Genomic DNA, 70,349 nt, shown 5'->3' on the forward strand with positions numbered 1-70,349 from the left:
GACATGAAACTATTACAAATATACGGGAAGTACAGTACTACTTCCTCTTCAATATGGGTACAGTACATCATTCCTGTGCAGCAGTTATATAAAGGGAGGAATAGCGTGCAGTACATTGAGCTGCGTTATTCCCCCTCAGTGCTAGTGGTTCAGTGGCTTAGTGTTACTGTACTGTACTATGATGTCACATGTCCTGCGTTTGGCATCAGCCTGCAGGTTGATATGCTTGATACATGTTGATGACAGACATTAGTGAACTAGAAATGGATGCCGGTGAAAACGGTCAAAAGCTGTGGTGGTTATAAGTATTTAGTAATGTTACAGTGCAAGTTCAATTCACACACTTATCAAGAGTACATCCCTGTCATCTCTACTGCCTCTGATCTGGTGGACTCACGAAACAGAAATGCTTTGTTTGTCAATTATTTCTGAGTGTTGGAGAGTGCCATTGGCTATCCGTAAATAACAAAGAAAGAGGATTGTGCCTTCTGGTTTGCTTGATATAAGGAATTTGAAATTATATACACTTTTGATACTTAAGTATTTAAAAAAAAAAATACTTTTAGACTTTTTCTAAAATAGTATTTTACTTAGGTGACTTAAATTTTACTTGCTTCATTTTCTATTAAGGTAAGACAATAGGGTAATTTTTCCATAATTTCTGGTTACGGAGATTAACCTACTGTATGTCAAACCTACTGTGGAAATCTACTGGTACCTATAGTGTTGGTATGACACATACTGTGGTGTACATAGTATATGCATAATGCAGGACAGTTGTTTAGACCGGCCAAGGAGTTGGTGTTTACCCTGTTTGTTTTTACTCTACCAACCGGCTCACACCTATATTTAATTTCCTTATTTACCATATCTCGACCTGAATCTAGTTCTAGAAAAACATGTGTGCTATGGACAGACAGATGTTTAAACTAAACTAAACTTACTCCAAATTAAAATCAACCATAACAGGAGTTTTTGAACAAATGTTTATTTTACAAAAAAGCTAGCTAAATACACGTTGTGGGTAACTCGATAGTGAGGGAAACTAATATACTGATGCAGTCTTCACTGACGCAAAGTAGATGTTGTTATTATTGTACAGAATATCACTTTCTGACCATAAAGTGACAAAAAGAATATCTCAACACAATCAACCAATAAGAGTCCACATTTGAGTTGTCATGTGACGGTGACACCCCCTCTATTACTGAAATGGAAAGACTACCCAGAGAAGATGATGATAATCCGGGCAGACAGAGGGCATCATGGGGAATCATGATGGCACAGGCAGGGTCTAGAGTTTGGGCATCTTGGCAGCATTGAGGCGCATGGATACACAGGAGGAGCCAGCGGCATAACGCATCTCCCTCAGCATCCCGCTCCATTCCTTCTTGTCCTCCTCGTATCTAACACAGGGAAAACGAAGATACAGTGATGAGGAACAAACAAAGACGTAGTTGATTGTTTGTACAGTACCACTGTAATGGGTGCGTACTGGCGGCAGAGAAATCAGGCGCAGGAAAGCAAAGTCTTTGGCACTCTGCCAAATTAAAAAGCAGTTGTTTATGAAAATGATCCCGCTTAAGGGATCCGTGCGTCAAGAAGTTAATAATAAAAACAACCGGAATCAGAACAAACAATAAATGAGTATAAAACCCGTCGCACACCAGAATAAACGTGCACTTACAATAAACAATTCCGGACAATGACATGGGGGGAACAGAGGGTTAACTACACAACATGTAATGATGGAATTGAAACCAGGTGTGTGGGAATACAAGACAAAACAAATGGAAAACGAACGCTGCCCGAACAAGGAGAGGAACCAACTTCGGCAGAAGTCGTGACAACCACTGACCATGTAGGGCCCTCATTCCTTTTTCATTCAGCTTTACCTTTATTTCTTATCATACATTTATATAACAAATTATTATAATTGAACTAAGATGAATAAGTTCTACTTTTTTGTCCACAGGAATGGACAGAAATGTAAGCCATCTAAAATAACAAACCCACATCAAACAGGGCTGAACAAGGTGAACTTGTGTTAGCTCACTGAGTTACTGCCTAGGCTTTAGCATAATGGGCTAACACAGTCCTGTGGAATGCATGAAGAAGACCTTGGTTCAAATCCTGGTTGATGACATAATAACATTAAAAGAGGGGTCTTACTGCCAAACATCAGTGACCTCTGCGGGGACCACCTCCTTGTTGTCATTCTGGATGAAGGTGAAGCCCCCCACGGCGTACAGGGCCCCCTCATTGCTCAGCAGGTTCACTGAGCTCCTCTCCTGGGGAAAGTCTGTGAACGTCTCCCATCTGTGAAAGAAGGTCATTAGGGATAGCATCAGGGGGACTCTTTATAATTAAGGCCATCCTGACTCAAGATAACTAATAACGTTTACCCTCCAGAAACAGCAAATGGTATTGTTATGGTGAATGATATTAAAAGGTGTAACAAGTTCTTAAACAGTTTTATCACCAAAGAAAATTCTACATACTTGTTTGTTCCAAAGTCATAGACTTCAGATGCAGCAGTGAGGCCTTCCTCATTGACTCCACCGGCCACCACAATCTTTCCGTTGTAAATGACAGCTCCGAACATGGCTCTGGCTGTCTTCATGGCAGCCAGCTCCCTCCACTCTGACTGCTTGTGGTTGTATACAAACATCTTGTTCAGGGCTTTGCTGCGCAGGAGAATGATAGACAGGGTTGTCAGATCTCAGGAAATGTCCTTCTGGCAACAGTATAGAAAGACTGTGATGGATTTACAGTTACGGTTTGGATTCAATAAATCAGACAAAATGTATTACAATACGTGCTCACATGCAGTGGAGGCTGTTGAGGGGAGGACGACTCATAGTAATGGCTGGAATGGAGTTAATGGAATGGTACCAAACACATCAAAGACATGGTTTCCATGTGTTTGATGTCATTCCATTGACTCCATTCCAGCCATTGTTATGAGCCATCCTCCCCTCAGCAGCCTCCACTGCTCACATGTGACCCAAAGAATACATTATTTTCACTACGGTCACGTTTGAATAACTGTTTACCTAACCATGTGTAGTTCCATAATGAAAATAATGACTCCTACACTAGCTCTATGGTCTGACATGCTTAGGTCTTAGAATGATAGACTACAAACAGCTGCAACGCCATATCTTTAGCAAACGGACATGTACACACACACACATACACACTTGATTTTCTATCATCGTGGCAACCTAAAATTGATATTCATTCAAAATCCTATTTTCTCTAACCCTACCCTAAACCTAACCCTAATTGTAACCCAAACCCTAAACATAACCCCTAAGCTTAAAATAACCGTTGACATTTCCCATGAATTCTCCTTGTTTTACTATCCTTGTGTGGACTTTGGGGGAATTCAGGTCACACACACTTGTCATCACACACACACACACTTGTCATCAGTCTTTCCTCCAATGCAGTACACCAGGCCCTTATGGGAGACCACAGAATGGCCGTGGATCTTCAGGGGAAGCTTTTTGGTCTCACTCCACTTCATCTTCCTGGGGAAAGCCATCACAGAACAGGAGCGTCAAAACACACACTTGAAATGGTAGAGAGAAGCGCTGAGAAGTCCTATATCTTTCTACTGTACTGAGTGAACTAGTCATATTGAATCTAAGCCACTCACTGGACATCATAGCACATCACAGAGTCTAAACACTCGTTGCTCTGGAGGTCTTTTCCAGCAATAGCAAACAGCAGGTTCTCGCACTCTCCCATGTTGAAAAGAGCTCTAGGGGAAGGCATGGGGGGCAGAGCTACCCAGTCAGCTGCAAGAGTGTCCAACTGAAATACACAGGGTTGGATGAATGAATGACTGATTGAATGACTGCACTCATCTATTATGAATAAGAGTTATGAATAAAAACAGTTTATTCTAACATCAAACAAAGACTTTGTCGATGTAACTTAGTGAGCTAACGTAGATTCTGAAAGGCAAATATTACCAATAGAAGATTTGAAACCATCAAAAGAAGTGACCAAAACTCTAAATGAACAATAATTGGTTACCTGATAAAAGTAGCACTGTAGGGGAGCGTCCTTGTCCTCCTCGTCCACAAACAGTCCTCCGATGAGGTAGAGCTGGTTCTTCTGTGATGCCAGGCTGACGTGGTTCCGGGGGATCTGTTCCGACATGGCCGCCAGGAAACACTCGTTCTCGTTGACGTCGTACGCCACCGCTGCCGTGTCGTTGATCATCAGGATCAGGTCGCGGACGTACATGCCGTGGCGACGGTTATCGTTTAGGAAACCTGGGAAAACATCCTCTGCCTCGCCACCCTCGCCATCCGCCCCCTTATCCCCAGCTACCTTGTCTTTCTTCTCTGGGAGTTTCCCCTGGAACGCGTCTTTGATAATCTGGACCTTCTTCAGAAGTTCCGGGTCGGCCTTGATGATCTCGTCCGTCTCCACTTTGTCGTGGAAATATTTCTCAGGCATGAGGCGGAAGCGGATGCACTCGAAGGCGTCACCCAGTACCTGGACACGTTTGTCTTTGTCGTTGTGGACCCATTTCATGAGGGCTTCGAACACCATCTCCTCCTTCTCCACATTGAGCGAGTCGCCACCGATGACAGCGAACAGTTCATGAGCGGCCAGCTGGAGGAGCTCTTCGTCTTTAGAGAGGATATCAAAGCGGTCTGCGATGTAGTCACGGGCAGACACTGCCAACCTGGGCACGTTGAGGACCAGACCCATCCTGAAGATTGCCAAACAGTTGGTCACGGATAGCTTCTTCTGAAGATAGTTAACACACACAGTGAAGACTGAAGGAATCTGGAAACGATTTGCTACGGCAAATATGTCCTGCACATTTTCGTCGGTGAGATCGATCTCGGCCGAGTACAGATACGTGATGATCATGTCCAAGATGGCTGGATTGACATCGTCCAGGACCACCTCCTTGGTGGCCTCCACCTCCTTGCCGTCCTTGGAGAAGAAGATCTCTCTGAAGTATGGGCTGCAGGCAGCCATTATGAGTTTATGGCAGGGGAAGCTCCGATCACCCACTTTCAGAGTGCAGTCCACAAACTTGTTCTCGTTCAGCAGCTCCTTGAGGCCATCCTGGAGCAAGGTGCTCTGGAAGAGGCGCAGCTCCTCCTTCATGGCTTTGGGGTCCATGGTGTGGGGAAAAAAATCGGTGGCTTGCAGAGGGAAAGAAATGATGGCCACAGGTCCTCTTGGCACCCAGTCCAGGCTAGAAAAGGCTGAGCAGGGAAAAGGTTCCCAGCCTGAATCCCCCACTGCCTACTGCAATTTAATCCTATCCCCTCTAAATATAGCCGCCTGCCTGCCTGCCTCAGTCGGTAGGAATCTCAGCTCTGCCAAATCTGAATGCGGAGACAGACTCATACAGCTGTCACAGACTGAAAGAAGCAACTGGGGTGTTCCGGGCTATAGTCCACTACCATGATTCAGCCTCAACACTGTCATTGGTTTAGTAGTGGCTAAAGAGGGATAATGCGGTCAAAGCTAATGGTTATTAACCTAATATTGGTTGTTTTCACCAGTGGCTCCACCCTGTATCTCAGTAGCTTTAAATAATTTCAAAGGATGTTTCATGTTCTTTCATTCGTTCATTCCCATTCATTCATTTCCAAACAGCCACACAAGCTACTGTAATGCCTCTCAATTAAACTATTTAAAGTGGATTCTTGGATAATATGTCCCTATTTTGTTTGAATTCAGCCCTAAGACTGACAAGGCTTGAATTCTACTGAGGATGGTTGAGCAGCAGCAGCTAGCCTCTCCACCTATCAACACTTCTCATTTTCCCTTCATTGTTCTGTGGGTCATAGGACTGCTGACAGGGGGCGAGTCCTTCAACTTCAAGCCCTGAAAATAGCCACTTTGTCCTGAATAACACTGTACTATCAGAGTAGGCTTTAATCTCTGTAAAATTCAGGTGACTACAGATCAAATATATAGCAGGTAAACTTAGCTTGATTCTAAGTCAAAGTGTTTGGAGTTGGGTGGCAGTGTGGACACGTAGTTGAGGACACTAAAGATAGACCATTTGGACAGGAGTGGAGTGTCTCACACGTAATATAAATATAGTGTAGTGCACAGACCAGTGTCACCTCGCCAATATTAGAAATGGATACCTATGGATTGCTGTGGCTACAGGAAGAGGTTCCTAAATTGATAGAAAGTGAGATTTAGAGAATACTTTCAAAGTACATTCATCTTGTTAGTATTGATGAAAATATGAAGTGGTTTAGTTAAATTCAGAGACGTTTATTTACGCTCTATGAAAAGTCATTTTCTCGGAGCATGATACATTTGTAGACAGACACTATCCATATTACTAGGACAAGTTCCACAAATGGTTGACATCTCATTACGGTCTCTGAATCAAATAGATTGTCGTTTTAACTATGACCATTTCTTCTGAGAATGTAAGTGTGATCTCTGTCAAACTTGATTGAATTTGCAACATGTGCACATATTATATTGTTAAAGTTCTATAGGCGTTATCAAGTGAGCTACCACTGGAACAGCTGGGGGTCCCTGATGAGAGAATTGAGAACCACTGACGGATTCAGTCAACCGTTCTCAATTGACACAAGGCCATTCGTGAGTCTTTCACAAGACACTGCACTGGCCCTAGACAATATTTAATAGCATAACACAACAGATTACATAAACTGGAATGACACTCACTCAAAAAGAGCTGTGAGCAAACCGCGCACCGGAATATTCTAATGAGCTGGCGGCCTACATTTGAATTATCACTAAAAAGAGCAAAGAACCCTTTTGTGAACTGTAAAGAACCATTGAAGAGCTCAGTGTTTGAGTCATTATGGTTACACATAGAACCATCATCTTTCCCAAAGAACCCTTGATGAACCCTCGTTTCTGGTGTGTATCAGGCAAGGCAACTTTTCACCAGTAGAGGACACCATACAACTATAGTATAATCCATGTGAACCAGTGTGAAATAAATGGCAGCAATTGTAATGTAGAAAACTGTACGGCAATGTACTTGTATGATAAACATCACAAATTCAGACAAACATAAAACAACCACATTTTTATTCAAAAAAATCTTGGTTAAAAAACACATTCAAATGCACAAAACTGTCCCTATACATGAATGGTAGAGCACCGCTGTCATTTCCTAGCATGGTTTGTTGACAGCATTCTGAGTTGATACAGGGTTGGTACTTCTTGGATATAATATTAGTTGCTCATAGTTTCTGTAAACGTGTTAATACTGGGTCACAAGCTAGATGAATAGCATTATTGCAGGAACACGTTGTGGCACCAATGTTGTTATTCCTCAGTTTGAACAAAGCAGATATTACAATTACGTTAGCAGTATAAAATCAGTGATCAGCATAAAAGAGTTATGACGGGAGATATATACAATACATACTGATGCTATCGAAAAAAAATCTATAGACCATTCTGATTTGGCACTGGAAGCATGTATGTATTAATTAATCAGAGAATCAGTGTCTAATACAGCAAGTGGTATTTTCTACTATTTCCTGACTACATTCCTTAGTGAGATTGACTGAATTGTGTGTTAAAAAGGATGTTATATGATGAGCTATCCATTCATTTTGAATGAAAATGGTCATGTTAAGTTAAAGGCCCAGTGCAGTCAAAAACGTGTTTTATATATAGATGTCTACACTAAGGTTGAAAAGTGACTGAAATTTCAGCCTGTTTTGGTGGGTTGGAGTTTTGGTCTTCCATGGTGACATCACCAGGCGGTAAATTAGTTAATAGACCAATACAAAAGAGAGTTCCAAACCACAGTAAGGTACTTAATTGTTAGCCAGAAATGATTTGATATTGAGATAAAAACGGCTGCATTGGACCTTTAAGGAAACATTTGACAGAGATTGGCGGTAAAAAAAATCTAAAAAGTTCAAATCAGTCACTGGAATTAGTTTAGGAATATTTATAATAAGTGCGTAGAGTTTTAGTTCAAGGGTAGGAGAGAAGAACTAGGGAGTGTCAAAGGAGCATTTATTCAATAGGTACAACATAGTGTCATGACTTGACCTTCTTCCATTGTGAAGTACACGGTGCCATGGAACATCAGTTTAAAGACTGAATTGAGCGAGACAACGACAGATGTCTTCTCAGCCTGTTGTGAAGAAACCACATGACAACATTCACACAAAACCCATACTTGAATGAATATTCAACTGAAACCAAAGATCATTGAAAGATGAGCTATACAATACCGGCTCGTTCTTGCACACATGTCCTCTTGCACTCCTCCTCTGTGTCGAAGCGGTTCTGGTTCCCCTCACAGGCTCCGTACCAGAACTGGGCGCATGCGTTGGCCTGCTTGTCGTAGTACCAGCGCATTTTGTAATCCCGACATGGGCCCTGGTCTAGGACCAGTGCACAGCGAGGGTCCAGAGGCACAAACTCTGACCGGGCAGAACACAGAAAGAAGATTGTTAGTGAAGGCCCACTAAATAAATATACATATATAAGGATGTAGGGGCCATGGCACACTAGTATACTGATTCTGTTCATTGGCAGATATAGCTAAAGCATCAACAAAATTAGGGTAAATTTCAGTTGGAATCATTCAGTAATTGATTGACAGGCTTTGTAGTAATCTGAACGGCTCATGTGAATCAGACACAGGGTAGACTGCCATGACTACATAGATATAGCACAACTCTCAGCTGTTGTTGGCAGTGGGTACAACATACCTTTGGGAAGTTTGGGTCGTGGTGCAGGCACTAACTGGACAGAGCCTGAGGACCCTGAGGATGAAGATGACGTTCCTGATGATGATGATGATGATGAAGAGGACCCTCTTATATTTGAAGATGAGGATTCCCTGGAAGAGGAGGACGTGTTGCGGTTCAACGTGGGAACGTCCCCGCGACCAGTCTCCCAATCTGAGGTGTGAATACCTCCATCCTGGCCTCCCTCACGCGGCTCCACCTGGAGCCGGAGGAATAGAAAACACACAAGGAAGAATATAAGGACAAACAAAGTCCTTACCCTATTGTCAATTAGTAACAAAACACAAATACACCGTTTTAAAGCCTGAAACAGAGTAACAAGCCCAGTGTTACTATAGTGAGATAATGTACAATAGACTAAGAGGAGACAGTGTTTTCATTAGTTCAATGGAGCATGCAAGTCAGGTCAACTATACATTGACAGTAGGTTGTTTTCTGGCTAGTGCCTCTGCTAAATGTTTGTTAATGTGCTGTAAAGACCTGTACTGTGGCAGTGCCAGGGTTGATAGGCTGGGTTAGGTCTACCCTGCCACCCTGACTTTGAGTGCTGGTAGTGGTGACTGTTCGCCTCCCGTTGTTGAAGTCCCCCTGGTTGGTGGTCCCATAGCCAATGCCATAGTTCCTGTTCTTCCCGTTCCTGTATCCATTGGTGACACGGTTGTATATCGGACCACCGTTCTCATCTTCACAGAACCTGCTGACAAGCTTGGACTCCAGAGCTGAGAGAGAGCGACAGAGTAACAGGAGTTGTGATGACGGAACAAGTGATGAATCGCATTGTACCGGTATTAGCCTTGGAGACTTCGCGGCAACTTGATGCAGTTAACTTGGTACATTAGGTAAATTTACAGACTACACCGTATAATAACAGTAGACCAACTGCTAACGTAGGGGCAGGAGTTTTTCTTCACTGTGTCAGCTGACCAGGAACAACTCTAGAGGACAAATATACCAGGGCCATTCAACATTCAGCTAACAGTGTAATATGACACCACCTACAGATGAAACACTATGGTGTCTTAAAGGAGGCCTTCTCATTTATGCTTTTAGATAGAAATGTCAAATATATGTCAACAATCCTTCCTGCAAAGGACTATTCTATGGATTATATTGAGTGATAATCCCAAAAATCATGGTCTTTTTTGTTTGGGTTTCGTGAGGAATCACTGACGACTACACCAACACGATAAATCAAAACCAACTGAATGTAACACCAACCTTGGCGTTTTGCCTTACCTGGCAGCGTGTTGAAGTCATCAATGAGGTACATGTGTTCACTATCAGGGTCTGACGCAATCAGGTTGAGCTCCCTCAGGAACTCGGACTGCGTGGGGTCAGACGTATTCACGATCCCCAATGCGTACATCTCGATGTTGGCTGCGTGCGCCTCCCGCACCGCAATATCCAGCTTCACCGGCTCCCGCTTATCCGTCTGTCCGTCTGTAATAACTATAGCCACTTTACTGACCCCCTTGCGAGAGCTGTAGAAGGCTTCCTGGGTGGCCTTGCGGATGGCGGTACCCGTGTGGGTGCCCTCACCTATATAAGGGATATTTCGTATGGCCTGTTTGACGTCCTGCTTGGTCATGTAGCGCGCCAGGTTGAACTCTAGCTTGACCTCCAGGCTGTAGAGGACCAAGCCGATGCGGGTGGCGTTGCGGCCCACCGTCACGCGGTCCACCAGGGCTGCCACAAAGTCCTTGATGATCTCAAAGTTCTCCGGCCCAACGCTCTCCGAGCTGTCAATGACGAACACCAGCTCCATGGGCCGCTCCTTGCATTTGATTCCGCAACCTGGAAACAACGCAGAGGTATACGATTGGACGTAGAAAGGACGTTTTCTAATGCACTCTCAACAAAGGCATACTGTATGTTGCAACCAATGTTAAATTATACTACACAAGCACAACAAATAAATGTTTTATTTACCACAAATCTCCTTGATCAATGTAATGATCACTTCTCTCTGTGGGTCAAAATCCGGATTGACATGGTGACTAAATGGAATAAAAAAAGACTAATGTGAACTCAAAAGACGGCTAAAGACTGAGAACTTACTGAGATGCCCATGTCGCCTTTGAATCCTGGTGTGCCCTAAAAGGAAGCAGTAAAACATTGGTCTGATCAGTTTCTATTCTGATTGCAGTTAATTGTTTATTACAGCATGTATCCCTGTTATCAAATGAATCGCCCTGATTATAAAAGCAACCTATGACATGACTCACTGATTGGCCAGGAACTCCACGGTCACCCAAATCACCTTTGACCCCCTTCAGGCCCCTCTCCCCTCCAGAGCCACGGTCACCCTGTCACAGAGCCAGACAACACAAGATCAAAGGTCACAAAAGTTCAAATACACTGCCATATGCTTCAAACCACTGTGTCTGTCATCACCTTGGCCCCTGGGAATCCTTCCCCTGGTGGCCCCCGAGGGCCCGTCACGCCCTGAGACCCTGCCTCGCCCTGAAAGGGTCCACAAAATACAGAGAAGATTTGTCATGCTCAACATTTTATAGAAACAAGAAAATGTTTATTTGCTTGCTTAGTTCGAATTACTAGACCTACCTTTGGGCCCTGAATACCCTGCCCAGGGGGCCCCGTTGGCCCTGGTGTGCCCGGTCGTCCAATACCACCCTAGAAATGCGCAGAAGTTATAACCATGTGTACAATAGCAATTAAAAAGTGTCAGCACAGCACAACACAGCCCAAACACACTGCACTACCCGTGTCAAACCTAGCTAGTCACGCAAAATAAGCTAAAACAAGCGACAATCCCGTCACTTTTCACTTAACAAACCTAGACTTAAAAAGTGACCTGATGTCACAGGGAAGCCGTTTCACGAGCAGGCAATTTCACAGCTTGAGTGTCTCTGGCTTTACGGTTCATAGTCTGACACACATTAGCAAGCTTACTGTAGGAGACCAGACCTACTGATGTGACGGACAGGGCTACCTCAACCCTCAGGTCTGCCCGCTCCCTAGGGCTTCTGGGGCTATAGGAGATTTAAAGCCTGGAGAGAAACCTGGATGTTATATTACAAGCTAGACTGCCGGCTCTGGGTATTGTGTTGGTTATAGGCACCCTGGCCCCAATGGTTCTCATTAGACCCTTATGTTGGGATATATTCACATGTTCTTGGTAGTGTGTGAAAATGATATATGTCCTGTAAGAATGAAACGCTGATTATCGCAGCCTTTGAATACAAGGTCCCTGGGGATACGTGTTCACACGTACAAGGTGGATCTGAAATGTGGAGTCTGCCTCAGTATGAGGTAATACTAGTAGCGATCACCATGAGTCAGTGGGTTTATGATGGCGCTGAACAAGGCTAAATCGGTTTCGCATCAGAGCTGGGATTGATTCTTTGCCAACTGTTTAGCAGATTAGCTTCTTCATGTCAGACTACAATACATACCGGTAGACCTTGTAGCCCCTCGCCTGGGGGGCCTGCTAAACCTGGCAAGCCCCTGAATCCAATATCGCCCTAAATGGGAGAAAACACACGGATATCATGATGTCCTCTGCTAATTGAGGTCTTCAGTTCACCCAGGGCTGTTGTCACTATCCAAAATAACCCAGATCCGACACCCTCACACGGAACCATATCTTTACCTTTGGTCCAGGGATGCCCAGCCCCTCCAGGCCTGGTTCACCAGGAAGCCCCGGTAGACCAGGAGTTCCCTACAAACCACAGGTAAACACTGGGATCAACACTGGTACAACTCATGCAATAGCAACACATGAATAATCAGCAGTATTGCTCACCGTAGGGCCAGGATAACCATCGCCTTTGGGCCCAAATGGACCAGACGGACCAGGACCTCCACGATCACCCTAAAAGTTTGTGAGAAAATAAAAGTACATCAAGATTCAAGTAAATAAATATCAGTACATCAATGAATTACGCTGATTATAAATCCGATGAATTATTCCCTATTATTCTAGTAGTGTGACATAGTGTGTCTCACCTTAGGACCAGGCAGCCCGTAGCCTGTCTCCCCTAACGGTCCAGATGGACCAGGTGGGCCAAGATCGCCCTGAGATAGAGTTATATGGTTAAGAGACAGTTATAACATGGTTATATGGCATAAACCTCATCTACATGGTGAATTATGGGCATTTTGGGACAGAGGGCTGTTACCTTAGGTCCTGTGATGCCCCGCCCTGGATGTCCTGGCATACCCAGTCGACCTGGTGTCCCAGGCTCCCCCTGGAAGAGGTCAGAAGTCAAAGATCGCAGTGTGACCACATTACACTACAGCACAGAGTGTTGACTGAGGATAATTGAGGACAATGTCCTCACCTTTGCTCCAGAGGGCCCGGCGATTCCAGGAGGTCCACCCAAGCCCCGAATGCCCCTCTGGCCCTGGTCTCCCTATGTGGAGAGACATCATTCGTCAAAGATACAGCACAGTAAACCAACCTCAGAATACCACAGCTGTCCAGATTAATGAAGATGAAAATGTGAGGAGAAAACCTGGGAATCTTCTTACCTTCTCACCCTGAGTGCCAATCCCCGCAGCTCCCTCTGGCCCCCTCAGACCACCAACACCTTGTTCACCCTATATAGACAAACAAAGAAAGCATATGAATCCAATGGTCACATTCAAAGAGGTACAGTATCAACCTATGGTGCCGAAGAGATGGCGGAAGATGAAATACCTTCTGTCCCGGGGCCCCATCCTCTCCTGGGAGGCCAGGAAAACCAGCCAATCCTGACGCTCCTGGCTCACCCTGAAGAGAGATCGTTGGTTGTCTGTCTCACATCGACTCCATATCCAAATGTGACACCACAACGAGGACAAACTACACATTGCGTTTCCATTGGAGGAGGACTCACCTTTGCCCCAGGTTCGCCAGCCCCTCTCTCTCCTGTTGAACCTAGCTCCCCTGGTAAGCCCTGGTCACCCTGTGGATGAGAGGAGCACCCATACACAGTCATTAGCGATAGCCTAAACATACCATAACCACAATTGATCCGAAAGTAAAGTCAAGGAAGAAGCATTTAAACACAAACCTTGGGCCCTGGATAGCCATCTCCTTGTGGGCCCCTGCCCCCTGGTGGCCCCCGAGGCCCCTCTATACCCTGGTAGGACAGGAAGCACAAAGTAGTCACATTAGGACAGTAATCCATAAACTATGTATGGGTGACACTTGGTGAAACCTGTAATAATGAATAGGTGGGCCTACGTACCTTCTCCCCTTGAATGCCCAGCCCTGGCAGGCCGACAGGCCCTGGAAAACCTGGAGTGCCAAAGCCACCCTGAGGGTCACAAAGAGAAACGTTGTTGGCATCATAGCTATAATTACACCAACACAAGCTTGTTGATGCGTTACAGGAAAAGGGAATGAAATAAATATACAAAAAGTACATATACATACATATTGGTTTGGATATTCACCCTTTCATTAACTGTTATTAAATGAAGGGAAAGTAGTCAACATAACACAAATACTGTGCTAAAAATCATCCTGCTAGTCACCTTGCTTTAAATATTGAGAATGTTCACACAATTGACTATTTTGGTAGGCAATAAAGTAAACCAACTCCAGAGCCAATGACCCATACATGTATGCCTCATCTATAATCTAAAAAAATCCAGCTTGACTCACTTTATAACAACTGTTGACACTATAAAGTTACATGGCGTAAACACAGAATGTTAGCTAACTGCATTCTTGCTGAAGGATTGCCCTCAATATATGATGAAAGCACTGCCAATATCCCAATGATGAATTTCACCACAAGGCTTAACTTGCCAAGACTAATCGGGCCAAGAACAAACACCATTTTAAGGTCAATTAACGTTTAAATCTGTGAGAATGATCATCAGCTACCGGCATTCTATCGGTGTTAGCTTCATTCATAATGGTATAATTAAGCAATAAGGCCCAAGGGGGTGTTGTATATGGCCAATATACCACGGCTAAGGGCTGTTCTTATGCACAACGCAACACAGAGTGCCTGGACACAGTCCTTAGCCGTGGTATATTGGCCATACATCACAAACCCCCGACGTGCCTTATTGCTATTATAATCTGTTTACCAACGTAATTAGAGCAGCAAAAATAACTGTTTTGTGATACCCGTGGTATACGGTCTGATATATCACGGCTGTCAGCCAATCAGCATTGAGGGCTCGAACCACCCAGTTTATAAAGTCATCAATTCATATCCCATAATCAGTGTGGGACCGTGATTCTATTTCTGACAGTACACACGCTGTTCACGTAGAATGAGGCTGTATCTCAATAGTGTTAAGTAGCTTCCTCTCCTTGTCTCCTCCCCTTTATCTGAAAACTCAGACTAGGTGAAAGCAAAAGACAGGAAAAAACGCCCCCCAAAAGAACCAGGACTTTCCGTCCACCTGTCCAGACCTTTAAAAAACAGTTTCAATGAAGGCAAAGAGATGAGGAGAGGAGGCCACTTTAGACAATTGACATGAACCCTTTACATCAGCCTTTACTTCACCCATGAACTTTCTCACAGCACAGCGTCCAGGCCTTGAGCCCTGTGTGATTCATCACCACACAGATTCAATAGAGGCCTCATATATAACCTCAGTATGAATGAGACCTAGACGCCAGTGATTCTGGCCACTCCTTACCCAAGGCTCTTTATGTGTTCCTGGAGTACACTGCGTGTTTGTGTGAAGGCCATTCACCCAGATTTAGTTTTATAGTCTATACTGTACCTTGTCTCCTTTGATTCCAGCGCCGGGCTGTCCTCTGGGCCCCCTTGGGCCCTCCAGACCCCGGTCCCCCTGTGGAGGGACAAACACAGCTCTTTACAATTATTTTCAGTCTCTCTCACACCAGAGAGAGATAAACTCACACCAGCCATTCAGTGAAGGCAGAATCCCAATTTGAGTTCTGTGCCCATAACTCAGACTTTCATCTACTGATGTCAATGAGAGATTTAGATTTCAGATTAGGATCTAATAAAGAAAACAACCATGATCCCGCTAACCAACAACCACAAGGCTGATAAGAACAATGAAACATTATGAAAACGTTAAACTGAGTTTTTCCTTCCGTCTTGGCAAAAGGTTCAAGCATTCCGTTGTAATGTCTGTTTACGTCTATCCATGTGCCACGCCGAGGATGGTTCGCAAGGTGACAACGGACGTCCGTTTACTGTGTCTGTTCCTGCGTGAGAGACAGGAAGTCTAAACAGGAACGTGAAAGGGGTTCTGGAAACTTCTTCAGATATCTTCCCAGCCTTGCATGCATCCACTCTGGACCTCCAAGGAACGTTCCAGGGAGATCACGCGGTCGAGGCGGGTTCTGACGGATGTTGAGATGCCGGAGGACATGTTTAGTGTTACTCTCATAATTCCAGCGAAGGGCTTTGGCACCGAGCGATAGTAGATCAGCACTGGTGGAGAAGGAAACCACAGCGACCAGCTGAATGTCGTTGAAGGTTCTGTGTACTTAGTTACTGCAGGAGTCAGGCTCCGACTTGAAATGATAGAAGACTAAAATAAATAAACATTGTGAAGGACACAATAATCAAATTTGAAGCAGAGAGAGTGAGGGAGAGATGTGTGTAAAACATGTCCATTACCTCAGAGGTTACCTCAGGTCTGGGGAGAATACACTCTAGGTATTGCTAATGCTGTAGCTGCAAAGACAAACCAGCAACATACCTGCAACGGAGCTTAGATATAATGTACGCATTAATCCCCCATAATCCTCAATTTCTTCACCCCAGCAGGTGTTGACAACAAGGGTAGCAGTAAAAATCTTTTCAACTCTCGTGAATCTGGAACTTGTCAGTACTTGTGACTAGCAACAGAGCACTGCTGCTCACAACCAGAGCTGTGTGTCTGGGGTCAGCCTCAATGCAGAGAAGTAAAAGCCTCGAGGCCATCTAACGGTAGACGCTTCTAGATGACTGGTGGAAACTCACACCGTCACTCTCTCCAGGGTAAACTGACAGATAAATATCTCTAATGATAGGATCTTTGAGTGGACTGAGGTTTCAATGAAATAATGCAATAAAGGATACGTCTCTTCAGTCAGTTGACTGGACTATTATGAGTCGAAGTTGCGACTTCGCCAAACAGAGATTCCATTTGGCATGATGTTACTTAAGTGCGTTCCCAAAACGTAATCAAGCGTTGTTTACCCAGACCGTTCAGGAATGATCAAAACAATTGTGTATCTGTGTTACCTCCTCACCTGCCACTGGAAGCCTAATGTTTTCCTTGGCGCGAAGTAGGCAATATATATCTATATAAAACTGTCCTTACCGTAACGCAGCTCTCTCTCTAAAGGAATGGCATGTTTGCATTGTTGCATTTACAACCATTCTCTTACAAGTCCCAACACGGCTACAGTATAACATAATATCTTTGAAGGCAAGACCCTCACTGCAATTCAAATAGCCGTATCCTGGTAACACTTGAGTTCAGAGGATATGTTAGAGCAGGGAGAAAGAGAGAGGTCTGGTTTGGGCAGATGTAGCCCATGTGTGCCTGAGCAACCAAGTGAAAAGCAGATGGACTCATTTCTTCCTTCTGGTCTCAGTTGAATGACTCACTCCTTTCATGTTCTACAGGGATTCTGGATAGCTTCTGGGTGTTTTCCAGCCCAGGGCCCAGAGGCTGTATGGGTTCACCTGACATCCATTTGAACTCTGAACTTCGCCTACCTGCATGCTGGAAGTTACTCCGTAGTAGAACAAGAAGAAGAAATCACTGATCTATAGATCCATTGTGTGGACACTGTGATACCAAATAGAGGTGTAATTCAGATGGACTTTTACAGTGCTGTGTCTTCTCCTGCAACCATCATCCATGTGATGTTGCTGGTTTTACAGCCACAGATCTGGAGCCCGGCCTGGGACACATCTCTGCAGACGCTCAGTCATACCTTTGGCCCGGCGAAGCCTTCTCCTATAGGACCCTTCTCTCCTTGGACGCCCTGTGGCCCTTGAGTCCCCTGTGAAACACAAACAAACAAATCAACCAATGGTGAACAGACTTGAATAACCATAGACTCCATACACAGCTACATGAACACCCATTTCACTGAGTCATTTCTGAGTATTCATAAATGCATGCGTACATTGTGGTCAAGTATGTGTACATTGTGGTCATGCTAACTCACCGGTAGTCCAGGTTCCCCTAAGCCAGGTGGTCCCGGAGGCCCCAGTCGCCCCTGGAACCCCACATCACCCTGCAGAGAGAGTTGAACACCCGCGAGGTGAGATACAACAGGTGGTTGGGGGGAAATGTAATTTTTCAAACAATGGGATGATGGAGTGATACCTTGGGTCCAGGAAGCCCAATCCCAGTTTCTCCTTGGATTCCAGGTGGCCCAGAAAGTCCCCGCTCACCCTATAAAACATACACACACGTAACCATGCAGGAACAGACACACTTCAGTAGACAGGATATTCATATCGAAAAGTGTTTGGCACAACAGCAATTCATAACTCTGTGTCTCTCCCTCCTTCTCCTCCACCATGGGCCAACAAGAGCAGAACTCTTTGAATGAGGTGACAATTTCCTTTGAATTCCTCTTATCTCTAACCATCTCCATCACTAACCCAGCCATTACCTCACCACACACACACAGCACCACACAAATCACACACACTGACCTCAAACATTAACTTTTTTCCCCTTCACACATCTTCCATCAATCAAATTCTACTGGGGGTTCAGGCTAGCACTAGGTGTTCTGAAACTCCTGGAGAATTCCCTCAGTCAAATCACTATTGTTAAAAGCCATTATTCAAACAGTGCCCTCCGTAATTATTGGGACAGTGAATCATTTTTTTCTCTTATGGCTCTATGCTCCAAAAGTCTGGATTTGAAATCAAACAATGACTGTGAGGTTAAAGTGCACTGTCAGCTTTAATTTGAAGGTATTTTCATCCATATCAGGTGAATTGTTTAGAATTTACAGCACTTTTTGGACATAGTTCCCCCATGAGAAAGTTAGACTCACAAATACCATACCCCCCAAAAATGCTAACCTTCCCTGTTATTGTTATGGTGAAAGGTTAGCATGTCTTGGGGGTATGATATTTGTGAGTCTTTCTCACTCATCATTATTGATGATTCACTCAGGATGATCCGTAATCATGGTAACTTCCGCATTAACGTGTAAGTGTTTAGAAACACATTTTATTCTTAATTACAATAAAAGTGACTCCAAAATTACACAATACATTATTTAGCATTCGTTTTTTGGGGGCTCAAAATAATCTGAAACACAACCAAAACAAAGAGCAAATGCATTCAACAAATGTGTAGAGCTACAAGCTTGATGTAGTCATTGTGTGCTATGAATATGGGACCATATCCTTAACATTTATTACACAAGTGAAATGGGGGGACTATGTACTTAAAGTGCTGTAATTTCGAAACGGTTCACCCAATATGAGTGAAAATACCCTAAATTTAAAGCTGACAGTCTGCACTTCAACTTCATAATCATTGTTTGATTTCAAATCCAAACCTTTGGAGTATAGAGCCAAAAGAAGACAACATGCTTCACTGTTCCAATAATTATGTATGGCATTCTAATAGCAGTGCGAGAAGAATGATAGTTACATACCACACATTTCTTTCTGTTCTCTTTCCAACATGTCGTGGGAAGCTAAATGTCAGACATTAGTCTGCCATTCATTTGATCTTGGATGACAGTCAAACAAGCAACATGAACATTCTTTCAAAACAATTAAGCCTCTAACTGCCTGACTGAGTGTGGGCATATGTCAGACTTGGCAGGAGTGTTGCTGAGAGAAGTTTGAAAAACAAACTGACAAGATAATAACATGATTACAAATCCATCAAAGTTTCTGTGGCGTTCGTGCAATGACTGATGATACTTAGCAAGTAATGTATCCATTCAAAACATGAATGTACACATACTTGGTCAATCGTCTGCCATCTGCTTTTGGGCCCCACTTGAATCTGTCTGTCAGTAGCTCTGGTCCAGGGCGTGATGTGCGGCTTGCAGAAGGCTCAGCATCGGCAACCCGCACAGGAACACACTGGACCAGAGCTAGTCAGTCTACTCAGTGGGACTGATACCAGCGTAGTACTCGATACCGAGGTCTCGAGACCACATATTGAGTATCTCGGTCTTGTCTCGGTGTTGGATACATGTGAACTCGGTCTTGACTCAGAGTAAAAAAAAAAAAAACGTTGAATTATCAGCTTCCATTCAGTCAGCCATAAAACCACTTCAACGGGCCAGATACATACAGTCCTTTCTTGAAACATTCATATCTTAATAGCCTTTACATCTATTATAGACATGTTTGCACAGTCGCAAACCTATTGGACCCAGGCCAGTGTGTGACGGGTTGGTGATTCTGAAAGGAAACAACCGTAATACCAGCCCACTCATGTAGGAGAGTGCATTTTTTGTCAAACACGAAGGGCCAGTGGTGTAGTGGAGGGTATATTCAGGTACTGTATAAGCCTTATACCCACTTTTTTTCAGTGGGCATTGCGTATACTTACTTCTTAATCCCCACTGAGCGTACCAAATTAGTGTAGGTGTGTGTGTGTATATATATACACACACACACACACACTACCGTTCAAAAGTTTGGGGTCACTTAGAAATGTCCTTGTTTTTGAAAGAAAAGCATTTTTTTTGTCCATTACAATAACATCAAATTGATCAGAAATACAGTGTAGACATTGTTAATGTTGTAAATTACTACTGTAGCTGGAAACGGCAGATGTTTTATGGAATATCTAAATAGGTGTACAGAGGCCCATTATCAGCAAACATCACTCCCGTGTTCCAATGGCACGTTGTGTTAGCCAATCCAAGTCTATCATTTTAAAAGGCTAATTGATGAGTAGAAAACCCTTTTGCAATTATGTTAGCACAGCTGAAAACTGTTGTCCTGATTAAAGAAGTAATAAAATTGGCCTTGTTTAGACAAGTTGAGTATCTGGAGCATCAGCATTTGTGGGTTTGATAACAAGCTCAAAATGGCCAGAAACAAAGAACTTTCTTCTGAAACTCATCAGTCTATTCTTGTTATGAGAAATGAAGGCTATTCCATGCAAGAAATTGCCAAGAAACTGAAGATCTCGTACAACGCTGTGTACTACTCACTCAAAACACCAGTCTCAACTCCAACAGTGAAGAGGTGACTCCAGGATGCTGGCCTACTATGCAGAGTAAAAAAAAAAAGCGATATCTCAAACTGGCCAATAAAAAGAAAATACTAAGATGGGCAAAAGAACACAGACACTGGACAGAGGAACTCTGCCTAGAAGGCCAGCATTCTGGAGTCGCCTCTTCACAGTTGACGTTGAAACTGGTGTTTTGTGGGTAATATTTAATGAAGCTGCCAGTTGAGGACTTGTGAGGCGTCTGTTTCTCAAACTAAACACTAATGTCCTTGTCCTCTTGCGTAGTTGTGCACATGGGCCTCCCACTCCTCTTTCTATTCTGGTTTGAGCCAGTTAGCGCTGTTTTGTGAGGGGAGTAGTACACAGTGTCGTACGAGATCTTCAGTTTCTTTCTCGGTAACCGGGAGGGTAGGAAAGCCGTTTCAACTTATATCTACCAGTAAATGCTAACTAAGGAAATGTTAGGTTTGCAAACCAAGTTTGGTCCGAAGTGTTGGTTAGTAGGCCATTTGTGATGCGCAATTGTCATCATGTGCTGTTTGCATCTGGGGCGTAGGCATGGGTGGGCCTGGGTGGACATAGTCCCACCCGCTGGGGAGCCAGGACCTGCCAGGCCAAGTGGTGTGTAATCATGTATGCCAAGGGAAGCCAGGCTTCCCTAAATATTTGACAAATAAAAACATTTAAATGATAAAATCATGTATCTTTCGTCTCTCTCTGTGTTTTCATAATTTTCAGTCAATTCACAAGTGGCTGAGTCTCACCGGAGAAATCATCCAAGAAAGGGAAACAGTGCCCCTCCGTCTCAGTATGTGTAGCTCATGTATCTGATTCTGTCTGGACCAAAAGAGTATAACATGTTGCCGCCGTACCATTTGATTGATGCCAGCAAGCGTTTGAACTCAGCAAAACGCCCCCCAAAAGGAGGCCAGTTTGGATTTCGCTTCAGACTAATCAAATCACTTCCTTTGCAATAGTCATTTTCAGAAAAACATGTCTGTTTCTGGTCTGCCTATGTTGATGTCCTGCAGTAGCTAGATTGCTAAATCATCCCTTTGGCAAGCCATGGATGGGGCTTTGGACTTGTGGTTTTGAATTAAATGTCTGCACAGGCCAATTATTAAGATGGCGATTCTGATCTAACCATAAATTAATATGTTGTTCCCACAGGCCTGAGATGATTGAAGTTCAATATGTAGACTAGATGTAGCCTTGTAGGCTCACAATAACTAGCTAGAAAACTTAGCTGGTTCATTGTTGCCCATGCAAGGAGGTCAGGCTAGCAAGCATTTTTGCTAGGTAGCATATGACAGCAAAAACTAAAAGTGTACTGTATGACAGAGCCATAGACTGTTTTGCCAACATAAAAGAGAGGAGGATGGCATTGGTGTTCAACTAGTGTGAGTGCAAAAGAAAATGCACGCACACACAGAATTCAGAACCAGGGACAGCCACATGATATTTAGCAACATTGATTGGACTAAATTGCTTTTGGTATCCTTACATTTGTTTTCATTATATTAAACTAAGCATATAAAGCCTTGTTGATTGGATGATGTTTAAATGTTTAAGTTGAAATGGTGCTGGAATAGCGGAGGCAGGGCTCCTGTGGTCTTTGTGCTGACTTGCGGTAACTTTGTGGTTCTAAATCAGTAGCTGTTTAGTAAACTGTCAAAACATTAACTTGCTTGACCATGCTGCAGGTGATATAACTGTTTGTATGCAATATTAGCTTTCTGGACTACACTGGACAGATGTTGCTCTCTGGTTTTGTGATGAAACAAACATGTGTGTAGCTGAATTTATGCCACCACTGTGTGAATTGTCTTTTTGTTGTCACAACCTTATTGTATATCTTGGTGGCGCATGAATGAATGGGTTATAGAGCAAACAAGGCAATTATCACAACATAGGTTATAATTTGGCTTTTTTACTGGCTTGGCTTGCTCAGTGATTTTTCCCACCCACTGCTACTGGCCAGGCCCACCCAGAAATGATCTGGTTTAAGCATTGTTGTGGACTTAGCACATAACATTTTAACATTTTTTGTATACAAAAAAAATGTGATTTTGAGAGTGAAAATCTGAAAAACCTATAGGAAAACTCATTTAAAAAACTTAGGAAAACAGGTTTTTTCACACAGGGTGCCTTTCCTTTCCACTCTTTGGCAAAATTAGAGTATACCTGCTTCTCCAGGTACCACTGCATAGGGCCGATGGAAAGACAAATCCCACACAGCATGATGTTAAAGGATAAGCAGTCCATAAACTCAGACATAATAAGCCAGTAGGTCCTAATCATAAGCATACAAAAACACAACATTTCCCAATCAAAATGACTTCCCATTACAAAAACATTTGAAGTTTAGCACACAAAGTAACTGGTAAACTAAAGTTCAAATGCAACAATGTTTCATACACATAAGTTATTTTCAAAGAGATGGCTAACAACAACAAGCGCGCTGCAATAAAACAACAATTCCACTCACCAGATGACGATAATTGTTGAAGTTATTATTGAAAAGGGGGAAGCTAACAAATTAGCAATAACATCTTCGATAACACCTGCTGCTGCAAACTAGCCTACAACAAAAGCTAGCTAGACCATGGGAAAACTACAGCTCGCTATTGCACAGTAACCTCTTGGCATTCAAGAAGGCTTTTGTAAAAAACGGTCTCACACATTAAATCAAAATGTGATTGGTTGATTCCACTGTCATTCCAAAATGTTGCCAAATTACAGTTTAATGGCAGATGCCTTCTATCTCGCTTCTGATGGCCTAGCCAATGGCTGACTTAGTTAGCTAGATTGATCTCCCCAGAGACCAGCAAAATAAAAATCGTGATTGGATGTTTTTTTCTTCACTTCAGTGTTAACCCTCTCCTTTCCAACAAAAACTGAAGAGATTAAATCAGAACATCATTGAAAATAATAATATAATTATATAATTATAATGATGATTTTATAAATCCTTAGCCATTCTATAGAAGGCATATTCTTCCCCACTGTAATAATTTGTAGATTGGCTCTATTTTTCCTCAGCATGCATTTTTCCACTATTCTGATTGTCGAAAGAATCCATATGTTGTTCTGAAATATGAACAGAGAAACACTCTTATTATGGTGGTGATTTGACAAAATGACTATCATGGCCTTGAATGGGACTTTTTCTGGTCTCGGTCTGGACTTGGTGTCAGATCTGATCCAAACCAGATTCCATACACCCAGACAGAACTGATGTAGTCCAGCCAATAAACTATGATCTAGTTTATTAGTTATCCGTATGGATTTGAGATAGAAGGTCACATTTGATCAATGGGTTGAAACTAAGGAGTGGGGGAAATTCTGGCACGTAAGCCAGACCAGTCAGTCAGTCAGTTAGTCAGTCACAAAGTAGTTGCTTTCTCTTCCATCCTATGGGCAGATGTGGTTCATCTAACTAATGGCTTTCTGTGAATGACACTGTTAATGAAAGGTATTGGGTATGAAGTAAAACTCACCTTTTTCCCCATGAGACCCTCAGGCCCGACATCGCCATTTGGACCAGGTAACCCCTGTGAGAAGACAGAATAAAGTAGTCTACAAATGGACAGGTATACAAACACAATTGAGTTTTAAACGTAGAGGACAGCTTGAAGGACATGTTTTACTTATATAGTAAACTGGGGTCTGTCAGTGAATAACCATTGAAACTACCTAGCTTGTGACAGTCTCAACAAAGATGGCCGACACAAAGGATTCTAGAACAGAGGCTTACCTGTAGCCCTCTGTTTCCCCTGGTGCCAACTGGCCCCTCAGGCCCCTGGAGAAGGAGGGGGTCAGTCAGTTCATGTCAAAACATGACAAACAAACAGGAGGCACAGTCAACACATGGTAGTATGGGTTTCACACTGTCTGCATTCATCAGTGCAACATCATAGCCCAGACAAACAAAAACTAGCCAGCAACACAAAAGGTTGGCTAAAGTATAAACAGACGGGTATGTACTGACACTAAAGCTAAACACATAAAATACGATTAAACAAAAATACACTGCAGCTCGCATTCATGGAGCTAAAGAAGACACTTTGACCCAATGGTCCCTTAGGTCAGGGGTGTCAAACTCATTTAGTTCATAGTTTAAATATATTTTTTGAATTACTCAAACCACCCAAGGGCGGGATTGGACCCCGTCGCGGGCCGGATCCAGCCCGCATGCCATATGTTTGACACCCCTGCCTTAGGTCCTTGGTAGGGGTGCGATTGCGATGGGGGCAGGGGAGTTGTAACTTAATTTGACAAAATAAAAAAACATTTGATGACAAAAACAAAAGAAAAAGACACTGTACCCTGTCTCCTTTGGTTCCAGGCGTGCCACATTCTCCTCTCTCGCCCTACAAGGAAAATGAGGTAGGTACATTGTGTCATAGTTACTAAATACTAGGACAGCCAGGAGGGATATTGATCTGGAGATTCATATCCTACCTGCTCTCCTTTGTAGCCCGGCTTGCCCTGAGTAGAAACAACACAATCTTGATTAGCGAGGAGACAGTGATCAAAACATTGTCACAGACCGCAGAACAGAATCCTTGTCTTTATAGTTAGCAATGCTGAGTTGTTGAAGTCTGTTTCAACAGCTGTGTACATTCATCTAATAATATAACAGCAGGTGTTTTGGGTATGCCCTCTGTACTGACCTCTTCCCCATCTCGACCAGGAAGTCCACTGAGCCCGCTCTCACCCTGAAAAAAAGAGAGAAGTAAGGTTTTGAAAACAGAATGAAAGACTAATTGGAAGAGACACACACAGGCAAAGCAAATCACCAATACCTTTGATCCTTTAACACCTGGGTTCCCATCCTCTCCAGAATTCCCCTTCTTGCCCTGTGGAGGGAAGGGAAATCACATCAGCATGGTATGGAGAGAAACATCTCATTTGTGGTGTGTGTGTGTACTCCTCAACAGCATCTGATCAGTGTGTGGCAGCTGCTTCTGGTTTGAGAAACTGCTCTTTTGGGCTGTTGAAGGATAATGGCGGTGATTACTGTGTACAGGCCCTAATACTAAAGTACATCAAAGTACATCCAGTGGGGCTTCCTGGTTTTGACCTTCTAGATGATGATACTCTACAATGTCTGGTCACCAAGGGAACAGTCTACAGTATTAATTGTCAGTTAGGTAAAACGACTACAATGACCTATTTACTGGTGAGGATATCGTGACTGCCTTTGTCTCCAAAAATACGAATGCATCCTTATTAGATATCCTGGAAACATACATTTTTATGTAACCTACAACAGCAGAATTCTGAAGATTTTCCCAAGCCAATATCTGTAACAGCTTGCTGATCATAACGTGAAGTAGGGAATGTTAAGCATTTGCTACACTATCACTGCTTCAGGGAAGCAGATATGAATCGCCTCTAACCACACAAATCACTAAAGCCTACCAAAGCCCCTCAATTATCTCACGTGTAAGCATCAAGGCAGGCTCCGTGTGTTGGTACTGTACAGTCCATCAAATTGGAAGTAATCGTCCATTACAGGATGTTCAGTTCAAAGGGGGCTGTGATCTCAATGTATTGATGTCGAGGGGAGCTTGAGGGTGATGCTGGTCATGTTCAGACACTTACCTGGAGGCCAATGGGTCCCCTCTCTCCCTTGTCACACGTACAATTCGGGGCCAGAGGACACTTAAACCACAGGGACACAACATAGGGGGTCAGACAGGAGTTCAGACTCCTAAAGAGGGTAGTTCATTGACTAATGTGTGAAAAGGCTGCAGTATATCAAGATTAGTAGGTCTAGATAACTGGGACTTACCCCCTCATCAGCCAACTCTGTCTGTGAAATGAGAAAAACAAATCATTGGTAAAAATTTAGTCCACTTCATATTTATTCTACACATATCTCATGGCGAGAAAGTGATTGTTGAACAAAGTCAGGACATTCCTCTCCCCACTTGGCGCAGACATACCTCTAGTTTTGATTTAAGTTTGGTTGAGATTGTCACGGATTCCCCCGGACCTACGTCACCGGCCTCTAGGCGTTACTGAACTGTCTCATTACGCACACCTGATTACAATTCCCTCCTGATTAGTAATTGTATATATGTGCCCTCTATTCACCACTGTGTTGAGGGTTATTGTTCCCATGTCCATTGGTCTTGTGAGTACATGTGTGGTGTAGTGTCGGCCTTCGGGGTGTGTGGGTGTGTGGGTGTGTGGGTGTGTGGGTGTGTGGGTGTGTGGGTGTGTGGGTGTGTGGGTGTGTTATTATGGGTCTCATCCTGGCTATTTATTAGAGGTTTAACCTGCTCTTTTGTTTGGGTTACATCCCTGTATTTTATATACCTGTTTGTTTTGGGCTTTGTCCCCATACCTTTTCATGGCACGTAGTCTTTTTGGGTGGTGTTTTAAACCCCCCCCCCCCCCCCCCCTATTATGAATTCCTTTGCCTGTCTCCAATCATTTATACTATGTGACAGATGTCAACTAGTGTGAATTCAATGTTAAATCAACAAATGTCACTGGATTTAGGTTAAAAGTTGGGTGTAAAAAAATGCATTCCCCTCATGTTGACTTTTTAAAAAAATCCAATCAGTTTTTAATGCTAATTCAATGTCATCACGTTGAATTGTATTCTTAAAATGATGTCGAAAAAAATTTGATTCAACCAGTTTTTGCCCAGGGGTTCATTTCCCTAGTTTTGGCCACAAACACAGATTGCTTATGTTTATTTGTGTTGCTTGCTATTTCAATCAAATTCCTACTGCTAGACATCTCTCATATTGTTATACAGAATATCAAACACAAGTAGCCTAGCTTTAATGTTTAACAATGTTTAACAATTAGAGTTTAAAGTTACATTGTATCACTGATGTGTAGGCTACACCAATGCAGATTGTTTGTAGACTGGTTATTTTAATGTTGATTGCTGAAATACCTGTTTAGGTGCATTTTGGATTATCCCAGTGATATGGGGTTGGGCATTTAACCTGTTAAAGTTGCTCATTTCAGGAACGTTTAGGCTGGAGTGCTAAGTTTTCCCAGGGCTCTCTAAACTCAGCTGTGTGACTAGTTCTTAGTCCATCTCAACCTCTGCCTCCACCTCACCGTACAAGTCTACTACAACCGCCAGCCCCTGATCCTGTCAGCTGGAGGCCTAATCCAAAAAAACACTGGTACAAAACTTATCGTGTTTCCCAAAACTTGCTATTGCTTTTTCTGTCTGGACATGCAAGCCAGCCACATTCTTTATGGTAGGAGAATGGTTGAAATTCCACAAAAACAAACATAAACCACATGCAGTGGTCAATAAAATGTCTCGGAGCAGCCAAAGTATATTTCCGCTTGCAGAGAAGCACCTGACGCCACCACAGAAAGTCTGCTTATTCTTACTGTGAGCGGATTGGTACTGAACCAGCCGGAGACAGAAGCATACAAGAGATAAAAGTCTAGCTAATGGGACAGACAGTCTTATGACATACAGATGCTGCCTGAAACAGGATGAAAGCCTCTGTCTGGACTGGGTGCTATTGGGTACCCGAATGCAACTCGAACCAGTCCATAAGGATCTAGCAGTAGAGCGCGTAACTAATGCAAGTGCTGCTGGTTAATGTGGATTTGATGACCAGATTTTCTTGATCATGTTATGTCTAACACCTGCGTCAACAATTGGTTTAGAAGTCGAGTGGTGTGCATGAGACTCAGAGCTACTCAGCTATGCATGATCTTGCTGAGCTTCCTTCCTACTGCACACAGCAGTTTTCCACAGAGTTTTAACGTAGAACTGATTTTATAGTTAAACAGGTCCTGAACTCATATTGTGTCTCCAGACCTACTGTACTGTTTCATGCCCTAATTAGTCTTCTTGGAGAGACATCAATGGGTTAATTTCCCTTAATATTTCCTTAATACTTACACCTGATGTTTCAGTTAAAAAGAATGTGGTTAAAATAGTTTGAAACTCCAGAATGGTTTCCAACAAAATGCCTCAGGAACACCAGCCAAATCTCCAGGAACTATGACAACTTAGCAGGTGCAGTGAGTTGAAACTACACCGGATGCCCCCAAAAAGTATATAAATTATTCTCAGTCCTAAACTGAATGCTTAAACACTAAATATACATGAGTCCTTTCCAACCGGCAAAGAAAAAGCATGCGAGTCTTGACATGAGTAAACCTACATAATATTGTGTAATCCAAATATATTTGCATCTATTTCTTCTCAACACATTGTCAAGGCCCAGCTTGTTGTAAACATGGTAATATCCAAAAAGTGATGAGCAAACTATGGCCCGGTTTTGACAAAGCCTGATTTGTCCTTCTGATGGTGGAAGCTAATTCCCAAGAGGGAGGAGTCCACACAGATTTAAAATGCTCTACCTTCAGCAGTTATACAGCCATGAGACACATGCAGCAAACCACAGAGACTTCTTCTCTAGACACCTAAAAAATGTGGACTGAATTTACATCTCAACAAACCACCACCTGAACCAGATGATGAAACGTGATGACGTTGCACTTACGATCTCTTTGATGACCTTGTCCACGATGCCCCTGTCCTGAAGGTTATGTAGGTAGCGATTGGCTGGGGAGCTGGCCAGCTGGCGAAGCTGTGCCACGTTGGAGGCGTCATTGGCTGCGGGCGTGATGCCCACCATGAAGAACTTCACGCCCTGGTTTTTGGCGTCAGCCACGGCGGAGAAGATGTCTGGGTTTCTGGGGTGGGGGATGCCGTCCGTCAGCAGTATGGCCACCCTGATGCTCCTCGGCCCTGACTCCTCCATGTAGATCTTGGTAAGGTTGGTGATGGCATAGGTGGTGTAGGTGCCGTGGCCGATGTATCTGATGGGCGCGATGCGAGCCTTGAAGTTAGCCACCCCCCTCCACTGCTTGAAGGTCTGCTCAATGATCACATGGCTGCTGAACTGCAGGAGGGCGGCTCGTGAGCTGAGAGCCCGGCCCATCTGGAGCTTGACCTCCTGCAGGCGTTCAACCACATCTGTGGCGAACATCTTCTCCTGGGCGTGGTTGTCCTTGGCACTCTCCGAGCTGTCCACCAGGAAGGCCAGCTCCAGGCCACAGCCCTCGTTCAAAAGTGCTGAGAACATGAAAAAAGGATTAACCAATTGTTAATTTACCATTACACAAGATGTACTGCTAATTTGTCAGTCTTTGGTTGGCAGAGGGCAGAGCTGGGGTCAATCCCATTTCAAAGCAGGAGATCCGATATGGCTAAAACTGGGTATTTTCTCAAGACCAACATTGGCCAGCAACTGACCACAAGTCAGAAGGTTAAGTTCTGAGATACTGAACCTTAATGACCCAGAGAGAAGATTGAACCCAGAAAAGGTCTGATATGATTTATTGATCAAGGTGGAAGTGAAGCTTGGAGGGGCGCCATGACTTGAACTGTGAACTGATGTTCCTGATTCCTGTCTGATATCTAAAAGGCTCTAGGAGACACGATTCACACGAGGCATCCTAACCTACAATATTTTTAAAGAAGCTAGGGCACAGATCCAATATAAACCGGGAATAAATCACATTTATGTTCAAAGAAACGTGTCCGAGAGAATATGCCCGGGGATACATAGCTCTTGTTCTGTTCAAGGAACAGAACAGTTGCCACTGAGATGGATGGGTTTCTAAACCTGGCTGTGAGATATAATCATTTTTTAAGTGGGTCCCATCTTCTGCCAAAGACTCTTTAAAATGAGATGATTGCAAGTTTTTCTTGTAGCCACATTTTTTCAGTGATGGAAGCTTTACCTATGTATTTTCTGAAGTGAAGATATTCTAGCCAACACTATGTCTCAGAAAAGCTTTTCTGTGTCTCTCCTTTCAAACTAATAAACACTTTTTTAACTCTTACATTGGCCATTCTTGGGTATGACGTTGGTTGTCAGTAGTTTGTTCTTGCCTCTCCTGTCCCCGGTTCTCTCATCATAGTCACCCTGAGCCCAGAGACTGTGGAGTCTACAGAGCAGCAAGAACCAGTACAGAGAGGGGAACATCACCACCTGTTATCCTCCTGAGAGAGAGAGAGATTCATTTTGTGTTCAGGTAGAAACTCACATGAACATCTGCACACCAACACAGAGGTGCAAAAGTCCACCATTGACTGAAACCCATAACCTGTAACATTTTAACTTGATCCTGCACATACTCACGATACAGTGCTGCAGGCTCAGGTCTCCAATATACTCAGCTCAGTACAGTGTTCAGGACAGGGTAAGGTGAACGTGAGCGAAAGAGAGAATTATAGGGAAAAAGACTATTTCAGGTGTTGTTCAGGTTAAGTTCCACTTAGACTCTGCATATTGTCCTGCTCCTGTGGTGGTGATGTTGTCCAGTCTGCAGGATGGGAGCTGGTCAGGTCAGGTAGGATGTCTGCTGTACGGCAGCAGTGAGGTGAGGGTCTGTGGAGGGCTGCGCTCTGGCTCACACTGGGTTCCCTGAGGTCTCTTTAGTTGCAACCATCCTCACACAGACACAGTGAATAACAGTAGAGGCAGAACCAGCCCCTTTTCACTCACAGCCACTCCATGTTTGGAGAGGGGTGGGGCAGGGAGCTCTCGTGGGGCAGGGCTAAGCTGTAGGGGGGAAATGTTATTTTTATAATAGTTTTTGTTTTTATAAATAGGGGATGGGATGGCACATCTGGGCTGTAATAACAAAAATCATATACATATATATATATTTTTTTTTTATGGGCCTTTGTCCATTCTTGCTTGTTGCCTTGTAACTTTTACTATTATTCACTGGTGAACAAGGGTAAATTCCCATTTCTGCCCCATATTCACCTGATGTCTCATTCTGGGAATAATGGCTTCCGGAAGCCTCACCCACAGAACAAAGCAGAGCTTTTCGGAAGGAGACTGGTATAGATTTACTTCTAGGGCTCTAGGCAGCGCACCTTGCTAGCACAGTTTGCCATGATTCACATTCATGTGAAGGCACTAGTCTTTGGCTGCAGCTGCAGGGGGTGAGGCAAGACTATAAAATATTTAAAAGAATAGCTGTAGCTGCTCCTCCAGAGAATTTAGCACTCCAACAACCAGTTTCAGTTCACAATACCCCGTTCACCTTGTCATTTTTAAATAGGAAAATATTTTTTTAAACTTTTGATTCAGTCCACTGTGTGAAACCAAATCTGGAATACAGAGCTCATGCAAAGGTAGTGAAAATCCAAACCCATATCCCTGGCCGCCAGACTTCTGGCCGCCAGAAAGAGAATCATGCAGCTCTGCTCCACCAGTGCACTTGGTGGTGACAGCGTGTTTTTTTTATAGCCCACAGTATTCCAAACCTGGAGGCAGAATGCAATCAGAGGTGAGCTGCCACTCAAAAATGCCATTGTGAGAAATAGTCCTGCTCAAATCTGGTTCAGATACCTCCCCCTTTCATGGTGAGACAAATAAAACATGGTGTGGATCTCGCTGACGCTTATTATATGGTGCTGATTAGCCCAAAATGATCTCTGCTCAGTTCAATTCAACCATCGATCAACTATAATGTTTCACGGTTTGGTTCATTTCAAGTTGAATTCATGCTTGATGACAAGGTTGACGTCTTTCTGACGTCTTTTCCCAGTGGGATGTACATATCGTGTGGTGCATGTACACCTGTACAGTACATTGAAAAGGGGTTTGGCAAGGACATCAATTCACCTTTTCCTGATAACTGATGACATGATTTTGACATTAAGTTGAGCAGCCAGGTGGTTAATCTAAAGCATCTCTGTACATTCTCAACACACACTTAATGTAATTCGCAATGTGCTTGCAATCTGTACAGAGTTGGCGTTCTTTTTGATTTCCTAGCAGGTTAGGACTTAGTGTAGGGATGTCCCAAGGATCCCGGATAGCACTAACCAACAAGGTCAAAGGTCTCTTGTAGATCGTCTTTCGTCAAAGTGGTCATGTCACGGACTGTCATGAATCGCAGTACAAGCTGCTTTCATTATGATGAATGGCCGAGGTTTCGGCTGAAACCGCCACGGACATTGATGTGAAGAAGAGCATGAAACAGCCAGTGAAGGATTTCCAGAGAGGTGTGGCAAACATATGAAAACATAAATTGTAGTTGACAGGGAAAGTTGGATGTTGTAGCATCCAATCTAGTCCAATGTCTGTCTTCTGATCCTATACGTACTTATGAAACTAAGTATCTGTGTTTGTTTCAGTAACACTTTCAGGTATACTGAAAATGATTTATAAAGGGTTACAAATGGTTAATTATCAGTTTATAGATACCAGATATACCAAATACCAGATAGACAGCCCCATAGAAAGCACAAGGCCACTGAAAATAATTTACGTTGAGTGTACAAAACATTATGAACACATGCTCTTTCAATGACAGACAGGTGAATTCAGATAAGCTATGATCCCTTTTTGATGTCACCTGTTAAATCCACTTCAATCAGTGTAGATGAAGTTGAGGAGACAGTTTAAATAAGTCTTTTTAAGCCTTGTGACAGTTGAGACATGGATTGTGTATGTGTGCCACTCAGAGGGTGAAAGGGCAAAACAAAAGATTGAAGTGCCTTTGAACAAAGTATGGTAGTAGGTAACAGGCGCACATGTTTGTGTAAAGAACTGCAACTCTGCTGGACTTTTCACGCTCAACAGTTTCCCGTCTATATCAAGAATGTCCACCACCCAAAGGACAAACAGACAATTTTGTGACAACTGTGGGAAATATTGGCGTCAACATGGGCCAGCATCCCTGTGGAACGCTTTCGACTTCTTGTAGAGTCCCCATGTCCCGACGAACTGAGGTATAGAGTGTGTATGTCTTTCTTAATCAGACAAAACCATCTTAAGAATGTTGAAAAGCCCTGACTCATGTGTAGACAAAGCCTGAGGAGACAGGGGCATGAAAATCATTACCACAGTACTTCCGTAACATTCATCCATTTTCGTATTTAAGGACAGAAGAATGTTTATTTTGGAAGTTGTTGTGACAACCTTGTCATGTAAAAGGCTTAAAAGAGGAACTGAGAAATAATAAAAGTACTAATTTTAAAAATGCAGACTTACAACGTAAACGCACATGGCTGGTGTCTAAAACCAATGGCTCTTCCATGTCAGTAAACACCTTTTCAAGATAACACAGGCCCGATTAAACATTGCAGGCTCCTGTGCCGATTAGCCACTCCCACAAATGAGGCAATACAATGAGCAATGGAATTTAATAGGAAATGTTTGGAGATGATAGAAAGTGCAGGTTATGGATTAAATTAATTATAAATAGATACAGAAAATAAATAACATTGCATCACAATAATCTACAGTTTAAAAATGTCAAACTATTTTAATCTATATATAAAAAAAATAGTAATGTAGTCCATAGGGAAGGCTCTCCTTCACAGTTGGCATGTAGCCTTCTTCACTTTCCATAACAGAGGATATTCCAGCTATTCTATACTGGAATTCTAACACTGAGTGGTAGCATTCACAATCACACTTAATTCCACATTGCAACAATAAAGAGAGGATTTTAAATTATTTTTTAAAATGTCATTCAATCAATCAAATGTATTTATAAAGTCCTTTTTACATCAGACAATGTCACAAAGTGCTATACAGAAACCCCAAACAGCAAGCAATGCAGATGTAGAAGCACGATGGCTAGGAAAAACTCCCTAGAATGGCAGGAACCTAGGAAGAAATCTAGAGAGGAACCAGGCTCTGAGGGGTGGCCAGTCCTTTTCTGGCTGTACCGGGTGGCGATTATAACAGTACATGGCCAAGATGTTCAAACGTTCATAGATGACCATCAGGGTCAAGTAATAATAATCACAGTGGTTGTAGAGTGTGCAAACAGGTCAGCACCTTCATTTAACTAGGCAAGTCAGCTAAAAACAAATTCTTATTTACAACGATGGCCTACCGGGGAACAGTGGGTTAAATGCCTTGTTCAGGGGCAAGATGACAGATTTTTACCTTGTCAGCTCAGGGATTCAATCCAGCAACCTTTCGGTTACTGGCCCAAAGCTCTAACCACTAGGCTACCTGCCAAGGATAAGGATGGAAAGGAAGCACCAACATTTCTAGTGCAGACCCACACTCTAGTGGAAAGACAGTGTATGTGCTGAAATTTAACTTGTGCACAGTGTATGTGTTCTCAACACAGTCTGGGGTGTGGAGCTGTGTATGTGTGTGTTGCTGTGTTTTGGGAAAATGAATATTCACTTGCTGCATTATGCAGACTCAAATCAAATCAAACTTTATTAAATGCGCCCGAATATAACATGTGTAGACTTTACCGTGAAATTATTACTTACAATGTCACTCCCTGACCTTAGTTATCTTTGTTTTCTTTATTATTTTGTTTAGGTCAGGGTGTGACGAGGGTGGTATGTGTGTTTTTGTCTTGTCTAGGGTTTTGGGTATGTCTAGGGGTGTGTGGTTAGTCTAGGCATATGTAGGTCTATGGTGGCCTAGATTGGTTCCCAATCAGAGGCAGCTGTTTATCGTTGTCTCTGATTGGGGATCCTATTTAGGTTGCCATTTGCCAGTTTGGTTTGTGAGTGATTGTCTGTGTGATGTTGCATGTCTGCACTTGTTATATTTAGCTTCACTTTTGTTATTTTGTATTAGTTTGTTTATTGTTCTTCATTGTCATTAATGAAGATGTATTCACATCACGCTGCGCTTTGGTCTCCTCACTACGACGGACGTGACATACAAGCCCTTAACCAACAGTGCAGTTCAAGAAAGAGCTAAGAAAATATTTACCAAATAAACTAAAGTTAAAAATAATAAAAAGTAACACAATATAATAATTTGGACATGTACAGTCGTAGCCAAAAGTTGAGAATGACACAAATATTAATTTTCACAAAGTCTGCTGCATCAGTTTGTATGATGGCAATTTGCATATACTCCAGAATGTTATGAAGAGTGATCAGATGAATTGCAATTAATTGCAAAGTCCCTCTTTGCCATGCAAATGAACTGAATCCCCCAAAAACATGTCCACTGTATTTCAGCCCTGCCACAAAAGGACCAGCTGACATCATGTCAGTGATTCTCTCGTTAACACAGGTGTGAGTGTTGATGAGGACAAGGCTGGAGATCACTCTGTCATGCTGATTGAGTTCGAATAATAGACTGGAAGCTTCAAAAGGAGGGTGGTGCTTGGAATAATTGTTCTTCCTCTGTCAACCATGGTTACATGCCGTCATCATTGCTTTGCACTATAAGGGCTTCACAGGCAAGGATATTGCTGCCAGTAAGACTGCACCTAAATCAACCATTTATCGGATCATCAAGAACTTCAAGGAGAGTGGTTCAGTTGTTGTGAAGAAGGCTTCAGGGCGCCCAAGAAAGTCCAGGAAGCGCCAGGACCGTCTCCTAAAGCTGATTTCCTTGTGGGATCGGGGCACCACCAGTACAGAGCTTGCTCAGGAATGGCAGCAGGCAGGTGTGAGTGTATCTGCACACACAGTGAGGCGAAGACTTTTGGAGGATGGCCTGGTGTCAAGAAGGGCAGCAAAGAAGCCACTTCTCTCCAGGAAAAATATCAGGGAGAGACTGATATTCTGCAAAAGGTACAGGGCTTGGACTGCTGAGGACTGGGGTAAAGTCATTTTCTCTGATGAATCCCCTTTCCGTTGTTTTGGGGCATCTGTAAAAAAGCTGGTCCGGAGAAGACAAGGTGAGCACTACCATCAGTCCTGTGTCATGCCAACAGTAAAGCATCCTGAAACCATTCATGTGTGGGGTTGCTTCTCAGCCAAGGGAGTGGGCTCACTCACAATTTTGCCTGAGAACACAGCCATGAATAAAGAATGATACCAACACATCCTCCGAGAGCAACTTCTCCCAACCATCCAGGAACAGTTTGGTGACCAACAATGCCTTTTCCAGCATGATGGAGCTCCTTGCTATAAGGCAAAAGTGATAACTAAGTGGCTCTGGGAACAAAACATCCATATTTTGGGTCCATGGCCAGGAAACTCCCCAGACCTTAATCGCATTGAGAACTTGTGGTCAATCCTCAAGAGGCGGGTGGACAAAGAAAACCCCCCAAATTCTGACAAACGCCAAACGTTGATTATGCAAGAATGGGCTGCCATCAGTCAGGATGTGGCCCAGAAGTTAATTGACAGCATGCCAGGGCGGATTGCAGAGATCTTGAAAAAGAAGGGTCAACACTGCAAATATTGACTCTTTGCATCAACTTCATGTAATTGTCAATAAAAGCTTTTGACAATTATGAAATGCTTCTAATTATACTTCAGTATTCCACAGTAACATCTGACAAAAAATATCTAAAGACACTGAATCAGCAAACTTTGTGAAAATTAATATTTGTGTCATTCTCAAAACTTTTGGCCACGACTGTAGGTAGGGGTGAAGTGACTGTGCATAGATAATAAACAGTGAGTAGCAGCAGAGGGGTGGGGGGTCAATGTAAATAGTCCGGTGGCCATTTGATTAATTGTTCAGCAGTCTTATGGCTTGGGGGTAGAAGCTGTTAAGGAGCATTTTGGTCCTATGCTTGGCGCTCCGGTACTGCTTGCTGTGTGGTAGCAGAGAAAACAGTCTATGACAATTTTTGGGTCTTTCTTCTGACACCTCCTAGCATACAGGTCCTGGATGGCAGGAAGCTTGGCCCCAGTGATATACTGGGCCGTATGCACTACCCTCTGTAGCGCCTTACGTTCAGATGCCGAGCAGTTGCTATACCAGGCGGTGATGCAACTGGTCAGGATGCTCGTGAGGGTGCAGCTGTAGAACTTTCTGGGGACCCATGCCAAATCTGGAGACCCATGCCAAATCTTTTCAGTCTCCTGAGGGGGAAAATGTGTTGTTGTGCCCTCTTCACATGCTACACACACACACACACACACACACACACACACACACACGACTCCAGACTGATTGTTATTGGTTAAACATAATTTACACCAGATCCTTCCAGAATCCTCAGTGTTCTCCCATGTAGTATCTCTATTCTGTAGTGACCTTGAGTTTGTATCTGTTGTCTGGGTTGTTAGAACACTGTGTATGATTATTCTTGCTGCATTGACATGATAAATCATTTGTAACGTTTGAAAGACAATCACTATGTATTGTATAGTAGTAGCTTATGACAGTCATATCAATGCAATACTAATCAGCTGGACGGATGTCACGAAGTGCGCCTGCTCAGTTTGTCCCTGACGTTGCGCGCACGCTCAGTTCAGATCACATTCATTCATTATAAAGGCACAAGTCGTTTCGTCTCTTTCCACCTTCAGCCATTTTGACAATGTTAGGAGCTGTGGGACGCTGCTGCACCGGGGCTCTCCAGGCACTTAAGCCTGGGGTCCAGCCCCTGAAGGCCCTTGTTGGATCGCCATCTGTCCTTGGACGTAAGTTCTGCAAGCACATTTAATTTTGCAGGGGTAACTAATTCATTGGAAAAAACGCAGTTCGGAGCGGACCTGGTATTAGGCTAACTGCTAGTTAACGTTAGCCTAAAGCAACAAGCTGGCTTCCTTCAGTGTAGCAGGCCTCACCTTTTTAAAAAATCTATAATTTCGTCTACTGATTTAATATTGAGCGTGAAACTTATGTAATGTATTCAATTTAATTGCTGTAGTCCTATGTGACCCAAGTACATATAGCTGCGTGGCATGATTTGTGTGCAAATAGAAATGACCTTAGTATGACATGAGGTTTGGAGGCTCGCGCTAGCGAGTGCACACTGTGGCTGGCTAACTAGCTTTAATGACAGTCATTCAATGCCAGTTAACTAGTCAAATAGACGTTGGAGTAGAATTTAATTTCTAAATGTTTAGCTTTAACTAGGTATCAATTTGCCAATTTGTTTTCGTCATACGTTGTCTGGCTAACGTAGCTAGCATGCTATCCATCTGTCACCTAGCTAACGTTAGTTAACTGATTAGGCCAAGTTGCAGAAGTATAACTGTCACCTTAGCGTAACGTTACTTGGTTGCCTAGACATTTGTTGTTTTCTATGAATTTGGTAACTAGCTGACGTTAGTTGATTACTTTAATGGCTGAGCTGTAAATAATTATCTTACTCAACATGGCCGAAAATACTTGACATTGAGTCTGGTTCTTTGCTCTTGCGCACATAGCTAGCAACACAGGTGATATTATTAAATGTATATCTCTGCATTTTGTAGGCTAGTTTGGCAATGGTCAGCAGACATCACTGCGTGTTATTGATGGTTCATTCACTGCAAGGTCATGTGGTTCTGGGTCAATGCATGCTTACATTGGTTTACTTTTACAGGCAGAGACTACTCTGCACCTGCTGCTGCTGCCGCCTTTGCCCATGGCAGGATCGTAGCAGTCATCGGTGCCGTCGTCGACGTCCAGTTCGATGAGGGCCTCCCACCCATCCTCAATGCCCTGGAAGTCGCTGGGCGTGAGTCCAGGCTAGTCCTGGAGGTGGCACAGCATCTTGGTAAGTAATTTAGCCTATATTTAAAGGCAGCCTAATTCATATATTTTTCCTGGTCGTTTGAACAATCAGATTGGCCCTTTTGCTAATAATTGGGCAAAATATCCTAATTGTGTAAATGCAGCCATCGTTTTGCAAAGGCGTTGTACCTGCATTGCATAATCAGTAACGTCCAGCTCAGATTTGATTTGAATTGCACCCCAATAAGTTGTCGACTTTCAGGTGAGAACACTGTGCGTACCATTGCCATGGATGGTACAGAAGGTCTTGTCCGTGGACAGAAGGTTGTGGACACTGGCGATCCCATCAGAATCCCAGTGGGTCCCGAGACCCTAGGCAGAATCATGAATGTCATTGGAGAGCCCATTGATGAGAGGGGACCAATCTCCACCAAGCAGTAAGCACTTTGTCTATCAGCGAATTCCTAATGGGTTTAGAAAATGCAATCGCAACATTTAAGTAAATCAATATTTTATTTTTATGCATTATTCAAAGAATGGTCTCGAGTCTGGTTGAATGATAAGCAATTGGAAATTGCTTGTTCAATTCAAGTATTGTCTCTAATCTTCATTTTTTATTTTTAGGACTGCCGCCATCCATGCTGAGGCCCCAGAGTTCACTGACATGAGTGTGGAGCAGGAGATTCTGGTAACTGGAATCAAGGTGGTAGATTTGCTGGCTCCCTACGCCAAGGGAGGCAAAATTGGTATGTGGGACAACTGACATCATTGTTTCACATTTTTGCAAATATTTAGATAATGTTTAATGAAAGAAAATTGTGCCTTTTTCTATAGGTCTGTTCGGTGGTGCTGGTGTGGGCAAGACTGTGTTGATCATGGAGCTGATTAACAATGTGGCCAAGGCCCATGGTGGTTACTCTGTGTTTGCCGGAGTGGGAGAGCGTACCCGTGAGGGAAATGACTTGTACCATGAGATGATTGAGTCGGGTGTCATCAACCTGAAGGATGACACCTCCAAGGTGAACAACTGGCCACATTTGGTAGTCATAAGCAGGTGCCTCTATTTAACCCTTAAGATTAAGTGAATATTTTTTTTTTTTAAGCCTGAAGGTCAACTCCCACATGGGAATCTAATTGGCATTTAAAATCCCCATAATCTGTCTGTTTAAGCTAGAGATCAGTTTTTTTTGCATTAGATGAATCAGTTTTTTTTGCATTAGATGAATCAATCTGCCTATGTAATACTTCTGCAACTGCAGTGAAGGGTGACAAAGCTAGAGCGGTGTTTGTCAGACCATGAGCCATCCTGAAAATCGGTATTCTCACAATCGTCTGTAGTGTCCCGATTGGTTTGGCCTACATACTATTATGACCCCTCTATGGAAAGATGAGACTAATGAACACTGGTTTTGCTCTGACCCCCCCCACAAGTGTTTTGGGACTTGTCTGAAGTTGGTACAGCAGATCTGCTAACTGTCGAAACAGTTTGGGCTACGCACTAGTACGACCCCTCCTAAGGGTGAGACTCTCACAAACAAGTACTTGTTTTGCTCTAGGGTGGCCTCAAGACTCATCTGAAGGTCCCCTGATACCAGTCAAATACAGTTATGGTAGTGTATATATGGAGACAGTCCTGAAAACTAAACAATCTGTTTTCAATGCGTTTGTATAACCTAACAGCAATAAGGCCAACATTTTTCATCTCTTGTAATATATATTTTTTTATACTTCAAGGAGTTACAATTCAAAATCAAATGGTCTGTGGCATGACCATAAAACAATTCCATATAACTTAGCAGTCTCCTGGCCTGGATTCCTATGGGAGTCTTATGCAGACTGATGGCATTTTAGTGTCAGTCACAGGAAAGACAACCCACTGTTAAATGTCAAAATTGAAGGTGCAATATGCAGAAATCACTCTGTTTCCTGGCTCTAAATTCGAGTAGTCAGTCTAATTTCAGTTTGTGACAAAATAGCATGGAGAATCATGGTGCCATCTAAACCGCTATGAAATATATTTTCCATAACGAAAACATTTTCAGCTGTTTGAAGTTGGTGTATCAAAGTAAGATGCAGAAACTTAAAGCATAGAAATGGAGCAAATAGATCATATCTACTGCTTCTTAGACTGGCTTTCAATGAAAATGACTGGTCTCTTACTCACATTTCAATGAATTGTCACCCAAAAAGTTACATTGTAGCATATCACCAGTCTGGAAAGGTGACTTGATGTTCACATCAGCCTTTCCCCTCTAGTTTCTATTATGGTTTGACCTAGATGTGTTTTCTAATGGTGCCCTCTCCTCCAAACCCCTAGGTGGCTCTGGTGTACGGACAAATGAACGAGCCCCCAGGCGCCCGTGCCCGTGTGGCTCTGACTGGTCTGACTGTGGCTGAGTATTTCCGTGACCAGGAGGGTCAGGATGTGCTGCTCTTCATCGATAACATCTTCCGCTTCACCCAGGCTGGCTCCGAGGTGTCTGCCCTGCTGGGTCGTATCCCCTCCGCTGTGGGTTACCAGCCCACCCTTGCCACTGACATGGGTACCATGCAGGAAAGAATCACCACCACCAAGAAGGGTTCCATCACCTCTGTGCAGGTAAGCTGGAGTTCAAGCAGCATAGGCCTGTTGGAGGACCATGCTAACATGGCAATCTGTAGCACCCAAGTCTGACATGGCTTCAAGACTGAAACGCTGCCTGTGAATGTAACAACCTTGTTTCTCTAAGGCCATCTATGTGCCGGCTGATGATTTGACTGATCCCGCCCCTGCCACCACCTTCGCTCACTTGGACGCCACCACTGTGCTGTCCCGTGCCATCGCTGAGCTGGGTATCTACCCCGCTGTGGATCCCCTGGATTCCACCTCCCGTATCATGGACCCCAACATTGTCGGCGCTGAGCACTATGACGTTGCGCGTGGCGTGCAGAAGATCCTCCAGGTTAGTGTCTTACGCCCTCCTAGTGTACCAATCACCCCGACCTTTGAGTTTATTTTTACAGGGACAGTGCACATTAATCAATGTTTTGGGCAAAGTGCTGGATTTAGCCACCTGGCAAATTTTCAACTGCACACCCTGGGCAGGTTATTAAAAACCATTCCCATGACAATGAGCACATGCAGAGCAACATAGGACAATCAACACGTTATTGCGCTGGCTGCATGCTACAATAGTGTAAAATGCTTAAAGGTAACTGTTACACACGTCACAAGCTAGACATGGAAAGCGGCACTACACAGCTAATGATGAATGACCGACCTTGCCCCTAACATTATGCCTATAACTCTCCCCTCAGGACTACAAGTCCCTGCAGGATATCATTGCCATCCTGGGTATGGATGAGTTGTCTGAGGAGGACAAGCTGATTGTCTCTCGTGCCCGCAAGATCCAGCGTTTCCTGTCCCAGCCCTTCCAGGTGGCGGAGGTATTCACCGGTCACGCGGGCAAGCTGGTGCCACTCAAGGAGACCATCAGTGGCTTCCAGAGCATTCTAAATGGTAAGTAGTACTTGTGATTAGGTTTTAAAGGTGGACTCTGCGATATGATGTATATGCGTGAAGTTAACAACTTAGCAGGTCAATTTCTGCAACTACTAAGAGCGTTGAAGCATGAGGTTAAACTTGGCTGTTTTGGTGCCGTGGCTCACACGTAACAATCGAATCCATGCGCATAGTCTTGCATCTCGCTCATTGCAATATCTGCAGTTCTGCTCGTGGCAACATTTCGGTCCGTATACCTTTAAAACTGATGAATTTCCTTGGTGTTGTCGGTGTGACATTCTGATTGGAGCGTATGGTCATTCTTTCCCTCCAGGTGAGTACGATGCCCTGCCCGAGCAGGCTTTCTACATGGTCGGACCCATCGAGGAGGTGGTTGAGAAGGCCGCACAGATGGCGAAGGATCTCGCATAAGTTCATCTTTAATTGTGAGGAGTGAGAGAAGCAAAGAAATTGATGGTTGTGTAGAAGAAGCACTTGATTTGTAATGTCACATGCAACAATTCCCTGTCATCCTGTAAAGTTATATTTAATCTTTCCAGTGAAAGAAGATGGAATAAAGATTTGTGTTTGGTCTCTTGTATGTTTTGGCATTTTTCATTGTACTGTTGCAATGCTATTCCTGTCTGGGTGCTGTCAGACTGGTTGTAAAATGTAATCCTGCAGCACTGAGCCACTAGATGGGGTTCAAAGGCTTTGAGGGGTGACTAAATAAAACTGCTGTTAAAGTTGAGGAAAGTTTGTCATTCCTTGTGCAGTGATGCATTTTTATAAGACCTAACTAGAGTAATTGTAAAATGTTTTAAGTATAGCTTACTGCTGAGATGTGACAGTCATGTTAAGTTGCAAAATGCAGAAATCGCTCTGCCGTTACCTGTTTGCTAGTAGTTCACCTAATTTCATTTGTGATGAGAATCATTGTACAATCTAAACTGCCGTGACGCCTCTTTCAGTAACCAAAAAGTATTGTTTGACGCTGGTGTATAAAAGCCTCACACGAATGGGAAGCATAACAATGGAGAAGAGCTACTGCTTTTTAGACTTGCTTTCAATGAGTGGTGGAGGTTATAATTAACTTGGTTGGGTCACCACAAAGTTACACGTTGCAGCTTTAAGATATAGATGTCTTCAAAAGGACCCAACAAACTAGACAGCACTGACAAATGCAAACCAGATTCCTACCACAGCTGACAGTATTCTGATACTAGACAACTTTTCTTTGCTGCAGATACATTTTGACTGGGTGGAGGGTCAAAGTTGAAACTCGATAGCCCTGCTGAGCAGAGAAATGGTCAAGTGGACATGTGTTAGTACTAGTCAAGTTTGGACACCAAGGGTTTTTATTTTTACTATTTTCTACATTGTGGCATAATGGTGACCAAACTATGAAATAATAAGGATTCATGTAAAATATATTTTATTTGATATTCTTCAAAGTAGCCACCCTTTGCTTTGCACAGTATTGGCATTCTGTCAACCAGCTTCATGAGGTAGTTACCTGGCATGCATTACAATTAACAGTTGTGCCATGTTAATTTGTGGAATTTCTTTCAATGCATTTGAGCCAATCAGTTGTGTTGTGACAAGGTAGGGGTGGTATACAGAAGATTGCCATATTTGGTATAAGACCAAATAGGGAACAGCTCAAATGAGCAAAGCAAAATGACAGTCCATTAAGACATGAAGGGCAGTCAATCTGGAAAATGTCAAGAACTTTTACGTTTTCTTCAAGTGTTGTCGCAAAAACCAAGCGCTATGTTGAAACTGACTCTCGTGAGGACCACCACTGGAAAGGAAGACCCAGTTACCTCTGCTGCAGAGGATACGTTCATTAGAGTAACCAGCCTTAGAAATTGCAGCCCAAATAAATGCTTCGCAAATTTCAAGTAACAGACACATCTCAACATCAACTGTTCAGAGGAGACTGTGAATCAGGCCTTCATTGTCGAATTGCTGCCAAGAAACCACTACAAAAAGGACACTAATAAGAGACTTGCTTGGGCCAAGAAACACAACCAATGGACATTAGACCGGTGGAAATCTGTCCTTTGGTCTGATGAGTCCACATTTGAGATTTTTGGTTCCAACTGCTGTGTCTTTGTGAGATGCAAAGTAGGTGAACGGATGATCTCCACATGTGTGGTAGCCACCGTGAAGTATGGAAGACGTGTGGGGGTGCTTTGCTGGTGACACGGTCAGTGATTTATTTAAAATTCAAGGCACACTTAACCAGCATGGCTACCACAGCATTCTGCAGCGATACACCATCCCATCTGGTTTGTGCTTAGTGGGACTATCATTTTTTTTTTCAGAAGGACATTGACCCAAAACACACTTCCAGGCTGTGTAAGGGCTGTTTGACCAAAGAGAGTGATGGAAAGCTGCATCAGATGACCTGGCCTCCACAATCACCCGACCTCAACCCAATTGAGATGGTTTGGGATGAGTTGAACCACAGAGTGAAGGAAAAGCAGCCAACAAGTGCTCAGAATATGTGGGAGCTCCTTAAAGACTGTTGGAAAAGTATTCCTTATGAAGCTGGTTGAGAGAATGCCAAGAGTGTGCAAAGCTGTCATCAAGGCAAAGGTTGGCTACTTTGAAGAATCTCAAATATAAAATATATTTAGATTTCTTTAATACTTTTTTGGTTACTAACTTATTCCATATGTGTTATTTCATAGTTTTGATGTCTTCTCTATTATTCTAGAATGTAGAAAATAGTAAAAAATAAAGAAAAACCCTTGAATGAGTAGGTGTCAAAATTTTTGTTTGGATTGGTACTGTATGTATTTAAGGTAGAAATCTGACATGGGCTGCAAGATCGAAATAAAAGGGTGTAAATATTTCATAGATGTACTTATCTCCTACCAATATTTACAATTGTTATAGAATTTAATATTTAAGTTGTGAATGTGGAGGTATTTGAATCATAGCTGCTCATATCAGTGAAGTTGAGAGAATCTGAATGATTCAAATCTTGTGAACTTCCTTTTTGGTCACTTATTACAGGTTATCCTTCAACATACCAATATCAACACATCAAGGACAAAGACTGTCAAACCTTGACCTTAATCCCCATTTCTCTTGTAAAGTTTTCAAAGACTAACCCAACACTGCCCATGTCATACTGGCCAGAGATGGAAGAGGAAGCGAGACATCCCACAAATGTTCTGTTTCAATGGAAGTCAATGAATTAAGTAGACCAGACCCAGCTGCGATTGAATTGGTGTCCATGGTAGAGTCACTCCCTTAAGTAAACTGTAACTTAATTTTTTCCCCAATGATGAAAGGCCTGAGTGAACTGTCTTCAGTTATCCACTCTATTTGATGATGGCATAGAGAATGCAATGAATAAAAGAGGGGAAACAAGTGGAACCAAATAGCAATTATGGCTTTTATTTTTTGTTACGGGTCAGAGGTTAAACAATGTCTCTAGCTAAGCTTACATCATACTGTATTTCGGCCTGCAGACCGTAGGGTACAAAAGTGTTATATTCATTAAAGACAATCAGTAGCACAGCACAATCAAGTATTTATTCTGACAGCATAAACACTGACAATCTTGCGTCAGCCTTAGTTGACAGCCTTGGCTGGTAGGATGGCTTCCTTGAGCAGTAGCCAGTCGGCAAACCCGGTTGGCATGTAGGACATAGGGATCCAGAAGAGCTTGGCGTCCCACCCTGGCGAGTAACGGGTGCGAGGACGGACTGCAGAGATAGCGTGCTCCATACAGCTCACCACCTTCATCAGGTCAGCGTCAGACATCTTGGCAAGCTTCTCCCTCATCATCACGTCCACTAGAAGGGACAGGGAAGGTTAGGAACCATGTTACATGTTTGTCTTTAGCTATTCAAGATGGCCACTTTCACTAGAACATCGGGGTGAATAATGCTTTCTGAATAGATCAAATCCTTTGAAAGACTGGATGTCACAGTGGGCAGACAGAATAAAAAAATGGCCACATTTTGCATAGGATAAATAAAACACTTGTGTAAATTAATACATTCCAGAATGTAGGAAAATAAAACTTTTATATTTACCCTTGTCCAAATAATCAGGTCCATAATCATCTCTGACTTCTTGTGGCATCTTCTCCCACAGCTGCTTGATGCTTTTCCCCAGGACTATCGAGTCAGTCACGGTGGTCTTGAAAAAGCCTGGCTCAATGCAGAGGACTTTGACTCCGAAAGGTACCATGTTTCTCCTGAAAAACAAGGTAACAAAACTTCTGTTTACAAATTTACTTCTGATATGTTACAGATTTTTATAGTTTCATCAAGTCAAACAGTCAAAGTTGTATTGCTTATGGTTCACCATTGCTAGATTACTGAATATATGTAAAAAATAATAATAAAGAAACCACTGATAAAAAATATGGCATGGATAGGATGATGTTCTTGTTTCACCTGAGACTGTCATTGAAGGCCTCCACTCCATACTTAGACACGGTGTAAGGTCCTCCGACTGGACTGATCCTGCCGAACACACTGGCTACGTTGACCACACGACCTCTGGCCTTCTTGATGAGGGGCAGCACACTCAGGGTGACTGCGATGACCCCGTTCAGGTTCACGTCCAGCATGGACTTGTAGTCATCAATGGTCAGCCAATCACAGGGGGCCGAGGGGATGGCCACACCTGCGTTGTTCACCACAGCCCACAGGCCTAGAAGGTGACAGGTCATTAGGTAGCTCTATGAACAGCCATTATATTCACAGGTGTTTGGTAAGAAGAAGACATAAGGACAAAGATACCGGCACTAACATGAATGTCAACTGAACTGGTAATATTGCATAATTTGACTGGTATAACTTGAAACAAATGATGATGATAGGACTGTTTGCTTTTCAATATAAACACTGACACTCACCCCTAGCCCCAACTTTGTCTTTAATCAAAGCAGCTGCTTTGTCGACGCTCTCGTTCTTTTTGACATCCAGGTGGAGGGTGGTGAATCTGTCTGAACAGGCCTTCCTCAGATCATCCTCTCCCTTCTCTGTGAAGCAGGATGCGATCACACAGAAACCCAGCTTGTCCAGATGTCTGGCCAGTAGGTTGCCGAAACCTGAGTCACACCCTGTGATGTAGACATATTTGTCTCCTTTGTCTGGGACTCTGGGGATCTCCCGGAACCAGCGGTACAGGTAGTAAAACACCACCAGCCCAAGGAGGTACAGGAACATGTCTAGGACTGGATGAGACAAACAGCCTTTTAATAAGTCATCTCTAGTTTATCAATATTTTAAGCTAAAGGTTCTGATCTGTTGTGTCAGCCACATTGCATAAAACAGGTTTTTAGATGCTAGTGGTTGTATTAATTTGGGATCTATCGCATCCCACAACTGTCCCAGACTATGTTTTGAATATTTATTTCTCGGACAGAATTGAATAGTCGACTATTGTACTATGGGGGATAGTAGACATAAGCTAGTGATTTTGCTGTTCGTTAGGCCTACTCATCTTGTTGGCTGATGAAAAGTAAATGTGGATAGTTCTTCCAAAATCTTCAATATGCACCTTCGGAATTGGATAAGGATGCACGCAGTTGCGTCCCCGATGGGTCTGTCTTAACTTGTAGCCTGTGAGAAAGACCCGATCACGTGACGGAGAGCAGCGTAGATTGCGCAGCACACTCAGGGAGTAGGGCACAACGCAGCACTCTTGGCATGGATTTTTTTAGGGTTCATTACAGTCACAAAGGGGATGCCGCTGTGAAATTCGAGGCCTTATCAAGTGCTTGTCATATTGGGAATGAGTTACTATTGGAGTGTGTACAGCCTGCGTAAAAAACAAAGCAGAGCTCATGCCTTTTAAGCGACTTTTTTTAAATCATCATTAGAGTCTCATCATGCAACCTTACCATGTATTAAAAATCTAAACAAATAGCCCAACATTTGTAGAACAACTAAAGTTAGATTAATAACTCTAAATTAACCATATAGGAGTACCTATTTCTTTGTTAACCACTCAACATGGGCGCACTCCGTAAAATCATTTGGAAAAAATATTTATATTTTATTCAGCTTTGTTCAATTGTATTCTTCATAATATAAAACAATGCCACAGAATTATAAGTAAATCTTGTCTGTTAAATGAACTACTGTAGCCCACAGCCAATTGGCATAGCCTCAGGACCTAACATACATGAAGGGACCCTTGCGGCATCTCCCATATGATCGATGAGGATTTCCATACGGCAAATGGACGGTCCCTTACTAGACGTCCGCAGGGGTTATGTTAAAATAGGCCGACAGCCTCGGGTCACCCTCCGGGGCCCGGTCTTCTGGGAAATCCAAAAATCAAGTTTCCAGGACACTCGGTTTCCGCAAAAATTTTTTAAATGTATATAGAAAATGTTCTCCTGTACTGGAAAATTCCACTAGATGGCGACTGGCTGTATATTGCAAATGGACATTTCATCACCAAATGGACATGGCCGTTTCTCGTAAACGGAAAAGACTTCAAAGACGAAACTCGGTGAGCAGTGGTGGCCAAATGTACTTTTAGCCCAGAAACAAGACGGCGTCGAGGCCACAACGATCCTTGAGTTAATGCACATTTTGTGGTATTAAAGGTTGAAAACGGTAATACAGCGCTAATTTGACCACTTCACGTCAAAGTACATAAACTTACATAAACTTATCGTACAACGTCCATTTCATGATGCTAAAACAAACATGGTCTGACACAGTGTGGGGCTTACAGACACAAAGAGCCTGCAATAGTTACCGGCATTCGAACCATCAAAGAACCGCTAGACCTAGAGCTCTGAAACTTTATAAACCTGTTCTAGAGCTTAAGCCGGTAGTGCACAGTGAGTTATGTAGCTCTAGAAGGTTCTCAGGCCGAGAAACAGCCTCGTCCATTTGCAATATATTCAATTCGAAAATGACGACATTTAGAAAAGTCCCAGAATCACAAGACTAGGTGCATTGAAACCGCCTCGGCCCATAGAGACGGACCCTACACATTTCTGTCCGATAGCTCTTTCAGGGATAACGTAGCAATGCCCGAAAAAGTACATTTTCAGCACTAATTAAGGGCGCTGCTCGGGCTCCGAATGACCTATAGATCCGAAACTCAGGATTCATGGTCACCTCAGCTAGGCCTACACATAATGTCAGAACTGGACCCACAGCTCGAATGTAACTATGTTTTTATGTTTTTTTTGTGGCTTTAACAGAAGGAGCAACGAATTGTGGGCCGGCTCTGAAATATGTGATATTTGGCTTCTAAAAGATTTGGACAAAGTGAGTTTGGTGTCAGTATGTATAAGTTTGGTGTCAGAATGATATCTTATTGACTGATGGCTGACTTGATGGCAGTATAATATATTGGCATTGTACATTTTATATTGCAAATGGACCGTGTACATTTCTAATGTATTTAATGAGGGATTTACCATCACCAAATGGACAGGCTGAAATCAACACCAACGACCGATGGAGTGGAACCACTATCGCTGCTAGGCCATCCCGAGTTCCACGAGCCAGACAATGGGGCCTTTCAGCAGTATATTAGAGCATGTTCAATTCGTGATGGTAAATGCCCATTGTAATACATTGCAAGTGGACAGTGTACATTTGTACACAATTTTTAATGAGGGATTTATCATCACCAAATGGACGGGCTGAAATCAACATCAACGAGAGAATGAACTGTGTCCATTACACATATGCTATAATGTCAGTGTGAACATGCTCTTCTGCAAGTTGACAGTGTCCATTGCCAATATCCAAGGACTTCCCATTACAAAATGGACATGCTGAATCAACACCAATGAGAAATTCTGACTTCCTATGACTTTCTATGATCAAACATGACCAATAGACCTTATAGGTTGATTCAGGGCTTAAAATAGTGATATATATAATTTGGTCAGTATATAGGCCATCTCGACATTATATATGCCATTTCAAGACTGCTTCGATCACGCGGATTGGAATATGTTCCGCATTGCGTCCAACAACAACATTGAAGAATATGCTGATTCGGTGAGCGAGTTCATTAGGAAGTGCATTGACGATGTCGTACCCACAGCAACGATTAAAACATTCCCAAACCAGAAACCGTGGATTGACGGCAGCATTCGCGTGAAACTGAAAGCGCGAACCACTGCTTTTAACCAGGGCAAGGTGACCGGAAACATGACCGAATACACACAGTGTAGCTATTCTCTCCGCAAGGCTATCAAACAGGCTAAGTCCCAGTACAGAGACAAAATAGAGTCGCAGTTCAACAGCTCAGACACAAGAGGTATGTGGCAGGGTCTACAGTCTATCACGGATTACAAAAAGAAAACCAGCCCCGTCGCGGACCAGGATGTCTTGCTCCCAGACAGGCTAAATAACTTTTTTGCCCGCTTTGAGGACAATACAGTGCCACTGACACGGCCCGCTACCAAAACCTGCGGGCTCTCCTTAAACATTTAAACGTGTTAACCCTCGCAAGGCTGCAGGCCCAGACGGCATTCCCAGCCGCGTCCTCAGAGCATGCGCAGACCAGCTGGCTGGTGTGTTTACGGACATATTCAATCAATCCTTATCCCAGTCTGCTGTTCCCACATGCTTCAAGAGGGCCACCATTGTTCCTGTTCCCAAGAAAGCTAAGGTAACTGAGCTAAACGACTACCGCCCCGTAGCACTCACTTCCGTCATCATGAAGTGCTTTGAGAGACTAGTCAAGGACCATATCACCTCCACCCTACCGGACACCCTAGACCCACTCCAATTTGCTTACCGACCCAATAGGTCCACAGACGACGCAATCGCAACCACACTGCACACTGCCCTAACCCATCTGGACAAGAGGAATACCTATGTGAGAATGCTGTTCATCGACTACAGGTCAGCATTTAACACCATAGTACCCTCCAAACTCGTCATCAAGCTCGAGACCCTGGGTCTCGACCCCGCCCTGTGCAACTGGGTCCTGGACTTCCTGACGGGCCGCCCCCAGGTGGTGAGGGTAGGTAACAACATCTCCACCCCGCTGATCCTCAACACTGGGGCCCCACAAGGGTGCGTTCTGAGCCCTCTCCTGTACTCCCTGTTCACCCACGACTGCGTGGCCATGCACGCCTCCAACTCAATCATCAAGTTTGCGGATGACACTACAGTGGTAGGCTTGATTACCAACAACAACGAGACGGCCTACAGGGAGGAGGTGAGGGCCCTCGGAGTGTGGTGTCAGGAAAATAACCTCACACTCAACGTCAACAAAACAAAGGAGATGATTGTGGACTTCAGGAAACAGCAGAGGGAGCACCCCCCTATCCACATCGACGGGTCAGTAGTGGAGAAGGTGGAAAGTTTTAAGTTCCTCGGTGTACACATCACGGACAAACTGAATTGGTCCACCCACACAGACAGCGTTGTGAAGAAGGCGCAGCAGCGCCTCTTCAACCTCAGGAGGCTGAAGAAATTCGGCTTGTCACCAAAAGCACTCACAAACTTCTACAGATGCACAATCGAGAGCATCCTGTCGGGCTGTATCACCGCCTGGTACGGCAACTGCTCCGCCCACAACCGTAAGGCTCTCCAGAGGGTAGTGAGGTCTGCAGAACGCATCACCGGGGCAAACTACCTGCCCTCCAGGACACCTACACCACCCGATGTCACAGGAAGGCCATAAAGATCATCAAGGACAACAACCACCCAAGCCACTGCCTGTTCACCCCGCTATCATCCAGAAGGCGAGGTCAGTACAGGTGCATCAAAGCAGGGACCGAGAGACTGAAAAACAGCTTCTATCTCAAGGCCATCAGACTGTTAAACAGCCACCACTAACATTTAGCGGCCGCTGCCAACATACTGACTCAACTCCAGCCACTTTAAAAATGGGAATTGATGGAAATTATGTAAAAATGTACCACTAGCCACTTTAAACAATGCCACTTAATATAATGTTTACATACCCTACATTACCCATCTCATATGTATATGTATATACTGTACTCTATATCATCTACTGCATCTTGCCATCTTTATGTAATACATGTACCACTAGCCACTTTAAACTATGCCACTTTATGTTTACATACCCTACAGTACCCATCTCATATGTATATACCGTACTCTATACCATCTACTGCATCTTGCCTATGCCGTTCTGTACCATCACTCATTCATATATCTTTATGTACATATTCTTTATCCCTTTACACTTGCGTGTATAAGGTAGTAGTTGTGGAATTGTTAGGTTAGATTACTTGTTGTTATTACTGCATTGTCGGAACTAGAAGCACAAGCATTTCGCTACACTCGCATTAACATCTGCTAACCATGTGTATGTGACTAATAAAATTTGATTTGATTTGATTTGATTTGCACATGGTTCACTGACTTTTGGGTTCGGAAGCCGACTTCCTATGATCATATATGGCAAATGGACAAAACATAGGCCTTATGGACAAACTCAATAAAATAAGACAAATGTACATTTGAATTCGGAAGTTTACATACACCTTATACACCACCTTTTTCACAATTCCAGACATTTAATCTGAGTAAAATGTCCCTGTCTTAGGTCAGTTAGGATCATCACTTTATTTTAAGAATGTGAAATGTCAGAATAATAGTAGAGAGAATGTATTTATTTATTACAGCTTTTATTACAGCTTTTATTTCTTTCATCACATTCCCAGTGGGTCAGAAGTTTACATACACTCAATTAGTATTTAGTAGCATTGACTTTAAATTGTTTAATTTAGGTCAAACGTTTCGGGTAGCCTTCCACAATTTTCTCACAATAAGTTGGGTAAATTTTGGCCCCTTCCTCCTGACAGAGTTGGTGTAACTGAGTCGGGTTTGTAGGCCTCCTTACTTGCACACGCTTTTTCAGTTCTGCCCACAAATTTTCTATAGGATTGAGGTCAGGGTTTTGTGATGACCACTCCAATTCCTTGACTTTGTTGTCCTTAACTTCTCTGGGATAGGTGGCAGTATTTTCACGTCCGAATGGAAAGCGTGTCCAAAGTAAACTGCCTGCTACTCAGGCCCAGAAGCTAAGATATGCATATTATTAGTAGATTCGGATAGAAAACACTCTGAAGTTTCTAAAACTGTTTGAATCATGTCTGTGAGTATAACAGAACTTATTTGGCAGGCGAAACCCCGAGGACAAACCATTCAGAATTATTATTTTTGAGGTCACTCTCTTGTCAATGGGTTTTCATTGGGAATCTAGATGTCTAAGGGACCTTCTTGTAGTTCCTATCGCTTCCACTAGATGTCAACAGTCTTTAGAAATTGGTTGAGGTTTTTCCTTTGAGAAGTGACGAACTAGCACTGTTCAGAATGAGGCTCGAGGGAAGTGTACTCTTTGTTAGAGGCACGTGACTTGAAAGCTAGCTACAATTTGTTTTCCTCCGGTATTGAACACAGATCATCCCGTCTTAACTTTGATTGATTATTTACGTAAAACAATACCTAAAGTTGTATTACAAAAGTAGTTTGAAATGTTTGGACAAAGCTTACAGGTAACTTATGAGATATTTTGTAGTCACGTTGCGCAAATTGGAACCGGTGTTTTACTCGATTAAACGCGCCAAATAAATGGACATTTTGGATATATATCGACGTAATTAATCGAACAAAAGGACCATTTGTAATGTTTATGGGACATATTGGAGTGCCAACAGAAGAAGCTCATCAAGGGTAAGGCATGAATTATATCTTTATTTCTGCCTTTTGTGTTGCGCCTGGAGGGTTGAAATAGGATTGTCTGTGTTTGTTTACTGGGGTGCTGTCCTCAGATAATAGCATCGTTTGCTTTCGCCGTAAAGCCTTTTTGAAATCTGACATGTCGGCTGGATTCACAACAAATGTAGCTTTAATTTGGTGTATTGCATGTGTGATTTCATGAAAGTTAAATTTTTATAGTAATTTATTTGAATTTGGCGCTCTGCATTTCACTGGATGTTGGCCGGTGGGACGCTAGCGTTCCACATATCCCAGAGAGGTTAAGCCATTTTGCCACAACTTTGGAAGTATGCTTGGGGTCATTGTCGATTTGGAAGACCTATTTGCGACCAAGCTTTAACTTCCTGACTGATGTCTTGAGATGTTGCTTCAATATATCCACATAATTTTACTCCCTCATGATGCCATCTATTTTGTGAAGTGCACCAGTCCCTCCTGCAGCAAAGCACCCCCACAACATGATACTGCCACCCCCATGCTTCACGGTTGGGATGGTGTTCTTCGGCTTGCAAGCCTCCCCCTTTTCCTGCCAGGACAGGAAAATGGTCTAATTCACGCACTTAAAGAGAAAATACCTGGTCATCCCTACTGCATCTGATCTGGAGGACTCACTAAACACAAATGCTTTGTTTCTAAATTATTTCTGAGTGTTGGAGTGTGCCCCTATCCGTAAATTTTTAAAAACAAGAAAATCGTGCCATCTGGTTTGCTTAATGTAAGGAATTTGAAATTATTTATACTTTTAATTTTCATACTTAAATATATTTTAGCAATTACATTTACTTTTGATACTTAAGTATATTTAAGTATACTTTTACTCAAGTAGGATTTTATGGATGACTTTGTCTTTTACTTGGGTCATTTTCTATTAAGGTAACGTATCTTTACTTTTACTCAAGTATGACATTTGGGTACTTTTTCCACCACTGGCTATATAACATGGATTGATTAGGCTTTTTATAATGGTATGGAAGCCAGGAGATGGTAAATGTGTTTATGTTTAATTAATGGTCAATTATGGTGAGACCAATAGTTATTTGCTTAACAATCACTGGCTGACGAAATTTCGTGACCGCCACAGCCCTAGTCACATCTACCCAACTCCACCCCCCATTCCTCAGTATACCAAACAAAGTGCCAGGGTCATCACGGGAAGTTACAGAAATACGCACATTACACAATATGAGGTTAGACATAAATCAAGCGGGATGATAGCGTCTGCCTTTTACAGTTCCTCACTAATATGCATCTTATAACAGTAGCTTATAGTAATAACATTATTGTAGCTATAAGATAATCAGGAAAATACTTTGAAGATCAACCACATTCAGGGAGAGTTCATTGAAGCGCATGGAATGACAGAGACAGGGTTGAACAGAGCATTGGACAGTTATTAATGGTTATTAATGCCGGTGTTGTGGCTAAAATCTCCCCCCTGCCAGAACCCCCCCCTTCTTCATTGCTGCGACTTGCTTGCTAATTTAGATTTCTGCTCTTCACTCCGTTGTCAGTTTAGCCTACATTTCACTGATCTTAGTAGCAGAAAGCATTTTTGTCTGCAATTTTCATTTAGGCTATTTGTTTCAAGTGTATGTGGCGGTTCTGGCTTGTATGGCGACCTGGTCGAACCTCCTCTCCTTCAGCGCCCGCTCACACCCGGGGGCGCCCCGTGCCATCCCCGGCAATGTGCCGCCCTGGAATGTTTATTGCTTGCCAACATTTTACTCCCTGTTTAATATAACACAGATACAGTAATGATTAATTTCGGTTGCCTATCCTGACGTAAAGTTTGTTTTATAGAAAGTATTTGACTCTGATGTGTGCCACAGAAAGTATTTGACTCTCACAAAATTAAGGAAATTAGAAATGGGGGGGGATTCTGGCAAGCGGTTGATTTCCGGCACAACACCGGTTTCAAAGTACACTATAGGCTATCTTGTACAATTGCTCTTTGTAAATAATCAACTGCAAGATGAGCCAATGTCTTGACAAAGGTCATTTAAACCACAACTAACAAATACTATTACAAATGTGGTTCAAATAAACGAAGGAATATGTGCAACACTCCTACATTCTCATTTGAATGTAATATGAATCTCATGTTAAATGCCAGCTTTCGATGTTTCAAATAACACAATATGGAAAGTGAGGGCGAATTACAGAATTGAAAGCCCTGCACATTACATACTAATAAACATTTGTTCGATCAATTATGATAGATTGTGATAGATAGCCTATCCTCAACTTTTGCATGTTCAAGAAGATTACTGTCTAGTCGAATATTGAAGTCGTACCTGTTGGAGAGGTTCCTTACCAGCGCAACAAAGTAACAGTTTTCAGAAACTACGCAAGACCAAACTCTGCCCAAGTACGTCACATGTCTAGCACTGGCCAATCGGAGCCAAGTTATGTCGTTAGAGTTAACAAGGTCAACAATGATTTGATTAGATATCGTTTGGTAAGAACTTGAAACTACTTAACATACTCTTGACTTCAATATGGAATTCTTTCCTCCATAATTCATCAATGTCTAATAGATTACAAAAATGAAATTAGGCCGACATATTAAATTGCATATTAAATCCTGATATGATTATAAAAAATATGATTTTTACAGAAAATATAATATGGTTGTCATGGATTGTCATGGATTATCATGTCAAATAAACTGAACAAAAATAGAAACGCAACATGTCAGGTGTTGGTCCTATGTTCCCTGAGTTGAAATAAAAGATCCCAACATTTTCCATATGTACAAAAAGCTTATTTATCTCAAATTTTGTACATAAATTAGTTTTCATCCCTATTAGTGAGCATTTCTCCTTTCCCAAGATAATCCATCCTCCTGACAGGTGTGTCATGTCAAAAAGCAGATTAAACAGCATAATCATTACACAGGTGCACCTTGTGCTGGGGACAATAAAAGGTCACTCTAAAATGTGCAGTTTTGTCACACAGCGCAAGTTTTGAGGGAGCGTGCAATTGGCATGCTGACTGCAGGAATGTCCACTAGAGCTGTTGCCAGATAATGCAATGTTCATTTCTCTACCATAAGCTGCCTCCAACGTCATTTTAGAGAATTTGGCAGTACGTCCAACCGGCCTCACAACTGCAGACCATGTTTAGCCACGCCAGCCCGGGACCTCCACATCTGGCTTCTTCACCTGCGGGATCGTTTGAGTTGTATTTCTATCTATAATAAAGCCCTTTTGTGGGGAAAAACTAATTCTGATTGGCTGGGCCTGGCTCACAAGTGGGTTGGCCTATGCCTCCCAAGCCCACCCATGGCTGCTCCCCTGCCCAATCATGTGATATCCATAGATTAGGGCTTAATGAATTCATTTCAATTGACTGATTTCCTTATATGAACTGTAACTAAATCTCTTGTATGTTGCGTTTATATTTTGGTTCAGTATAGTTCAACTCAATACTAACGCAAGATCATGCCTTGTATTACAATGATCACTAGATGGTGGCAAATACTTGTAGGCTATTGAATATGGGCATTATCAATAATAAAAATCATTTCTGCTCATCCTACAGATGTAGGTTGTTAATTTGAGGCTGTTTGCTACAACAGGAAAAGGATCATGCAGCAACAGGAAATGTTAATTATTATGTGGATTATGATTAATGTAATTTTTTGTAGGGCTTGATACATTTTTCGTATGGGAAAATCAAGTCTGAAATTTCAAAGTGTAAATTACAATCTTCAGAAGCCTTTTTAAACCTCAAATACACTACAAGTTGTACATTTCCTGTATTGCAGGAAAGTTCTCCTGCAACAGGGTGATCAAATTAAGATCCTACATCTGTACATTCATTGACCACAACCAAACCTGTATCAGTTAATTATCTATCACCTTATCTTCCACTCTAAGTTAATTTTGTATTATGTTTTTAATTGACAGATTATGCTACATTAATTGATGAACTACTATGCTTGATCTAGGCAAGCTGTGTTAGTAGTCAGTAAACATGACTATCTGCCAAACATTTGAATAGTCATAGTTTACAATAGAGCAGGAACAATGCTTGCAGTGGCCTGTAATGGTCTGCAATGTGAATTATCATAATGTTGCTATAATGGGCAACACTACTTACTTTGGGAGTTAATCATTACGTAACAAACTGTTCGCTTATTTGGGCATTGTAACGGCGGCCTTCCCTCTCTTCACTAGAAGAGAGGGTGTAGCATTGATCGGACCAACACGCAACGTAGCCAGTGCTCAACATGTTTAATAAAACGAATAAACAGTGAACACTAAACACTTAACAAATAACAAAATAACAAAATGTGGCAAACCGAAACAGCCCTATCTGGTGCAGACAAAACACAGAGACAGGAAACAACCACCCACAATCCCCAACACAAAACAAGCCACCTATATATGATTCTCGATCAGGGACAACGATTGACAGCTGTCTCTGATTGAGAACCATATTAGGCTGAACACAGAAACAGACGAACTAGACACACAACATAGAATTCCCACCCAGCTCACGTCCTGACCAACACTAAACATCAAAACACATAACAACTCTGGTCAGGACGTTACAGTACCCCCCCCCCCCCCCCCCCCCCTGAGGTGCGGACTCCGAACGCACCCCTAAAACTCAAGGGGAGGGTCTGGGTGGGCATCTGTCCGCGGTGGCGGCTCCGGCGGTGGACGAGGACACCACTGTCTTTGTCCCCCTCCTTAGCGTCCTTTGAGTGGCGACCCTCGCCCACGACCTTGGGCTAAGAATCCTCCCCAAGGCCCCCACATGATTTAGGAGGTAGCTCAGGACAGAGAGGTAGCTCAGGACAGAGAGGTAGCGCAGGACAGAGAGGCAGCTCAGGACAGAGGGGCAGCTGAGGACAGAGAGGCAACTCCGGACAGAGATGCAGCTCCGGACTGAGTGGCAGCTCCGGACTGAGTGGCAGCTCCGGACTGAGTGGCAGCTCCCGACTGAGTGGCAGCTCCGGACTGAGTGGCAGCTCCGGACTGAGTGGCAGCTCATGACTGGAAGGCAGCTCATGACTGGAGGGCAGCTCATGACTGGAGGGCAGCTCATGACTGGAGGGCAGCTCATGACTGTAGGGCAGCTCATGACTGGCGGGCAGCTCATGACTGGCGGGCAGCTCATGACTGGAGGGCAGCTCATGACTGGAGGGCAGCTCATGACTGGCGGGCAGCTCATGACTGGCGGGCAGCTCATGACTGGAGGGCAGCTCATGACTGGAGGACAGCTCATTACTGGAAGGCGGCTCCTGACTGGCTGGCGGCTCTGGCAGCTCCTGACTGGCTGGCGGCTCTGGCAGCTCCTGACTGGCTGGCGGCTCTGGCAGCTCCTGACTGGCTGGCGGCTCTGGCAGCTCCTGACTGGCTGGCGGCTCTGGCAGCTCCTGACTGGCTGGCGGTTCTGGCAGCTCCTGACTGGCTGGCGGCTCTGGCAGCTCCTGACTGGCTGGCGGCTCTGGCAGCTCCTGACTGGCTGGCGGCTCTGGCAGCTCCTGACTGGCTGGCGGCTCTGGCAGCTCCTGACTGGCAGCTCCTGACTGGTTGGCGGCTCTGGCAGCTTCTGACTGGCTGGCGGCTCTGGCAGCTCTTGACTGGCTGGCGGCTCTGGCAGGTCCTGACTGGCTGGCGGCTCTGGCAGCTCCTGACTGGCTGGCGGCTCTGGCAGCTCCTGACTGACGGACGGCTCTGGCAGCTCCTGACTGACGGACGGCTCTAATGGCTCGGGACAGATGGACGGCACTGAAGGCTCGTGGCAGACGGATGGCTCAGATGGCGTTGGGCAGACGGATGGCTCAGATGGCGCTGGGCAGACGGATTGCTCAGATGGCACTGGGCAGACGGATGGCTCAGATGGCGCTGGGCAGACGGATGTCTCAGATGGCGCTGGGCAGGCGGATGGCTCAGATGGCGCTGGGCAGACGGATGGCTCAGATGGCGCTGGGCAGACGGATGGCTCAGATGGCGCTGGGCAGACGGATGGCTCAGATGGCGCTGGGCAGACGGATGGCTCAGATGGCGCTGGGCAGACGGATGGCTCAGACTGTGCTGGGCAGGCAGGCGGCTCAGACGGCGCTGGGCAGACGAGCAGTGCAGGCGGCTCAGACGGAGCTGGGCAGACGAGCAGTGCAGGCGGCGTTGGGCAGACGGCCAATTCTGACCTGCTGAGGCGCCCAGTAGGCCTGGTGCGTGGTGCCGGAACTGGTGGTACCGGACTGGAGACACGCATCTCAAGGCTAGTGCGGGGAGCAGGAACAGGGCACACTGGTTTCTCAAAGCGCACTATAGGCCTGGTGCGTGGTGCCGGAACTGGTGGTACCGGACTGAGGGCACGCACCTCAGGGCGAGTGCGGGGAGAGGGAACAGTGCGTACAGGGCTCTGGAGACGCACAGGAGGCTTGGTGCGTGGTGCCGGAACTGGAGGTACTGGGCTGGAGACACGCACCATAGGGAGAGTGCGTGGAGGAGGATCAGGCCTCTGGAGACGCACTGGAAGCCTGGTGCGTGGTGTAGGCACTGGTGGTACTGGGCTGGGGCCACGCACTATAAGGCGAGTGCGGGGTGCTGGAACTGGAGGAAATGGGCTGGAGCGGGAAGGTGGCGCCGGATATACCGGACCGTGCAGGCGTACTGGCTCACTTGAGCACCGAGCCTGCCCAACCTTACCTGGTTGAATGCTCCCCGTAGCCCGTCCAGTGCGGGGAGGTGGAATAACCTGCACTGGGCTGTGTTGGTGAACCGGGGACACCATGCGTAAGGTTGGTGCCATGTACACCGGCCCGAGGAGACGTACTGGAGGCTAGATATGTAGAGCCGGCTTCATGGCACTTGGCTCAATGCTCAATCTAGCCCGGCCAGTGCGGGGAGGTGGAATAACCCGCACTGGGCTATGCACACGTACAGGAGACACCGTGCGCTCTCCGCATAACACGGTGTCTGCCCGTACTCCCGCTCTCCACGGTAAGCATGGGAAGTGGGCGCAGGTCTCCTACCTGACTTCGCCACACTATCCTTTAGCCCCCCCCCCCCCCCCCCCCCAAGAAATTTTGGGGGTTTCTTCACGGGCTTCTTTCCGCGTCGTCGTGCTAACCTCATTCGCCGGTATCCCTCTGCACATTGCTCCATCGAATCCCAGGAGGGCTCCGGCACTCTCCCTGGGTCAACCGACCACCTGTCTATTTCCACCCAAGTGGTGTAACCCAGATCCGGCTCCTGCTGCCGAGCTAGCTCCTCGAAACGCCGCCTCTCTGCTTTTGCTGACTCCAGCTCTGCTTTGGGGCGGCAATAGTCCTCTGGCTCTGCCCAGGGTCCTTTTCCGTCCAGCTCGTCCTCCCATGTCCATTTCTCCTGGTCCCGCTGCTGCTGCTGCTGCCACTGCTGCCCGTTGCTACGCTGCTTGGTCCGAGATTGGTGGGTGATTCTGTAACGGCAGCCTTCCCTCTCTTCACTAGAAGAGAGGGTGTAGCATTGATCGGACCAACACGCAACGTAGCCAGTGCTCAACATGTTTAATAAAACTAATAAACAGTGAACACTAAACACTTAACAAATAACAAAATAACAAAATGTGGCAAACCGAAACAGCCCTATCTGGTGCAGACAAAACACAGAGACAGGAAACAACCACCCACAATCCCCAACACAAAACAAGCCACCTATATATGATTCTCAATCAGGGACAACGATTGACAGCTGTCTCTGATTGAGAACCATATTAGGCTGAACACAGAAACAGACGAACTAGACACACAACATAGAATTCCCACCCAGCTCACGTCCTGACCAACACTAAACAAGCAAAACACATAAGAACTCTGGTCAGGACATTACAGGCATGTTTCACAAGCATGTTTCCAGAATCTTTTCCTCACCTGTCAGTAGCCTTCACAAGCACTGTGTCACAGGCCTATTCACCTGCTTCCCAATGGTGAGAGAAAACATACCATTTACAGTTGCAATTCACAAACAAAAATGAAAATTGGTTTGAGTTAAAGTACTACTCCTTGAATAAGGTTGTGGTCTCAAATTGGAAGTATTGTTGCATGTTAGTAATGGCTTCCCAACCCCATGAAAGCAAGTAAAAGCAACAGTGTTAAGGTAAAACATCCCAGTTAGGAGAAAACCTGTTATGACAAGACTGCTAAAATGCAAACAAAACAAATATATGACCATCATTTCAGACAGATCATATTGGCTTGTTTAGGACTGAAGAGGACAGCAGCCCTGAGGGTGATGACCTGGAAGGTGTTTGACTTAGCTTCAACTCTTGGACAGTATCCTGTCTTCACACACTGTTTGTGTTCACATGCAGAAGGGTCGATAAACTGTAATATCTTTTAGAAGTCATCAATGTGATATGATGAATGTGTAACGCTGAGCCTAATCATCGATGGATGTCTTATAGATTTTGCCATGGTTTTTGATCACTTTAATAAAAATGCTAGAACAGTCCTTTAACGAAAGTAGGCATACCTCAGATTGTGATGGTGATTGTGGCTTAATATCATTACTTGTTATTTGTTCTTGAAAATGACTATCTGACGTTCTCATAACATCCATTTAGCCCTAATTTATGTTTGAATTTAAGAAAAACACATATCACCATGAGTGCAATTGCAAGTGTAAAACCCTGATATGCAAATGATTTGACCAGATTCCTTTTCATTGCAAGGAGAGCGATGTAGTAAAGGGTCTGGATTTGTTTTTGTACCATGCTCTCTCCTACTCTTTGCATAGCTGGGTCATCGGCCCCTAGGGCAGTACGAACCGACAGGACACTTACCTCTAAACACAGTCGTATGACCTGAAGTTCCAGCGTGAACCTGGCTTGTGTGTCCAATAAGTACGTGGTGCAGAGGGCCTCAGCCTCTTCCAGCCCACAGTCACCTTATCAGTCTACTCTTTACCTACTATCAGTGACCACCTGCCATCTCTACAGACACACAGTGGTGGCACCAAGCTGTCAGGTGGACACGGCAGCACGTCTTAGTACGGACTGGAGCACATCAGTGTACTGTACAATTGGATCGACTATAATGTAAAGAAGCAGAATCCAACAAGGATTTTAGTGCAAAGAGGAGATACGTTGTTTTTTATTGGATTTGGGAAACAAGTTGGTAGGTATCTCAGTAATGATACAATACATTTCAATTGGGATGTATTTTGGCTTTGTAATTCATTTTTATTATATATTTTTCTTCTTATAAATGTATTGTAGACAGTCCAGGATGCCTGCTGGATCAGTGAAATTACACAGCATCAAAAAGCTGGGAGAAGAAAACAATGGTTTTGATGATGAAGGTACACCTGCATGAATATGATTATGTTCAATGCATGATTTTGATGTCATTGTCCTGACATAAACACTGCTTTAGAAAAGTATAATATCTCTTTATCATCTCTTTATTACAGAGCCTAACGATGCATACATGTAAGTGCATTTTTCTCAGATAAAAAAAAAAAAACTTGTCATGACTTATATTCTGTGTGGTTTGTGTTCTTGTTGGTAAAATTGGTAAATTAAACAAAATAAGTTTGTGGATTTTTTTATTTAACCTTTATTTAACTGGGCAAGTCAGTTAAGAACAAATTCTTATTCACAATGACGGCCTACCCTGGCCAAACCCGGACGATGCTGGGACAATTGTGCGCCGCCCTATGGGACTCCCAATCACAGCCGGTTGTGATACAGCCTGGAATCGAACCAGGGTCTGTAGTGACACCTCTAGCACTGAGATGCGGTGCCTTAGAACGCTGCGCCACTCCGGAGCCCATTTCTTATCATGTTCCTCAGAATTGTGACACGTAAAAACAAGGTCACATTTAATAACATGTTCTTTTTTTCTCCGCTGCAGGATGATGGGGAACCCGAAACAGGACACAAAGTAAGTCCATCTTCTCCCCCTACATTATTCCCCCTCATGTCCTTTAGGCTTTGACTAATTTCTCCGTGATTGTCCCAGGTCTCCAAACAAGAAGAATGAAGCTGCTATCAGGATTGGCTTCTTTCAGCTGGTAAAGTATTTTATGTGTTTCTTTTCATAGAGATGAAACAAAACAGTATCTAACTCTATGGTTCCTTCAGTGAATTCACTGTGCGGTTGTGTAGTGTAGTGTGAAGGTCACATGAATACGTTTTTATTTTATCTCATGTGTGGGAGAGCTGGTTCATAACTCTTGTACATAAGAACTTTAAACCACAACTGGACTGGAAATCTTCAGAAACGGGTACAAGAATGGTAGGTACAATATGAGAATGGAGCATCATGGGCCAGACTCATCACACACAGGCATGTTCCCATGGGATGCCTTTGTTGTGGCAATGACAATATTAAAATCTACATGGTTACAGTGGTTAAAGCATGCATATTTAGTCCAGGTAGTACATCCTGAGACGGTAGGTCAGATTATCAGAACACCTGTTGTGATGACTGACCCATTGGTTGGTTGTGTGTGTGTTTGTGTGTGTGTGTTCGGTGTGTGTGTGTATTTGCAGTTCCGTTTCGCCACTTGCCGGGAGACCCTGATGATGGTGGGGGGTAGTGTTTGTGCCTTCCTCCACGGTTCCGCCCAGCCTCTCATGCTGCTGGTGTTCGGGATGCTCACCGACACCTTCATCGAGTACGACATCGAGTTACAGGAGCTCCTGGACCCCAGGAAGGAATGTATCAACAACACCATACAGTGGAAGAACCAGTCAGTATGGACAGACTGGCTGGATAGCAATAAGACTGATAAGATGAAGAATTTAACATGTGGGTAAGTCCTATTCGTTGCTACGCACAAGAGTAGGACGTTGCTGTACATGGAATTTCTATATCAAGGATTAAGGATAGAAAAATTATTTTATTTGACAACTATAGTAGCCTACTGTCATGGGCAGGTTACACAGGGAAAATGGTCTCTTTATGTATTTTAGGGTAAGGTTAGGGTCTTCTTGTTGTCTCAAGCTGTTGTCTTTTGTAATTAGTTTACAGATGTAGACTCTTAATTTGATCACACTGTTGCAGGAAAACTTTCCTGCGATGCATGACATGTAAAACCTGTAGTGTATTCAAGGTTTAATAAGGCTTCAGATGGTTGTAATTCCACTTTGAAATGTCAGACTTGATTTTCCCTTACAAAAAATGTATCAACCCCTACAAAAATGTAAATGAATTATAATCCACATAATAATTCACATTCCCTGTAGCTGCAGGATTATTTTCCTGCTTTAGCAAACTGGCTGAAATTAAGATCCTACATCTGTATGACACTCATTTTCAGGCTTCTGGACATTGAGTATGAGATGACCAATTTTGCCTACTATTACGTTGCCATTGGATGCGCAGTTTTCTTGCTAGGATACCTTCAAGTAAGTATATAGTTTGCATCAACATACTGAGTTCAAGCAGTTTGATGACAGAGCGCTAGATCTTAATTGCTTTGAATGCCTTATTTCTCTTTTAGATCTCGTTGTGGGTGACGTCTGCAGCGCGACAGATCCAGATCATCAGAAAGATGTACTTCAGGAAGGTGATGAGGATGGAGATCGGCTGGTTCGACTGCAACTCGACTGGAGAGTTAAACACACGCATGTCAGAGTAAGAGAAAAACACAGACCAAATTCCCCTGTTAGGTTTTAATAGAAAAAGTTCTGGGAACATTTGCATTTCCTATCATGTTTAGGACCAGTACAGATGTAGGATCTTAATTTGGTTATTTTGGTCCACATAATAATTCACATTTCCTGTTGCTGCAGGATTATTTTTCTGCTTTAGCAAACTGGCCCAAATTAAGAATATACATCTGTAGTTGTTCTTGAACTTGACCTGACCTGGAAAAATGCTAATGACTCTCATGACTCTGTCTGTGGTGTGCTCCGCTATTTCACAGTGACATCAACAAGATCAATGACGCCATTGCGGATCAAGTGAGCATCTTTATCCAGCGCTTCACCACCTTCGTGTGTGGTTTTGCGATGGGCTTTGTGAAGGGATGGAAGTTAACGCTCGTCATCATCGCAGCCAGCCCTCTCATTGGAGTAGGGGCCGCACTCATGGCTCTGGTAGGATGGTCAACGTCAATCAATGTGGTCACTTCCTGTCCCAATAAACTGAAACGGTCCCTTTCCTTCCCTCCTCTCCGTTTAACTCTGTTAGGAATCGATAGATGAAAGCAATTTACTAGTGGACACTTAGTAAAGGAGACAATGAAGTTAAAGGCGACAAGGAAAGCTCATTTATGAGTATTAGAACTAGGCCTATGATTTACATTGTTAATTTACAATGTGTCGATTCTCATTGAGCTCCATTGAGGTGGGAGTTAGTAAGTGTACTGTACTGACTGCACCTTTCTACTTACCTCCTTTGCTCTCATCTAGTTTGTGGCCAAGCTGACGGGTCAGGAGCTGCAGGCCTATGCTAAGGCTGGAGCCGTGGCCGACGAGGTGCTCACCTCCATCAGAACAGTGGCCGCTTTCGGAGGAGAGCTAAAGGAAGTGGAGAGGTAATATAATAACATGACAGAAACTGCCCCAACAATTTCTCCTTTAGTTATTTGCTGAATTTGTAAGTGTCAATACTCGCCAGACAAATTTGATATACTTTACCTTGATCAACCTCACTATATACTGTTTAATTCCATTAATTGTTTTCTCCTTAAGGGGCAACTAGTAGCACCACCTTACATATTATATTGCGTGCTGGGCCTCTATCCCAGTTTAAAGGGACGCTCCAGAACTTTTGTATAATTTCAGCAAGTAGTTTTGAAAGTAGTGTTCACGAGCCAAAACGGGTCCCTGTTTTTTGTGTACGACGTCATCCAATTGTGCAATTCCAATCCTGCAAAAAAAAATCACAATTGTTTGTTGGAATTTGTATGATATGTTACGATTTTGTCGTGCTTAAGATCCCGGATTGCATCTTTAACCCTCTGTCCCTTTCTCTCTCTCCCAGGTATGACAAGAATCTGATCGCAGCTCAGCGTTGGGGCATCAGGAAGGGCCTGATCATGGGCTTCTTCACAGGCTACATGTGGTTTATCATCTTCCTGTGTTACGCCCTGGCCTTCTGGTACGGATCCAGCCTAGTGGTGGACACACAGGAGTACAGCCCCGGAACACTGTTACAGGTACTATTTTGTAACCATACGGCCAACACCATGAAGGTATACTTTATAAAGAGTCCGTAAGTAGTTCAGCTATAGACTGTGAATCAAATGTATTTGATTTATGAATGAATAATAAACAGTAAGAGCTTAAAAAATAATGATCACCTCATCTGTCCTTTCCACTGTCTTGTCTGTTAACGCAGGTTTTCTTTGGGGTGCTGATAGCAGCCCTGAACTTAGGGCAGGCATCTCCATGTCTGGAGGCATTTGCTGCAGGAAGAGGAGCTGCTACCATCATCTTTGAGACCATCGACAGGGTAGGAAACTCAACATTGTTGGAGAATTTCATTGAGCATTCCATTTACTGTGTGTGCACGCTCACTTTAAACAGCCCTGGTGGTTAACACTGCCATTTGTCTGGCTGTGTCACTGTGCCTAGGAGCCGGACATCGACTGCCTCTCAGAAGCAGGGTACAAACTGGACAAGGTCAAAGGGGACATTGAGTTCCATAACGTCACCTTTCACTACCCTTCCAGACCTGAAGTCGTGGTACTGTGGCTTAGTATTTCCTATAACGACGACATGCATCTGATTATTGTATCTCAGGGCGATTGTGGAATATTTCCTTAAAGATGCAGTCTGTAATTTGCTTTGTGCCGTGTCAGATCCTGGACAAGCTGAGTGTAGCAGTGAATTCTGGCGAGACGACCGCCTTTGTGGGGCCCAGTGGAGCTGGGAAGAGTACCGCCGTGCAGCTCATCCAACGCTTCTACGACCCCAAGGAGGGCATGGTATGTTCTCTTCCCTGACATATATTTAACATGATGTAACACATTAGTAAAATAATACTACTTCTATCAGTACAAAAGTGCACCTCCACTAAAGTGTATCACTGAGAGAGTCTTTAGAGGAAATAGTGTAGAGACATTTTAAATGTCACATTTTTCTCCCTCCCATTCTCTCTTTCTCCTTGTTTATGCCTTGTCTCAGGTGACCTTGGATGGCCATGACATCAGAGGCCTGAACATCCAATGGCTACGTTCGTTGATGGGCATCGTGGAGCAGGAGCCTGTGTTGTTTGCCACAACCATCGCCGAGAACATCCGCTACGGTCGCCCCGGAGTCACCCTGGATGACATCATCCACGCCACCAAGGAGGCTAATGCCTACAACTTTATCATGGACCTACCACAGGTGAGGTTGACAGCATTTAGCGCGCTAAACATTGAGGGCTAGTGTAACTGGTGTGAAATGGCTAGCTAGTTAGCGGGGCGAGTGCTAATAGCGTTTCAATTGGTGACGTCACTCGCTCTGAGACCTTGAAGTAGTTGTTTCACGGCTTTTATGGAGCGATAGGTAATGATGCTTCGAGGGTGTCAGTTGTTGATGTGGGCAGAGGGTCCCTGGTTCAAGCCCAGGTAAGGGCGAGGAGAGGGACGGAAGGAAAACTGTTACACTAACATGACAACGATAGTCCGATCTGGAACCCAGACTACTTATTTGTGACTTTTGTCTCCAGTGTTTTTCAAAGGCTTAAAAACGTTCAAAACATTACTGACTCAACATCTACTGTCTACTGTCTGTCTACTGTCACATGGCCTTTCAGTTCAATGACATAAAGACTTGTGATTGGTGCAACAGAAATTTGACACACTGGTGGGAGAGGGCGGAGGTCAGATGAGCGGCGGTCAGAAGCAGCGCATCGCCATCGCCCGAGCTCTGGTCAGGAACCCCCGGATCCTACTGCTGGACATGGCCACCTCCGCTCTGGACAATGAGAGTGAGGCTGTGGTACAGGAGGCTCTGGACAAAGTGAGTGATTGCGTCCCAAATAGCACCATATTCCCAAAATAAAGCAGGAAGTGACTAGGAAGTGTCTCTGCTAGGATCAATTCATTAATAATAGTAAGGATAACTCTGATGATAGATTGTGTTCGTATATCATCTTTCATACAACATGATCAGACCTAAGTACGTGACAAATGGTAGAAAAACAATTATGAAAATAACCATATTCACCGTAGCCAGGTAGGATAACGTCTCATGTTTATCTCCTATAAGGTACGTAATGGCCGCACCACCATCTCCATAGCCCATCGCCTATCCACCATTAAGAACGCGGACGTGATCGTGGGCTACGAGCATGGGCGGGCGGTGGAGAGGGGCAAGCATGATGAGCTGCTGGAGAGGAAGGGTGTTTACTTCACTCTGGTTACCCTACAAAGCCAAGGAGACAAGGCTCTCAACCAGAAGGCCAGACAGAGTAGGTCTCTAAGAGATCAATGCATCCCCATCCTCTGCCAAAATTCTAAAGTTGACTTGCACACACTTTTGTCAACATAAAAAGTATTAAGAGAGAAATTAATGTGCAGGAACACCTTTAACAAAACATTTCTTATAACATTTTGTATAATAACCTCCCTCCTTTTGCCTGTGTCAGTGGCGGGCAATGACGAGCCAGAGCAGAAGAGTTTATCCAGGGCCGGGAGTTACAGAGCCAGTCTCAGGTACTGTAGAACTACATCTCTCATGATGCACTTCACATCCTTTTCACAAGGCCTCACTCATATCTGGTTACAGTGAATCCGACACACATCTGGGTGAAGCATGGCAGACATTTTGTGCCAGAATGCAGACTGTCATTTTGCATCTTGGTAGTGCATTGACTTGGTGCTTGTCTGTTGTTGTACAGAGCCTCTATCAGGAAGAGGACCCGCTCACAGCTGTCCAACCTCATTCCAGAAGCAGAATCCTTCATCTCTCAGGCAGACGCGGGCAAGGTCAGAGTGTGTGTGTGTGTGTGTGA

At 43.8% G+C, this 70,349-nt stretch overlaps 5 protein-coding genes across 5 annotated transcripts in view; 2 read left to right on the plus strand and 3 right to left on the minus strand.

The window, feature by feature from the left end:
* Positions 1–969: 969 nt before the first annotated feature.
* On the minus strand, positions 970–5,318 carry LOC129840414 (kelch-like protein 41b). The gene is made up of 6 exons (XM_055908262.1): positions 4,048–5,318; positions 3,665–3,822; positions 3,429–3,536; positions 2,502–2,687; positions 2,173–2,319; positions 970–1,406 (listed from the first exon to the last, which is right to left on the minus strand). Exons 1-6 carry the CDS (start codon positions 5,155–5,157, stop codon positions 1,295–1,297), a joined length of 1,821 nt encoding a protein of 606 aa, XP_055764237.1. The 5' UTR covers positions 5,158–5,318; the 3' UTR covers positions 970–1,294.
* Positions 5,319–7,054: 1,736 nt separating this feature from the next.
* On the minus strand, positions 7,055–31,364 carry LOC129840412 (collagen alpha-1(XXVIII) chain-like). The gene is made up of 36 exons (XM_055908261.1): positions 31,031–31,364; positions 30,733–30,891; positions 29,384–29,958; positions 26,677–26,697; positions 26,487–26,546; positions 25,685–25,738; positions 25,553–25,597; positions 25,341–25,367; positions 25,205–25,249; positions 24,634–24,678; positions 24,377–24,430; positions 18,036–18,104; positions 17,875–17,943; positions 17,638–17,706; positions 15,456–15,524; positions 13,955–14,023; positions 13,778–13,846; positions 13,601–13,669; positions 13,423–13,494; positions 13,254–13,322; positions 13,064–13,135; positions 12,902–12,970; positions 12,729–12,797; positions 12,526–12,594; positions 12,373–12,441; positions 12,176–12,244; positions 11,325–11,393; positions 11,154–11,222; positions 10,985–11,065; positions 10,818–10,853; positions 10,689–10,725; positions 9,996–10,553; positions 9,240–9,478; positions 8,721–8,958; positions 8,238–8,429; positions 7,055–8,137 (listed from the first exon to the last, which is right to left on the minus strand). Exons 2-36 carry the CDS (start codon positions 30,872–30,874, stop codon positions 8,133–8,135), a joined length of 3,633 nt encoding a protein of 1,210 aa, XP_055764236.1. The 5' UTR covers positions 30,875–30,891; positions 31,031–31,364; the 3' UTR covers positions 7,055–8,132.
* A 6,709-nt stretch (positions 31,365–38,073) lies between these two features.
* LOC129840369 (ATP synthase subunit beta, mitochondrial) lies at positions 38,074–43,332 on the plus strand. The gene is made up of 9 exons (XM_055908187.1): positions 38,074–38,229; positions 39,120–39,293; positions 39,513–39,687; positions 39,875–39,996; positions 40,085–40,269; positions 41,568–41,849; positions 41,980–42,192; positions 42,548–42,749; positions 43,066–43,332. The coding sequence occupies exons 1-9, from the start codon at positions 38,127–38,129 to the stop codon at positions 43,161–43,163; spliced, it is 1,554 nt and encodes a 517-aa protein (XP_055764162.1). The 5' UTR covers positions 38,074–38,126; the 3' UTR covers positions 43,164–43,332.
* A 2,797-nt stretch (positions 43,333–46,129) lies between these two features.
* Positions 46,130–56,854, minus strand: LOC129840371 (retinol dehydrogenase 7-like). Its single transcript, XM_055908191.1, has 5 exons — positions 56,746–56,854; positions 47,620–47,940; positions 47,156–47,414; positions 46,790–46,953; positions 46,130–46,546 (listed from the first exon to the last, which is right to left on the minus strand). The coding sequence occupies exons 2-5, from the start codon at positions 47,930–47,932 to the stop codon at positions 46,323–46,325; spliced, it is 960 nt and encodes a 319-aa protein (XP_055764166.1). The 5' UTR covers positions 47,933–47,940; positions 56,746–56,854; the 3' UTR covers positions 46,130–46,322.
* A 6,434-nt stretch (positions 56,855–63,288) lies between these two features.
* LOC129840368 (bile salt export pump-like) overlaps positions 63,289–70,349 on the plus strand; it is a 12,036-nt gene continuing 4,975 nt past the window's right edge. Inside the window, exons 1-19 of the mRNA XM_055908186.1 lie at positions 63,289–63,569; positions 63,671–63,753; positions 63,865–63,883; positions 64,308–64,337; positions 64,416–64,467; positions 64,949–65,211; positions 65,719–65,806; positions 65,902–66,035; positions 66,328–66,499; positions 66,815–66,939; positions 67,389–67,563; positions 67,746–67,859; positions 67,982–68,092; positions 68,209–68,334; positions 68,534–68,737; positions 69,185–69,355; positions 69,605–69,806; positions 69,984–70,050; positions 70,236–70,323. Of these exons, the coding sequence (XP_055764161.1) occupies positions 63,681–63,753; positions 63,865–63,883; positions 64,308–64,337; positions 64,416–64,467; positions 64,949–65,211; positions 65,719–65,806; positions 65,902–66,035; positions 66,328–66,499; positions 66,815–66,939; positions 67,389–67,563; positions 67,746–67,859; positions 67,982–68,092; positions 68,209–68,334; positions 68,534–68,737; positions 69,185–69,355; positions 69,605–69,806; positions 69,984–70,050; positions 70,236–70,323 (2,214 nt within the window). The 5' untranslated portion in view covers positions 63,289–63,569; positions 63,671–63,680. The remainder of the gene's footprint in view (positions 63,570–63,670; positions 63,754–63,864; positions 63,884–64,307; positions 64,338–64,415; positions 64,468–64,948; positions 65,212–65,718; positions 65,807–65,901; positions 66,036–66,327; positions 66,500–66,814; positions 66,940–67,388; positions 67,564–67,745; positions 67,860–67,981; positions 68,093–68,208; positions 68,335–68,533; positions 68,738–69,184; positions 69,356–69,604; positions 69,807–69,983; positions 70,051–70,235; positions 70,324–70,349) is intronic.

This window comes from Salvelinus fontinalis, chromosome 41 (genome assembly GCF_029448725.1).
Source record: "Salvelinus fontinalis isolate EN_2023a chromosome 41, ASM2944872v1, whole genome shotgun sequence".
NCBI classification, from domain to species: Eukaryota; Metazoa; Chordata; class Actinopteri; order Salmoniformes; family Salmonidae; genus Salvelinus; species Salvelinus fontinalis.

Coding starts and splice junctions, on each gene's coding strand:
- LOC129840412 (XM_055908261.1), bottom strand. CDS start 30,874: ATGTTCCCCTCTCTGTACTGGTTCTTGCTGCTCTGTAGACTCCACAGT. Junction 29,959..30,732: donor CATACCCAAGAATGGCCAAT/GTAAGAGTTAAA, acceptor TCATGTTCTCAG/CACTTTTGAACGAGGGCTGT. Junction 11,223..11,324: donor AGGGTATTCAGGGCCCAAAG/GTAGGTCTAGTA, acceptor GGACCCTTTCAG/GGCGAGGCAGGGTCTCAGGG.
- LOC129840414 (XM_055908262.1), bottom strand. CDS start 5,157: ATGGACCCCAAAGCCATGAAGGAGGAGCTGCGCCTCTTCCAGAGCACC. Junction 3,537..3,664: donor GTGATGTGCTATGATGTCCA/GTGAGTGGCTTA, acceptor GGCTTTCCCCAG/GAAGATGAAGTGGAGTGAGA. Junction 1,407..2,172: donor GAGGTCACTGATGTTTGGCA/GTAAGACCCCTC, acceptor TCCCTGTGTTAG/ATACGAGGAGGACAAGAAGG.
- LOC129840371 (XM_055908191.1), bottom strand. CDS start 47,932: ATGTTCCTGTACCTCCTTGGGCTGGTGGTGTTTTACTACCTGTACCGC. Junction 46,954..47,155: donor GCCTTCAATGACAGTCTCAG/GTGAAACAAGAA, acceptor CTTGTTTTTCAG/GAGAAACATGGTACCTTTCG. Junction 46,547..46,789: donor ACCTGATTATTTGGACAAGG/GTAAATATAAAA, acceptor TGTCCCTTCTAG/TGGACGTGATGATGAGGGAG.
- LOC129840369 (XM_055908187.1), top strand. CDS start 38,127: ATGTTAGGAGCTGTGGGACGCTGCTGCACCGGGGCTCTCCAGGCACTT. Junction 39,688..39,874: donor GGACCAATCTCCACCAAGCA/GTAAGCACTTTG, acceptor TTTTATTTTTAG/GACTGCCGCCATCCATGCTG. Junction 42,193..42,547: donor GCGTGCAGAAGATCCTCCAG/GTTAGTGTCTTA, acceptor CTCTCCCCTCAG/GACTACAAGTCCCTGCAGGA.